The sequence below is a fragment of the Wolffia australiana genome, chromosome 10, assembly GCF_029677425.1.
Source record: "Wolffia australiana isolate 7733 chromosome 10, ASM2967742v1".
In the NCBI taxonomy this organism is placed as follows: domain Eukaryota; kingdom Viridiplantae; phylum Streptophyta; class Magnoliopsida; order Alismatales; family Araceae; genus Wolffia; species Wolffia australiana.
The window spans coordinates 8,340,035-8,412,123 of NC_135844.1; the positions used below are offsets into that span (position 1 = coordinate 8,340,035).

General features: G+C 47.2%; 1 non-coding gene and 1 pseudogene across 1 annotated transcript; one reads left to right on the plus strand and one right to left on the minus strand.

Moving 5' to 3' along the window:
- Positions 1-23,108: 23,108 nt before the first annotated feature.
- On the plus strand, positions 23,109-23,533 carry LOC144708261 (putative mitochondrial protein AtMg00860 pseudogene; annotated as a pseudogene).
- Positions 23,534-42,973: 19,440 nt separating this feature from the next.
- On the minus strand, positions 42,974-43,079 carry LOC144709016 (small nucleolar RNA R71). The gene has a single exon (XR_013582952.1). It is a non-coding gene; the product is annotated as a small nucleolar RNA R71 (small nucleolar RNA).
- Between the last annotated feature and the right edge of the window lie 29,010 nt (positions 43,080-72,089).

A 72,089-nucleotide genomic window follows, 5' to 3' on the forward strand; every position in this document is an offset into this window, starting at 1 on the left:
ACCACTAGACGACCTCCCCAATTTGACATTGAACCCACATTGCTCAAAATCACTTGTGTTGCACCTCAACATGTTCCTGATCCGCTCTAGGAGCTTAACTTCTACACATGTTTCCAAACTACTGGATGAAAGAAAATTAATTCATGTATGTGCATGTTAAAGATCGTTAAAAGCAGGTTCAATTCATGTAGTATTCTTTAAAATTAATCACATGAGTCAACGTTTTCCATATAAAATGAACTAGCTCCCCCCCACTAAAACGCATGGTCCTCAATGCATAACGATTAAAATAACGAAAAGGAAAATTGAGGGAGAGAATTGCAAACAGTGGGGATGGACTTGAGGCTTGTTGTTTAGATGATAGATGTAAAATCTTGAATACGTCATGCTGCATTTGACAATCTTCCCGTGAGAGCTGTGGATACGAGGCCCCATTCCTGAAACAAAACAAAAAACAAAGCGAGCAAAATGGACAAGAAAATAAAACTAACAAGAAAATAAAGTAAGGATAAAGATAAAACTCCAAGAGATTCAAACAAATGGTACTAGTATGGATTTAGGGATCCATAACGCCTTACGTGATAATTTCTTAAAGGGTTCTAAGATGGATTTAGGAATCCATACTTGGTTTCGTAGATTTGGGATCGGAATGACCGTCGACCTTGTAACGGTTGATTGCCTAGGAGTCCATTTCATTTTCTCATGTATTTTATTGCCCCCTTGATGATTCCTCTTGTCTACAAACATCCTCTTCATGCCAGCATTTGTCCTTATTCTATTATTTGTTGTTCTTTTGTTCTTCCTATTTGGCATGGAGGTTGAGGGAATATCAGCAATATCTTTATGCAAAGTTTTTTTATTATCCAAACTACATTCGTCTGTGCTCCTTCTCATTTTGCACTTTTCCTCTTGTAATACCTTGATACTGTTCTGTAAGTAGTGATTAATTATTGTCAAGGCCACGAGTCGTATTTGGGAATGCAAACATGAGGGTTTACAATGAGTTTGGATAACTGAAGTAGTAAATGGTGACGTGGAACCTTTATTTTCAAGGATAGAAGTAGTTGTTGAGGCATGATTGTCCTCGTCAATATTTTCCTTAGAGATTTCCTTATCCTCTGCCCTAAAGTGTCCACTTCTACTGCTTGAAGGGTCAGCTAGCTTAAGGGTAATTCTCTTATCATTTTCTCTAAGGATAACTTCCTTAAACTCTACGTCTATCACCGCTCTTGCTAATCTTAAGAAAAATCTCCCTAAAACAATAGGTGCTTTCTTTGTCGTTCCCTCTAAGATGAAAAAATCAGATTTAAATCGACATCCATTAATATCAACACATGCATTGGTGATTTGGCCACTAGGAGTGATATGAATACCATCATCAAAGCATATGAGTTGGGAAGATGGCGTCACCTTACCTATAGGGTGTCTCTCTAGGACAGTTGAAGGGATGATACTATGGTTTGAGCCCAGATCTATAAGCACATTGTGGAATCTACTTCCTCCAATATCACACACTATTCTAGAGTCCTTTGGCTCTGTAATCCTCCTCGACTCTCGACTAACTTTAGGTACCTCCCCGTCTAAAATTTCAGATTGAGTTGGGGGAAGTTGGAATAAAGGCTCCTCCTCCCTACACACTTCCCTACTAGGCTCTAATATTCTAGAGTTCTCCATCTTCTCTAATCTTTCATGTAAGTTCACCATTTGATCCTTCATTAGTGATAGCACTGATATGATCGTGGGATCTATAGGAGCTTGTGTATGAAGCTTAGGCACACTAGAACTCCTAGGAGAGCTATCACCCTTAGAATCTATTGGTTGTGAGGGAACTTTACTTCCAATTTCCATAGATAAATCTATTGTAGCATCATCAGTTGTTCTTCTAATAAATTCATGATCATAAGATGCTCCCTCTAAAGATATAGGAGTACTACAGTCGTGGAAAGATCGAACATTCTCATCTACTATTTTGTTCTTTTCCTCTTCCGTCCTCTTTAATTCTCTGTTTGAAACATCTAACCTCAACTCATCTCCATGAAGGCTTTTGTATGATCTTTCTCTGAGTGTTAAATATTCCTCAAATGAAGGTGCCTTGTAATGGTCCCCTATTGTTCGCCGTGTTTGATTACTAGAAAGTCCAAATACGCTCGTAGGGGGTGAAGATGTCTGGGTACTATCTGTCTCTATTTTGCCCTCCCTTGCAGCTTGCATCGCAAGCTCTTTCACTGTCATTCTAACCTTTGGCTGCATATTTTTCATTTACGTAAATCTAGATTCACTAATCAAGGATTAGATAAATAGGATGACAAAAAGGTACTAAAAGGATAATTATTCCCAAAATCAAACGCTCATTGCATATAGATGTTCAAGAAAATTAAAATATGATATTCTCTATTGAAGTTAAAAAATTATCAGAAATTTAGAGTTATTAAAAATCAAAGAGAGAAATCACTAAACCAAATAGCTCATTTAAGATTTCAAAATACTTCATAGGCACTCAATTGATAAGAATCAAAACCAATTAAATTCCTTAACGTTGCTTCCCCGGCAACGGCGCCAATTGATAAGCCGAAAATAGGGGTGAAAATTGCGCAAATTTTTAGCCCTTGTCGTTGTGAATTTTTGGCTTATGCAATAAAATTTATAAAACTCTACTTAATATGTATAGTGATAAGTATGAGTGTCGTCCAAGGGAGGCAAGTAGGAATTTCAATTTGATTTAATTTTTGGTGTTTTAGATCCTAATTAGAGTGAATTTGATCTTCAATGAGGATCAAGTCACCCTAATTAGGTGAGAATTTAGAGAGGGGGGTAGGAGAGATGGGAAGATTAGAAGAATTAAGAGCTCTAAATTTCCTTATTTGATCCTAATTAAAGGATCCAAGAAATCATTTAGAGAGGTTGAAAGAGGGTTCTTAAAATGAGTTGGGTTGATTTTTCAGATTGATAATTCAGAACAAAATGGGGTAAATTGAGACTTCTAAAAATTAAAACTAAATTTTTTATAATTTTCTTTTGTAATGCAATTGAATGCCCAGGTAAAATTCCTCAATTTCTCCTCTCAATCCTAATCAGGGCTTGTACATGCCGCTCAAGCCAAGCGATTTAGAAGTTCAGACTAGAATGGAGATGAAGAAACAAACAACTTAACCTATTTCATTCAAAATGCACAAAAGTTTGAATAAAATGAAAGAAAAAAATACCAAAACTGTTGATCCAGGCTGGGACTCCTCTCTGTCTTGCAGCTGTGATGAAGCACCCTCCAGAATGAGCTCCCCCTCTCGAAATTTAGCTTTTATACTTAGGTTATAGGGTAAAAATCACCATTTTACCCCCGTTTAGTAATTAATGTTTATCTATCAATGTAGGCTAGATCTGAATGATCTAACCGTAAAAGATAGAAAGAGGGGATCAAGACGAACAAATCCATAAAAAAATCATCTCAATCGGACTTCAGGATCAAAAGTTCTTAATAAATCAATTTTAAACCAATTTAATCCATTGGATTTAAAATTGATTTATTTATTAGTTTCGTTTTTAAACACGCAATGACGTGTCGCTCTCTCATTGGCTGGCGCATTTTGAATCCTCCTTTTTGCAGAAAAGTCCTTAAAAAGCCTGGAATTGCTTTTGGACGCCGCCCAAAAGTAATTGCGTATATGCCCCTGGCGCACTCTCTCTCCTCCGATTTCTCCTAAAACATTAAAAATATATAAAACAAATTGCAATAAAACCCTGAATGATTTTAAATAGGATCTTTACGCCTGCCGTGGCGACCGAGAGCTGTTTTTAGGATATTTTTGCAACGAAACGTTGCAAAAAGGCCCCAAAAAGTCTAGAAATTGCATAAATACATTTTTTTCTCTTATAAATATGCCCTTTTTTCATAGAATAAATGCATTTCTTCTTGAAATAAATCCCAGAAAATTCCTTAAAATTCGTAAAAAATTCTAGAAAATTCTAGAAAATTCCCTGATTAATTCCCATGTTGATAAATGTCGAAATAAACTTTTGAATGTCCCATTTTCATCCAAAACTAATTATTTCGAGCTTCAATAAATCCTTAAAAATTCATATAATTAACAGAAAATTAGGGAAAAATCAGAAATTACTTGGAAGCATTATTTTTGTGTAAATATATGATAACAAACCAAATTTAAGCCTTTTAAATGCATAAATCATGCTAATAACATGAAATAAAGACCAAAATTAGGGTGTTATTATATACCCCCCTACTGAGACATTGCTAGTCCCTTAGCAACATCTAAGTACTTTGCTGAATTATCATCTCTTTCATCCTGTAAGTCAGACAACAAGTGTGCGAAGTGTTAAGTGTATCGATCACAAGCCGAACTAAAACACTAAATGACATTTTGAGCTCCGACCTTTTCAGGAATGTGGGGTTTCTTTCTCCTTGGCTTGGATGCCTAAGTGGATGAGAAGGAGTGTACTTGTTTCTAGGTATAACGCTATACTCCTCAGGTAAACTCTCTCCACTCATGTGCAGCTGCCCTCACATCTCTAGCGAGCAAGATCACTCTCTCCCGGGGTGACGGCCACCTAGTACTTGCCTCTCCATTAGCCTTTTCTCTTTCCTAAGAATAGAAGAAGCCATTTCCTCCTCCTTTTGAGCACAGAATATTGAACACAACGAGAAGAATATATGATAGAGTTGTGATGGGGGAGAATGAGACTTTGTGAAAGAATTAGGGTCAGCATGAACAATGAGAGATTTATGGTCCAACGGGTGCTGTGCTACCTTGGATAACCTACTCCCAAGATTTTTAGAGGAAGTGAGGGAGATAGAAGAGATGAGACCAATGTGATGATATAGAGAATAAAGACCATCTTGCCCTGAATTGAAAGTCAAAACCAGAAATGGCAAGTCAAACCCCTCCTTTCTCTTTGTCTTCTTCTCATTCCTCTTGTCTTTTTTTTTCTTTTCTTTTTTTTCAAACTCCTTTTTTTTTTTCGCTTCTTTTTTTTTGTATATCAAACAAAGAGGATAACAACAAATGAAACACTTTCCATGACTTGAATGGTTTTTTAAATATTTTATCACAACTAGCATGAGTGTCATAACAATCACATTGGTCTATGGAGAAGAGATAGAAGAATGAGATTTAGATGATGCAGAGCGAATTATTGACAGAAAAGATACAAAGAGGCAGTATCGTAGTGATACCGTGGAAAGGGAGATAGACGTACTTGGGAGATAAGCATATCCTCGGTAGCGGAAGCAAGGTGGTGGAGTCAAGTTGTGATGGATATGGCGTGAAGCGTGTGGAACAATAAGGTGAATGAAGTGGCGGATTCCGTGCATAGGACTCGGAGAATGACTGCCCACTATTTTGGAATGAAAGTAGGCTAATGGTGGGACGAAATACATAAGTGGGATCGGCTATTTTGAGCTGATTGGAATGGGGAATCTCAATTCGCTCATCACTCTCCTTTGAAGTATAGAGCTTCTACCCTTAGACTTTCCATCATCTAATCAACCACTAGACGACCTCCCCAATTTGACATTGAACCCACATTGCTCAAAATCACTTGTGTTGCACCTCAACATGTTCCTGATCCGCTCTAGGAGCTTAACTTCTACACATGTTTCCAAACTACTGGATGAAAGAAAATTAATTCATGTATGTGCATGTTAAAGATCGTTAAAAGCAGGTTCAATTCATGTAGTATTCTTTAAAATTAATCACATGAGTCAACGTTTTCCATATAAAATGAACTAGCTCCCCCCCACTAAAACACGCATGGTCCTCAATGCATAACGATTAAAATAACGAAAAGGAAAATTGAGGAGAGAATTGCAAACAGTGGGGATGGACTTGAGGCTTGTTGTTTAGATGATAGATGTAAAATCTTGAATACGTCATGCTGCATTTGACAATCTTCCCGTGAGAGCTGTGGATACGAGGCCCCATTCCTGAAACAAAACAAAAACAAAGCGAGCAAAATGGACAAGAAAATAAAACTAACAAGAAAATAAAGTAAGGATAAAGATAAAACTCCAAGAGATTCAAACAAATGGTACTAGTATGGATTTAGGGATCCATAACGCCTTACGTGATAATTTCTTAAAGGGTTCTAAGATGGATTTAGGAATCCATACTTGGTTTAAAGATTTGGGATCGGAATGACCGTCGACCTTGTAACGGTTGATTGCCTAGGAGTCCATTTCATTTTCTCATGTATTTTATTGCCCCCTTGATGATTCCTCTTGTCTACAAACATCCTCTTCATGCCAGCATTTGTCCTTATTCTATTATTTGTTGTTCTTTTGTTCTTCCTATTTGGCATGGAGGTTGAGGGAATATCAGCAATATCTTTATGCAAAGTTTTTTTATTATCCAAACTACATTCCTCTGTGCTCCTTCTCATTTTGCACTTTTCCTCTTGTAATACCTTGATACTGTTCTGTAAGTAGTGATTAATTATTGTCAAGGCCACGAGTCGTATTTGGGAATGCAAACATGAGGGTTTACAATGAGTTTGGATAACTGAAGTAGTAGATGGTGACGTGGAACCTTTATTTTCAAGGATAGAAGTAGTTGTTGAGGCATGATTGTCCTCGTCAATATTTTCCTTAGAGATTTCCTTATCCTCTGCCCTAAAGTGTCCACTTCTACTCGCCGAAGGGTCAGCTAGCTTAAGGGTAATTCTCTTATCATTTTCTCTAAGGATAACTTCCTTAAACTCTACGTCTATCACCGCTCTTGCTAATCTTAAGAAAAATCTCCCTAAAACAATAGGTGCTTTCTTTGTCGTTCCCTCTAAGATGAAAAAATCAGATTTAAATCGACATCCATTAATATCAACACATGCATTGGTGATTTGGCCACTAGGAGTGATATGAATACCATCATCAAAGCATATGAGTTGGGAAGATGGCGTCACCTTACCTATAGGGTGTCTCTCTAGGACAGTTGAAGGGATGATACTATGGTTTGAGCCTAGATCTATAAGCACATTGTGGAATCTACTTCCTCCAATATCACACACTATTCTAGAGTCCTTTGGCTCTGTAATCCTCCTCGACTCTCGACTAACTTTAGGTACCTCCCCGTCTAAAATTTCAGATTGAGTTGGGGGAAGTTGGAATAAAGGCTCCTCCTCCCTACACACTTCCCTACTAGGCTCTAATATTCTAGAGTTCTCCATCTTCTCTAATCTTTCATGTAAGTTCACCATTTGATCCTTCATTAGTGATAGCACTGATATGATCGTGGGATCTATAGGAGCTTGTGTATGAAGCTTAGGCACACTAGAACTCCTAGGAGAGCTATCACCCTTAGAATCTATTGGTTGTGAGGGAACTTTACTTCCAATTTCCATAGATAAATCTATTGTAGCATCATCAGTTGTTCTTCTAATAAATTCATGATCATAAGATGCTCCCTCTAAAGATATAGGAGTACTACAGTCGTGGAAAGATCGAACATTCTCATCTACTATTTTGTTCTTTTCCTCTTCCGTCCTCTTTAATTCTCTGTTTGAAACATCTAACCTCAACTCATCTCCATGAAGGCTTTTGTATGATCTTTCTCTGAGTGTTAAATATTCCTCAAATGAAGGTGCCTTGTAATGGTCCCCTATTGTTCGCCGTGTTTGATTACTAGAGTGTCCAAATACGCTCGTAGGGGGTGAAGATGTCTGGGTACTATCTGTCTCTATTTTGCCCTCCCTTGCAGCTTGCATCGCAAGCTCTTTCACTGTCATTCTAACCTTTGGCTGCATATTTTTCATTTACGTAAATCTAGATTCACTAATCAAGGATTAGATAAATAGGATGACAAAAAGGTACTAAAAGGATAATTATTCCCAAAATCAAACGCTCATTGCATATAGATGTTCAAGAAAATTAAAATATGATATTCTCTATTGAAGTTAAAAAATTATCAGAAATTTAGAGTTATTAAAAATCAAAGAGAGAAATCACTAAACCAAATAGCTCATTTAAGATTTCAAAATACTTCATAGGCACTCAATTGATAAGAATCAAAACCAATTAAATTCCTTAGCGTTGCTTCCCCAACGCGCCAATTGATAAGCCGAAAATAGGGGTGAAAATTGCGCAAATTTTTAGCCCTTGTCGTTAATAATTTTGGCTTATGCAATAAAATTTATAAAACTCTACTTAATATGTATAGTGATAAGTATGAGTGTCGTCCAAGGGAGGCAAGTAGGAATTTCAATTTGATTTAATTTTTGGTGTTTTAGATCCTAATTAGAGTGAATTTGATCTTCAATGAGGATCAAGTCACCCTAATTAGGTGAGAATTTAGAGAGGGGGGTAGGAGAGATGGGAAGATTAGAAGAATTAAGAGCTCTAAATTTCCTTATTTGATCCTAATTAAAGGATCCAAGAAATCATTTAGAGAGGTTGAAAGAGGGTTCTTAAAATGAGTTGGGTTGATTTTTCAGATTGATAATTCAGAACAAAATGGGGTAAATTGAGACTTCTAAAAATTAAAACTAAATTTTTTATAATTTTCTTTGTAATGCAATTGAATGCCCAGGTAAAATTCCTCAATTTCTCCTCTCAATCCTAATCAGGGCTTGTACATGCCGCTCAAGCCAAGCGATTTAGAAGTTCAGACTAGAATGGAGATGAAGAAACAAACAACTTAACCTATTTCATTCAAAATGCACAAAAGTTTGAATAAAATGAAAGAAAAAAATACCAAAACTGTTGATCCAGGCTGGGACTCCTCTCTGTCTTGCAGCTGTGATGAAGCACCCTCCAGAATGAGCTCCCCTCTCGAAATTTAGCTTTTATACTTAGGTTATAGGGTAAAAATCACCATTTTACCCCCGTTTAGTAATTAATGTTTATCTATCAATGTAGGCTAGATCTGAATGATCTAACCGTAAAAGATAGAAAGAGGGGATCAAGACGAACAAATCCATAAAAAAATCATCTCAATCGGACTTCAGGATCAAAAGTTCTTAATAAATCAATTTTAAACCAATTTAATCCATTGGATTTAAAATTGATTTATTTATTAGTTTCGTTTTTAAACACGCAATGACGTGTCGCTCTCTCATTGGCTGGCGCATTTTGAATCCTCCTTTTTGCAGAAAAGTCCTTAAAAAGCCTGGAATTGCTTTTGGACGCCGCCCAAAAGTAATTGCGTATATGCCCCTGGCGCACTCTCTCTCCTCCGATTTCTCCTAAAACATTAAAAATATATAAAACAAATTGCAATAAAACTCTGACTGATTTTAAATAGGATCTTTACGCCTGCCGTGGCGACCGAGAGCTGTTTTTAGGATATTTTTGCAACAAAACGTTGCAAAAAGGCCCCAAAAAGTCTAGAAATTGCATAAATACATTTTTTTCTCTTATAAATATGCCCTTTTTTCATAGAATAAATGCATTTCTTCTTGAAATAAATCCCAGAAAATTCCTTAAAATTCGTAAAAAATTCTAGAAAATTCTAGAAAATTCCCTGATTAATTCCCATGTTGATAAATGTCGAAATAAACTTTTGAATGTCCCATTTTCATCCAAAACTAATTATTTCGAGCTTCAATAAATCCTTAAAAATTCATATAATTAACAGAAAATTAGGGAAAAATCGGAAATTACTTGGAAGCATTATTTTTGTGTAAATATATGATAACAACCCAAATTTAAGCCTTTTAAATGCATAAATCATGCTAATAACATGAAATAAAGACCGAAATTAGGGTGTTATCAGTCGTCCATCTCATACCACTGGAAATAGCTTTCCAGATCTGATTCCCAATCCGAGTAGTCTTTGGGATTTCGTGATCCCTCAAAGATTGGTATTTCTATGAGTACACTTTTCTGAATCATGGCGCGATGCGCTTCTCGTCGTCTCTCTCGTTCGTCATCCTGGTGACGAGCGGGGGGTGGTCGTTGACCTACGTGACCTAAATGATTCCGGATAGGAGCAATGGGGGGGGCCAGTTAGGGATAATGTGCTCCATCCTCGGCGTACTCGTGAGGTGGGTATGGAGCTATCGATGCTTGGGGTATAGTTTGGGTGGCTTGTCCCTGGTAAGGAGGTGGTGCATAAACGGGGGCTAAGGTTGGATGATTAGGTACACCTAATGGAAACACGGGTTGTGGTGCTGGCGGATATCCCGTAGGATATTGCTGCGGTGCTATAGGTGACGCTGGTTTAGTACCCTGTGGTTGGGGTACGGGCACGTGCACCGTGCTGTAATACGACTTTGGACCAAGGTTGGGTCCATAAGGAACCGGTGAGGGTTGAGGAACGGTAGTGTATGCTACACCGTTCAGTGCAGTCGGATACGTTGGCGCATATGGCGAGGGAAGATGGGTTGGTAAAGGAGCTACTCCTTGATGTTGGCTGTGTGGCTCGTATTGAGGAGGAGCTCTCGCCTCTATGGGGTAATAGTTCCTATCGTGTGGATAGGACCGGTCTTCATGGTATCGCTGGTTGCGATACCCCTCAGGTGGTGGCGATCTCCTTCGATGACTTTCCCAGCTCCATTGCTTGTAATGTCACGGTTGGTAGGTGTGTTGGCCATAGGGGTGAGATGCCGCAGGTCTTGGGGCAATGTATGTTGCGGCTGGAGCAGGACTGCTCAACATAGGAGCCTTGCCCGGGCGTTGAGGGACACCACTCGACGAGCTGGTAGTCAAGTGACCATTGGGTAGAGCTCTAGGACTGGGCACCGCGGTGGTGGAAATCCGATCTTCACACATAGCATGCTTAGCGGGAATCACTATCCCACCATTTGGAGTAGGGACCCGAGTAACGGGTTCTCTAACCGGGGGAGGAGGAGGTAAAGGTATCTCCTCGTTCTCTAATAGTTCCTCATGAAAGGTGACATCTAACGGATCTTTGGGAGGAAGATCCTCTAGGTTGGGATCAAGTTCATGATCCACACCATGTTCTTCCACCTCGGCGTTCTGCATTTGGGCTCACGTACGAACCATCTTATGGTTAACTTCTAGAATCACTACAAGAAATTATCTATATTATGGTATGAAATGTAATGAAATGACGTGTTATAATGCAGATGAATTTCAAAATATGACGGAGTAACAGAAATGAAAATCAAATGATATACTACCGACCGTGTTAAGCGAGTGCTCACACAACCTGGCTCTGGTACCAATATGATGTAATACGATATCTGCCGAGATCGGCGATGCGTATTACGTCACAATGAGCCAAGATGATGGTATTAATGAAGATGATTTATGCAATGTTAAGAAACTCTAACGAGCGAAAGGATGGACCGATTAAGGTGAACGATACAGCAATCCTTGAAGAGAGGAATAGGTTTGGTAGACTCCAGACAATCCTCAAGATCCACGAGCAAAACTACGACGGAGGGGCGTTTTACGTCCCGTCGGAGTTGAACCTCCAATATCAATAACCTATTCCTCAATCACAAGAAATCCCTACTCTCAAAAATAGTGGCTATCCTATCCAATCGTAACAATAAGTCGGCAGTGGAAAAAATAGTGGACGACGGCACTGAAAAAAGTAATGATACTGCAAAGTGGTGGGGAAACGAGAAGTAGAACCTGGAGTTCACGATAGGTTGTTATTCCTTGCGGGCGTCACGTCTGATGAGGACTAGAGAAGGTGAGATAGCGATCGGACAGGAGCTTGGTAGCCCTGAAGGGATGTAGGCAGAACCAGGGCGTGGCTGGGAAGCGATGTGAATGTTGCAGGCGCGGGCAGGGCTGATGCCGAGAACAGCGTGAACAAGGCATAAGTGGAGCTACAGCAATGCACGACCAAGAGGAGCCGATTGCGCGATCATGTGGCAGAGCGGCCTGCGGCAGAGGGGGGGGTGTGTTTCAGCGGGGGGTTGCAGAACCTGCGAGTGGCCAGAACAAGGCGGTCGAGCGGTCACGGAGAGGCATGGCCGTGGAGCACCAGCAGCACGATCACACAACATAGCGGCGTGCAGTTGAGGAAAGATGCGTTCAACGTAGGGACACGGACGGGTCTGGCGCGACTAGTGGACAACCCAGGTGGTGGTGGTGCACAAGACCTGGGCGGGTGTGGCTGACACCGTAAGGTGACCGATGACGGGGTCGACGGTCGACGGTAAAGAGTAGGCGACGTGGGGCATGATCAGAGGATGGTGTGGCGTCAATCAAGCTCCTCTAAGATGATTCTTGCAGTTCTTGATGAATAACCACCAAGAAGTGCCGATTTTGAATGTGATCTTCCAAGAACCAAGAAAATAATGAACTGGTCGTCTATGGTGCAGGACGCGGAGTGATCTCGACGCGTTGATGGCTCGACGATGCTGGGCACAATTGCCACGATCTTACACTATGAAAACTAGCTACTTTACTCAAAGAAAGGAAAGGCAAATGAACAAGAACAATCTGATTTCAATTCTCAAGTCTGTCTCTCCCTTGGGCATACCATCCCCTTATATAGGGTTGATGGGTGCCAAGTGATGGTTCTTAGAGGAGGAAACCATCCCGAGACGACATCCTCCTCTTACAAGCATTTCAAAAGTAAAACGAAAACATGGACGAGGCCCAAAACAATGGCCCAATCCAATTGTTTCGAAACTTACAACTAAATCAAATAATGAAGAAAACTTACGAATCATTATGCCGAATACTTGAATCCGGGCTCGCGGACATCGACACAAGAGGCTCGGTGTGGTTGGCTCACCTTGTGTTGGTGGCGGTGCGATGGTCCCCCATCATCCCCCAGAAGGCCTCCCGCACTAGTTGTCTATGTGAGGCATAGACTATAGTAAGCCTATAGGGCTTTGGGAGGTTGGTACATCAAAAGTGGCATTCTGGGTCCCTTCAGCTAGTAGTTCCATCGAATAGTCCTGCTTCTAAAGAAGCCAGAGCTTATTTGAGGGATGACAATAAACATGATCTATTTTCTAAGTTTCCCTGCAATGGAATGGGAGCAATCCGATGTAATCATCGGTTCAATAAGTCCAACTATTCCTAAGTTGTATTTATTGACTAGGTAGAGGAGATGTGACTAGGTTAGAGGGTTGCCGATCCCTCTACAATTCCAAACAAGACTTGGAATCATAAAACTATCAACTCGTGTGACGCACCCTCTATCGGGTGTTATTGATGCGACGTAGATCCAGGGTATCCGAGTGATGACCTGGTAGAGGAGGAGTGTCCACGTCTGACTCCTCAGAGAGGGAGGCGGCATCGTCCTCCTCTAATGTGGAGGCGTGGCCGCTAGTATCTCCACAGGTATCCTTAGAACTAGGGAGTGGGGCTCGACGGTTAGTCAACCAATCCTCTTGCTCAAAAGGAATATGTGATGGGTGGAGGTCGGCCATGAGAGTGAGTATATCAGGGGGGGCATCATGGCCAGGGTGGGGCGGTAGGCTAGAAGTGGGGATGGGTGGCGGTAGGCTAGGGCGGGGGCTGGGTGGCGAATGAGGGATAGTGATGTGTGACGATGAAGGGAAAGGTGTAGGTGGAGGTGAGCTAGGTGGTGGAGATGCGTGAGGTGGTGGGGGTGAGCAGGGCGTAAGAGAGGGAAGTGGAGTGGATGAAGGGGGACACGATGAAGGGGAGGATGAGGATGTGGGCTGGTGAGCTGATGGACGGCGAGAGGTTGTGGAATGAGGGGACGATGAGGGACGGGTACGGGGGGATACGGTTCTGCTCCATATGATATTCCTCCTCGGGTCTCTCTGTGACGTCCAGAAGGGCAAAAGTATTCGAGGTCAGTGCAGATACACTAGCCTCTTTGTCTTTACTAGTAGAGGGGGCATCCTTAGCCCGTGGTGGTGTTTTGGGGTGCTTTGCAGAACCCTTCCTCACCCATTGTGAGGTTGGGAGGGAAGGCTTAGCCATTAGAGGCTTAGCTACAGCGGCACCTCGCAACGTAGAAGGGGGTACAGCATCTAGCGAGGCAGATGTGGGGCGTTTACCAAAAGGTGGTCTCTCGTTGGGGTGATGCCCTTGGAAGGAGGAGTTCGTCGTGACTATATAGTCGTTGTAAGCCAATGGGGGGAGAGATGCCTCTACGGGGGTCGAGGTAGTCTGCATCATGTTTTGACGACATGTATGGAGGGTATGGCCCAGTAGGCTACAATGTGTACAGAATCGTGGAAGGTTTTCATACACAACTGGCTGGTGGATCAGCTCATCGCCGTTGCGAATGAGTATCATGCGATGTAAGGGTTCAAGTAGATCAACCTCAACACATACCCTCGCATATCTAGGTCGACTAAATAGCTGGATATCTTTGTTAGTGCGTATAAAGGTTCCAACAACAGCGGCAAGAGAGTCTAAGGCTGTAGGGTTAAAGAGATGCGGTCTTAGACCAGGGAATCCTATCCATACCGGGACGGGGACCTTGCTTGCGTGAGCTCCCCGTGTGCTCAGCTGCCCATCGGTAGGTGTGCTTCGTGGAATCGTTGGTCGTCCATGTGGTGCGGCTCCAAGCCTTCTGGAAGAGCTTCAAGCTGAAAGCGAATGAAGACGCTCCTCTGATTCCTTGCTCCAATGGTCACCAGTCCAAGGAAATGCCCTAGTGCTAGATAGACTCTCATAATGTCATCAATGAGCGGTCGCTTCGTAGCGAACCGCCCTATCAGTGTATAAGCGAAAGGTGCTACCATTTGCAATACCTCTTCCTTCGAGAAGGTGACTAAGCGCACACCCTCTAAGTCAGTGTAACCCTGCGTCGGGATCGTATCATCATAGAGGGGGGGAGCGTAGGCTTGGGGAGGGTAGTAGTAGTGGGTGTACATGAAGTGCCCACCACTCTCGCTGCCCATGTCTTCTTCGAGAGTGATCCGATGACGGTTAAGGTTTTGGCATTTTGTGTGGGGCGGTCCCCTTTAGTTGGGACGGGGCGGTCACAAGCGTCAGAGTCAACTCGATGCGAGTTGATCAAATCAACATGTGTGTCGAGGTCAGAGGGGTTCGAGGCTACCAATTTGTCTCGGAGCGGGATGCTCGAGTCTATTAGGTTGACTTGGTCATTTTGTACCAAGTCAACCTGTAAGGCCTAGTCAATATTGACCGACTGAACTCAAACTGGGTTGACTAGATCAACCATGTCATCTTGAGTAGTACGGGCCGAAATAATCATGTTTGTCGGTTCCGGACGGTCTAGATTTACCAAGTGATCTGGCTGCATAGGGTTGACCACATGGTCAATCTGCGCAGGGTTGACCAAGTGGGCAGTCTGGAAAGCATTGACCAAGTCAATGTGGCCAGTGGTAAACTCTGCTTTAGGGTTGATCAAGTGGTCAACTCGATCAGTATTGACCGTGGGGTCAATCTTGGTATGGTTGACCATGGGGTCAATCTTGGTATGGTTGACCATGGGGTCAACCAACTCATCTCAAACTGTGTTGCCCGAGTCAGCATGGGCAACTTTGTCATGGTTGACCGAGTCGGCTCGGTCAATATTGTTAGGGTTTGGGTTTAGCGTTAGGGTTTTAGGGTAAGGGTTTTAAGGTTAGGGTTTTAGTTTTAGGCTTTTAGGGTTAGGCTTAGGGTTAGGGTTAAGCTTACGGTTACGGTGTTAGGGTTAGGGTTTAAGGGCTTTTTTTGTTGGCAAAAAACACGGTGCTGGGTACAGGCAACCCTAGGGTTGTGCCTGTAGACCGATCGAGCCGTGCCCTGGACGCCACCTAGGGGGATTTTATTTATAAATCGAAGTGTTTCTCAATGTTTATAGTGGTGGAGCAAGTATAAATATCCCAATTACACTCGGATCCCACTCATCCACGCCCATGTTTAGAAAAAGAAAAGATATATAAATGATAGCTTGCAGGCGCTAGGGGAAGTGTTCATGTCGTTGTTCCACCAGAGCCGCCCCGCGATGATGATGATGATGGAGTGTCCTCGCCTCTGTCAAGTGGTATCGATGAAGTGCGTGGTGGGAGCTTTAGTCAAGGTGGGCACTGTCCACCCCTCTAGCTCCAGTGTTCCACGCAATCTGCCATTCCCGTGTGCTTGTCATCGCGAGGATGCACCATGTTCGGAGGGTCGGCATGCCGAGATGATTGACACGATAACAGCCCCTAACTGTCGAAGGGAGCGCCTGCCATGAAAGAAAGATGGAGGAAGGGGTTCATGCATGTACCACGTGGTTGGCAAGGGCATCTAATGTGTGGTTACCCTCTCACATTTGATGACAAAAGCTGGTTGTGCCAGGACGGTACCGCATGATGTCTTGCCAAACGCGGTGGAGCCGCCATTGGGAGCATGTACATACGCAAAGCATATCGACTTACACCTATGAGTCTGATTCTACGACAATGTTGTGAAGGTTCCGTTCCTCACAAAGGAGAAGACCATCACGTATCGCCATAGCTTCAACGACTATATTGTCTGCATACCGTAGAAAGAAAAGAAAGCAAAGAGAATCCTCCCTCTACGGTCCTAGAGGATATCCCCCCCATCTGGCCCAGAGTTCCCTTTGGATGCGCCATCCACATTCAATTTAAGGATGCCGATTGGTGGTGGCAGCCAATAAACAACACGGAACTGAATGTGGGTAGGGGCAGGGGTCATCGGAATGCCCAAGGAACGAAGGAGGTCGCAGGCGAGTGCTGATCTGCCGGCTTGAGGAATGATCAGATGGTGGATGCGTCGTATCCACAGCTTGACTCGATGCATGATATCCATGGCACGCATGGGCGTACCTACAAAACTAGAAAAGTTTCACCCTTTCCATATCTCCCATAGTAGATAAGCTATGCTGATGTGTAGGATGGGGCTCCTTTTAGAGTATGTTGGCAAGAGAAACACCTTACCAAAATACTCAAACGGGGTCAGTGGACGCCAATGTTTGGTGATTGGGTGCCAGCATGCAAGTGCTGTCTTACTATGGAAGAAAAGGTGATCTATGGTCTCTGTATGTGGGAATGTGGGACAACAATGGCAGCGGGAACTGATAGAGTGACCGATACCGATCACTCGGTCATTAGTCACAAGGCCTCAGTGTAAGAATCTCCAGAGGAAAAAGGAGACGTGCGTAAGGATCGCCAGATGCCAACTACGGCGACCCTAGTGCTGTATGGGTGATTTCACTCGGAAGTGCTCCCAATAGGAGCGGCCCGTATAGGCTCCATCGGATGTGAGCGTCCATATAGCACAGTCGGTTCTAGACTCGATTGGCGTATTCTAGACCTCGAGTAAAGTGCCTAAGGGGAGGCCATGTTGCTCCCATTGGTGTTGCGTGTTGCCCCTAAGCAATTGAGTCACTGTGAGTCGCACTCGATGTGGTACGAACTGAAGGTGGCGAGTGAATGGCTCATCAACATGCCATGTATTGTACCACGCGCTAATTTCTCCTCGGCCTATATGCCAATGTGTGACCCAAGCAATCTAAAGCCAGTGGCGTTGCCACGTCTGCCATCTCTGAGGGCCATGGATATCTATCTCTCGACGGGCCCACTCACCATATTTGGCGAAAATGAGACTTCCCAATGGGGAGAGTGTGGTACGCATACACCATACGAGCTTCTTTTGAAGCATGTACTGGATGTTCGGGAGGCGTCTGATCCCTAGACCCCCTCATCTATCGGCCGACATGCTTTCTCCCAAGAAACCCAATGATGACTACTCTCTCCCTTGAGGTGTCCAGACCATAAGAAACGTGTGCATAGTCGTTCCACTGAGCGGAGAACTATAAGAGATAGTGAGTGGACTACGAGGATGTGGAGTGGGATACTCATGAGGACATGCCAAATAAGTGGGATACATCCTCGAGAGGATACGAAATAAAGCTCTATCTAAGTTTTCCTAATAAGGCATCAAAGTAATGATCGTGATAGGGGCCTAGAATGATAGGGCATCCAAGATAATAGAACGGGAGGCGTCCTCGTGAGTATCATGTATAATGCTGGAGTATCTCAGAGCGCTTTATAGTGGTGGAAGGGCCAACTATGAAGCTACTCTTTGAGGCATTGACGAGCTGGCCCGAAGCTTGCTCATATGCTCCAAGGACACTCATAAATTCCTTAGTGGATTTTTTAGATCCACTGAGGAAGAGTATGGCATCATCAGCGAATAGTGAGTGGGAGAGAATCAGGCAACCCCTCTTTGTAAAGTATGGTTGGATGAGGCCTTGGTCGATCGTACGTGTGAGTGATCAACTGAAGACCTCCTCCATCAATATAAAGATGTGAGTGACAGGGCAAGCTCATGAAGCAGCGTGATATTGTCATGGATCTGTCAAACTTAACAAAGCCACACTGTTCTGGCGAGATAGGTCTATCAAGGAAGTGCCCAAGTCGGTTTGTAGGATCTTGGATGCAACTTTGTAGCATACATTACAAAGACTAATGGGGCGAAAATCTCGGAAGGAATTTGGAGTGTCCACTTTTGGAATGAGTGCTAGAAAAGTGGATTTCCAACTTTGTGCGAAGACTTTGCGCATGAACACCTCCTTGATAGCTAGCACGAAGTCAGTGCATACGATATCCCAGCACGCAGTATAAAATTCTGCGGTGAATCCATCCGGTCATGATGCTTTGTTTCAACCCAAGGAAAAAACTACCTCCTTGATCTCCGTTCGAGTGTGAAATGGCCGTGAGGAGGGCGCTTTCATGGTCAGTCACCAATGAGGGATAGAGGCGAGAAGGTCCTCACACACAATAGTTGGTTGTGAGGAGAGGAGCGAATGATATATCGCCACTCCTTTGTCTGCTAGCTGGGCGGGGTCCTGATGATACGTCTCTAGTAGGGTCGTATAGTTAGGGCGGGCTCTATGACGGATCGAGGCATGAAAGAGACGTGTATTTCTATAACCTTCTCGTAACCATTGGACACATGACTTCTGGAGATAGAAAATCTCCTAATGTCGCATAGCGTCCTCAAGCTGCTCTTTAAGCATAAGCTGACGCTCTCCCATGTCATCGATCCAACCCTCTTGTAGTTGGTGGTCGACAACAACTAGTTCCTTCTTAAGTTCTTGGACCGGTGTGTGGACGACTCCAAAAACAAGTCGATTCCACCATTTTAAGTGGAGCTTGAGATTCTTCAGTTTATAACTCAAGTTCTCCATAGGGGATGTGGAAATCGATCCATGCCAATGGCTTCGTATATAGCTATAGAAGTCACTATGCTCTAACCACATGGTTTGGAATCAAAATGGGGGACGACGGACCCGATGACTCGAGTCTGGGAGAAGGAGGATTGGCGTATGATCCGACTAATATCTCGGGAGGATCTCTATCACGATGGTGCAATACATCAATGCGGTACTATTGGTAAAACAGTGATCAAGCCGTTCATACATACGCACATCCGCTTGACGTTCATTAGACCAGGTCCACTTCTCCCCTATGGTAGGTGGCTCCACTAGTGAACCCTCATGGATAAAGTAGTTAAATGTTTGCATATAGCCTGTCCTAGGTGGGCGGCCCCCCTGGCGCTTGGGAGGGAACCTCCTAATTTTAATCAGAACAAAGAAAGCTTGCTTGAAACTATGTTAGGTGGGGGGGAGAGGAAAGCCTGACGTCACGTATGCTGTTGAAATCTCCAGCTATAAACCAAGGGAGATCAACTAGGTGTGAGCGAGAATGGATATGTTGGGCGAGTTCCTCCTAGAGAGCCTCCCGCTCTAGGTGTCTATGCGAGGCGTAAACGATAGTAAGTGAGTAGGCCTGTGGGGGTATAGTACATCAAAGGTAACATACTGTGTCCCTATCGCCAAGAGTACGACCAAATAATCTCACTTCCAAAAAAGCTAGAGCTTATTCAACGAATGACAATAAACATGATCCATTCCAAGTTTCCTCGCAATGGAGTAGGAATGATCCAACGTAGTCATCGGTTCGTTGAGCCCAACTATCCCTAGGTTATGCTTATTGAAGAGGGAAAGGAGATGTGTCTGAGTTAGAGTGTTGCGGATCCCTCTACAATTCCAAATAAGACTTGAAATTATAAATCTATCGGCTCGCATGATGCACCCGAGATCGGGTGTTGTAGATACGACATGTATGCAAAGTATCCGAATGATGACCTAGAGAGGGGGGGTGTCCAAGTCCGACTCCTTAGGAGATGGAGGCATTATCATCCTCCTCATTTGTGGAAACGTGACCTCTAGTATCTCCACAGGTATCCTCTGAACTGGGTAGCGAGGCTTGATGGTTAGTCAAGTAGTCCTCCCACTCGAAAGGTATATCTGATGGATGGAGGTCGGGTGATGGGGGACCATCGCGTCGACGCCGACACCGCCACTGGATGCGTTCAACTTCTTCGAGCTGCTCGTGCCGACGTACGCTGTTTGATCATGACGTCCTCGGGCGACCATGGCTGTTTGATCACGACATCCAGCTATCGGGGCGAGCGAACACCTGTTCATTCATGTATGGGGGTCGGGGCCTCATTTCGTACCCCTCGACCCGCACCCACATCCCACCTTCAACACCCACATCTGGACAGGACCACTCACAGCCCACACCTATCATCACCAATGGGTATATCTTTAGGCGAGACTTAGAGCCTGTAGAAGATACCCTACCCATTTGTTTTGCGCTCGCCATTTCACTATCCACGGCATCGGAAGAGAAGGAGCCGAAGGACCCAGAGGTATCTCAGCTAGTAGAAGAATTTGCAGACATTTTTCCCGCTGAGCTCCCTTGTGAGCTTCCTCCACTGAGGAATATCCAGCATGCCATAGACTTAGTTCCGGGAGCATCTCTCCCGAACCTACCTCACTAGCGGATGGACCTGGTCAAGTATGAGGAGCTGCACGGACAAGTGAAAGACCTACTCTCCAAGGGATTGATCAGGGAGAGCCTTAGTCCGTGCGCCGTACCAGCCTTACTCGTGCCCAAGAAAGACGGGACTTGGCGCATGTGCTGTGATTCTAGAGCCATTAACAAAATCACAGTGAAGTATCATTTTCGGATCCCTAGAGTGCAGGATCTGTTCGACGAGATGGTCGGAGCCACTATCTTTTCAAAGATAGATTTACGGAGTTGCTATCATCAGGTTAGGATCCGACCAGGAGATGAATGGAAGACTGCATTCAAGATCAAGGATGGACTGCGTTCGGGCTTTCGAATGCCCCGAGTACTTTTCAGTGACTAATGAATGAAGTACTCTGCCCGTTTATAGGGAAGTTCGTTGTAGTGTATTTTGATGACATCTTGGTTTATATCGCCACGAGGGACGAGCACCTCCAGCATCTGCGACAAGTATGCACTACCCTACGTCATGAGAAGTTGTACGCTCACCCGAAGAAATGCAGTGATGCAAGACCACGTCCGAGACGAAGTCTTGCATCACCGAGGGTTCATACTCGGTGTCGAAGATACGTCGGTGCATGATGAACGCTCGGGATTCGTGGGGTCCTGTAGAGGTGAGCTACGATGAAATGTTCCGGGAAGGGGTGTAGTACGTGGAGCTGCTGACGAACAAGAGAGGCCGTTGACCGGGCCGATGGGGTCGCCCGGAGATGGGTAGGGGACCTTCCAACCCTCGTCTAGACAGACGAGGTTGCTACGGCGCCGAACGGGAGTCTCCCGCCGGAGGTTGCCCGCACGCGACGGGCGAACTGACTCGTACAAGAACCGGGTGAGACACTCAATAAGACGTGCATTTTCACTCGCCTGTCTCACTCACCTATGTCTAACCCGAGCGTGGAGGAGGCAAACGAAGCGTACTGAAGCAAATAAGAGACGAGATCGGGGCAGCGTACCTTATCGTCGACACGGTCCTCATCTAGGCGACTCACAAAGAGTTCAGAGGACACCGCTGGCTGATGGGGTGACCAGGAGGTTGGGCGGGTATGATGGCGAGGGCTGCGCGAGCTAGCGCAACGGTTGGAACGACGGCGGTAGGCGCGGCGCACTAAGGGCCAAGGCACGACGCGTGGAGGCGCGTTAGTGCGCGGCCAGTGCAGGCGGCCAGGGGCCGGGGTGCTGGTGTTGGCTTGCCAGTCTGACGACAGCCGCGCGGCGTCAGGCGGCTAAAAGCAGCTCCACAAGGTCTGGACACACCGTGGTCATCGTACAGATCCGTGTGGAGCTGCCTGGCCCAGCGAGACGTGGGGCGAGGGTGGTGCAATGCAGGGCAACTGACGTCGGCCCGGGGAAGACGAGACATTCAGCTCCCACGTAGATGGCCAAGCGGCTAGGGACGGTGAAGGGGGGGACTGAGCGGACTCGCTAGAGGGAGGTCGGCACGGTTGGCGGGGCGTGGTGCTAAGCACCTCTGCTCGACCAGATGGTGACGGGAGAAGGTCTGTTCCCAGCAGTGCAGTCATGCTCGGGAGCACGGATCGGACGGCTAGGTGATTGGCAACGAATTACACCGTCCGAGATCGTGTCGGGCGATTCCCTGGGTCTCGGTGGGAGACAAGGAAGGTTCCAGGCGAAAGGGAAGGAGACGCTGGAGTTTAGTACGTCTTGGGCACAGCTCCTTCGTCGGGTAACGCTGGCAGAGGTTGCTGGCGGCTCCGTCAACACGGGCGCACGCTAGCGGCTAGGCAACACGCCGTGACGTGGAAGCAGGTGTGGCCGCGCAAGTGCGCGAGCGGCAGGCGCGCCCGGCAGGGTGCGCGAGGGGCAACCGTGGGAAGGACGCTGAGGTTCCGGGCCGGTGAACTTCCTCTTCTTCTTCACCCGGTTGCCCTCCGATGCTCCTTCCAGTCCTTCTGGCACCTCTTCTTCAAGCTTCTTCTTTCCTGGTCGTAACCCTAACTTTTCATGAGCGAGCATTCATCTCTTTCAGAACCCAACGAGGGGGAAAAATTCTTTCATAAAAAAAACAACATCTAAAACTTTAGGGCAACCCTACATCCCTTCTATAGGTGGGGGAAGGTGGGTTGGCCCATTAAGCTCAAAACACAGGATAAATAAGAGATTTTAAAGCAAATAAACCTAGGACTTCTAGGAGATGAAAATGACTAGGTGAAAACCAAGGAGCGATAGCAGGGGGAGGGAAGATACTTATAAAATGAACCTCCCTCCTTACACGCGACCTTACGGTTAAACAAAACGATGAACGACGATGACTCAAAGCAAAACGGCGAATAAAGCAAAGACGTAAAGATAATGATACGATGTCCCTTACCCGGAATACTTGAATCCGGGTGTGCGTACCGACGCCTTGGCTTGCCGGGCGAGCTGAACGCGGACGACCGGCGCTCTCGAGGGCCGCGATGACGTCTCTGAAGACGTATCCGGTGCTGGAGCAAGTGCTATCGGGGACGACGGTGATGACTCCGACGACATGTCCGGGGCTGCGCCATCATGCAGTTTCTTCGTATCTGAGGTCTCCTTTTTGGGGTTCATACTATCATCTAGAGGAGTCGCTGCTGACCCCGCCAAAGTGGAGGCGATCACCACTTTCCCGAAATTGAAGAACGTGCACGACGTTCGCAGCTTTATTGGACTCGCTACCTTTTATAGGAGGTTTGTACCAGGCTTTAGTGGTGTGACTGCAACCCTCACGGACCTCCTCGAGAAGGAGCAATTCGAATGGACGCCTTCAGCGGATCACGCGTTCGAGCTAGTGAAGAAGCTCATGACGGAGGCGCCGGTGCTAAAACTACCCAACTTCTCCAAGGTCTTCGAGGTGTCATGAGACGCCTCTGGTGTCGGGATAGGGGGAGTCCTTAGTCAAGAAGGACACCCCATCGAGTACTTTAGTGAGAAGCTCAACGATACGCGTATGAGGTACGACAACTATGATAGGGAATTCTACGCCCTAGTGCAGTCTTTACACCATTGGCGTCACTACCTCCTCTCGAAGGAGTTCGTCCTCTTGTCTGACCACAGCACATTACGTCACCTACACGATCAGCGCAAGGTCAGTGATCGGCATGCGTATTGGATAGCATATCTACAGGACTTAACATTTGTCGTTCGACACAAGAAGGGCAAGGATAATGTAGTAGCCGATGCCCTAAGTAGACGACCTTTGATCTTGAACGTGATGAAGTCTCAAGTCCTCGGATTTGAGCAGCTACGCGACGACTACGTTGACTGTCCCGACTTTGGGAAAATCTTCGCGCAGGTCCGCGACGCCATAATCCCGAAATCACGGGATTACTACATCGACGATGGGTACCTATTCCACGGCAAGCGGCTTTGTATACCCCTGTCATCCGTACGCGATTTCTTAATATGGGAGATGCACGCCGACGGGTTGAGTGGACACTTCAGAGTCAACAAGACGATTCACGAAGTGGAGCATCAGTTCTTCTGGCCGTCCCTGAAGCGAGATGGGGGAAAGATCATTTCCCAATGTTCGACATGCACGAGGGCCAAGCTGACCAAGCAGAACATGGGACTCTACACACCATTACCCATTCCCGACAAGCCATGGGAGGACATTAGTATTGACTTTGTCTTAGGATTACCTAAGACCCTTAGGAACCATGATTCCGTCATGGTTGTAGTTGACCGTTTCTCGAAGATGGCACATTTTTTGCCATGCTCAAAAACATCCAACGCCTCTCGAGTCGGCCCACTCTTCTTTGATAACATAGTTAGGTTACACGGCTTACCCAAGACCATCGTCTCCGACCGAGACGTTAAGTTTACTAGCTACTTTTGGAAGACACTTTGGGTTCTCATGGGAACCCAACTGAAATTTTCCACTGTGTACCATCCTCAGACGGATGGTCAAACAGAGGTTACCAACCGTAGTCTGGGTAACCAACTTAGATTGCTAGTGGGTGAGAACCACAAGACGTGGGATCAAGTCTTACCCTGCGCCGAATTTGCTTTCAATCACTCGACGAACCGCACGACTAGAAAGGCTCCATTTGAAATAGTTTACGGTCAACTTCCGAGAAAACCCATCCACCTCATTCCCCTAGACGCACGTAGTAAAATTTCTAATGAAGCATATGACTTTGCAAATGAACTTAGGAACATGCATGAGCATATCCATTCACGCATAGCATCTCTCAATGAGCAATATAAGGCTGTCGCCGACAAGGGACGACGGTCCAGTATTTTTTCAGAGGGTGAGTTAGTGATGGTTAGATTGAGGCCTGAGAGACACTCTCCAGGGGTCGCTACGAAGCTGCATGCTCGTAGTGCCGGGCCTTTCCGAGTAGCCCAACGAATCAACGACAATGCATATGTCGTGAGTATTCCTCCTAGTTGGGGAATTAGTTCAACCTTCAACGTCAGTGATTTGATCCGATATCATCCCTTGCCACCCACCGAAGAGCCTCACAGCCACTCAAAAATTAATAGTAAAGAGAGTGAGAGTACACACATTCCCTTTCCACTACCTACCCTTATGCGGCAAGAAAAGATAGAAACGGTACTGCAGGAAGTAATTAACGCTGTAGGGGATCGAGTGGAACGCACATTCCTGGTACATTGGCAGGGGTGACCGTCATCGAACGATACATGGATTACCGAAGAACACCTCCGACGACAACGACCAGATTTGATCCAGCCCATCGACGACATCGTGGATTTTTGCTCGTCGGAGCCGAGCTCTTCCCACCCCGGGAGGATGATGGGGGACCATCGCGTCGACGCCGACACCGCCACTGGACGAGTTCGACCTCTTCGAGCTGCTCGTGTCGACGTACGCGACCCGGGGTTCAAGTATTCGACGTGATATCCCGTAAGTTTCTTTATCATTTGCTTAATTGTAATAAACAATCGGATCGGGCCGTTGTGTTGGGCCTCGTCCGTTCTTTACATCTTGTTTTGTTCTGAATTATGTGTAGAGAGGAGGACCACGTCATGCGACGGATCCCTCCTCTAGGTCAGGCCTATTGGCACCCTTCCTCCCTATATAAGGGGAAGGCATGCCCAAGGGCAAGATAGAGCCTTTTGAGAAAAGAACATCTTGCTTGTTTCTTTTTTATTTTATTTTGAAAATTAGAAAGTTTCTCTTCCATTGTTCCCGCACCCGGAGGCCGTTCACCTTCCCACCCCTAGCAGAATCCAGATCTGAGCTTGTAGCACCGCCATAAGCGACCGCCGCCGCTGAAGATTGAGTGCCGGTCCGAACGAGCTCCCGTGGGGAAACAACAGGCCGCCATCACCAAGTCGAGCCCCGCCCCATCGACCACAACTCGACGCTCCTCACGGCCGGATCTGGCCGGGTAACGTCGCCGCCCTCCTGCCAGTACACCCGCGTGGGTACGTCCGCTCCCGTAACCCGCGACGTCGAACCTTCCCACCACCATTAGGCAGGCCTTGTAGATCAAGTTTCTCCACCGTCGGGCGGAGTATTTGCGTGAGACTCCTCAAACGGCAATCTGCCTTGTGCTCTCCGCACCCCGCTTGGTCGGGCGTCGTCGTCAACCTCTGACCGCACGCTCCATCGCACGGGAATCCGCCGCTCCCAGTTCCCACGACGTCGGTCTTCTAGTCAGTCCCGGGGAGGTGGTATTCATCGACCGTCCACCTTCGGAAGGTCCACTCACGCGGTCAATCACCCACTGCGCAGTCAGCGCGGTACGCCCGGGGACCTCATCGCCGTGTGCCTCGACCCGGATTCAGCCGATTCTGGCCTCTCTAGTGGGCGAGTTCCAACTACCCGCCACCGGACAGACCAGCATCAGCACCTACGCCCCTTAGACATATTAATCGGACATTCTGGAGCATTGGTCGAACTGAACAAAGGACGCGTCTTAACCAGGTTCTTTCTTGATTCCCTTCTTTACCAGTATTATTACTTTCTTCAGTACCGTCGTCCCCTATCGTATTCCTCTGCCGTTTGTTATCGTTAAGCTCGGATAGGATAGCCACTTCTGTTGAGAGATAGGATTTCTTTGCGATTGACGAACCGTTCACTACCTTGTGGGAAGAACTCCGCCGGTCCGTAGAACGCCCCACTCGTCGTGCTCGCTCGTGTAGGTTCGCGGGTCACTTGGAGTCGACCCAGACCTGTTCCTCCTCTCTAAGATTTACTGTACCCCTCGCCCCACCGTCGGACCGTCCTTTGCTCTTGAGAATTTTAAACGCGCATTCATTGTCGCAATTGAACACGCATCGTGCATAGTTGTGACGTAATACAAGCCATCGATCCCGGGCATTGTCGTATTACATCATCGGGTAAGACGGTAAGTATATCAGGTGGGGGGGGGGGGGAGTGTGGCTAGGATGGGGCGGTAGGCTAGGGATGGGGATGGGTGGCCGGCAAGGTGGAGAGGGTGAGCGAGGATGAGGGGTGGGTGGAATCAGGGGAGATGAGCGGGGTGGGGGGAGCGAGGTGGAGGGGATTGAGGGGGAGGTGAGCGAGACGAAGATGGAGGGGGAGGTGAGCGGGGATGATGGGAAAGGTGCTAGGGTGGGAATGGGTGTGAGGGGACGATGATGGGACGGCGAGGAAGGTTGAGGAGCGTGGATCAAGGATGAAGGACGAGGGGATGGTATAATGAAGCAGATATGTGCAACCTCTGTGCAATGTCCATCGTGTCTCCCTAGCACGTCTAATAAGCCAAAGGTATTTGAAGTAAGGGGGGCCCTTATCACCTTATCTTTGCCTAATCGAGTTCTAGTGGTAGAGGCCTCTAGGGTTAGGGTTGGAGGTCGCTTATTAGCAACTTTCTTCACCAACTATGATGTAGGCGGGCCAGGCTTGACTGGGACCGACTTAGCTAATAGGGGGACCTGTGAGGGCGGAACACTAGGCTCTCCCTGTGATACAAGGGTATGACGGGCGGTCTGGGGTGGCCTCTGGATAGTGGGCCTTGCCACTAGTATATAATCATTATATGGCAAAGGGGGAAGGTACTCCTCCATGGGAGTTGCGGTGGTCTGTGACGCCTTTTGGTGGCACGTATGAAGGGTATGGCGACGGAGGGTACAGTGTGTACAGAACTGTGGGAGGTTCTCATAAACGATCGGCTGACGGATCAACTCGTCTCCATTTTGAATGAGTATCATGCGGTGAATGGACTCAAGGAGATCTATCTCGACACATACCCGTGCATATCCTGGGCGATTAAACAAATGTACGTCTTTATCAAGACGTATAAATGTTCCAACTAAACCAGCTAGAGATTCAAGAGCAGCGAGTGTGACGAGATGTGGCTGTAGCCCTGGGAAGCCTATCCATACCGGCACGGAGTGAGGCCAGTGCTCTCGGGTGGTACTCGTCTGTTCAGCTATCCAGCGATATGTGTGCATGGTGGAGGCATTGATCGTCCATGTAGTTTGACTCCAGGCCTTCCTAAAGTCGGCTTCCAATTGGAAGCGAATGAAGATACTTCGATGGTTGCGTAAAAATAACCACCGAGCCGAGCAAATTCCCCGACGCTAAGTATGCCCTCGTAATATCATCAACGAGTGGGCATTTCATAGGGAATCTCCCCATCAATTTGTATGCGAATGGTGCTGCCATCCTCGAGACATCCTCTTTGGAGAAGGTTACTACACGCATTCCTTCTGAATCAGTGTACCCTGTTTGGGGGTCAAGTCATCATAATGAGGGGGAAGTGCGAGCTTGGGGAGCGGAGGTGTAGTAGTCGTGTGTGTAGCGCCCATGTGCGTAGTTCCCGCCACTCTCGCCACCCATGTTGTCTGTGGTACTCGTTGAGCTAGTTGTTCCTCAGGCGCCAATCCTTTCATATGTGATGCATTGTGATCCTCTACACTATGTGCCGAGTCACTGATGGAGTTGGTAGAGTGAGGTTCCCTTGGATTGTTACGTTTGCCTCTCTCTACGTTTAGCGTGTCAACCTGTATGGCCTGGTCAAGGTTGACCAAGTCAACTAGTTCAATTTGAGCAAGGTTGGCCGACTCGACTCGAACTGGGTTCACTGAGTCAACCAAGTCAACGTGTGTAGTGTGAGCCAGAGTGACCATCCGAATCAGTTCTAAATTGTCTTGAATGACCGAGTGGTCAATCTGCAAAGTGTTGACCGAGCTGTCAACTTGAGCAGGGTTGACCAAGTCAATTCGGTCAACCCTATCAGTGTTGACCATGCGGTCAATGTGGGCATGGTTGACTTAGTCAACCTAATCAACTCGATCTATATTGCCCGAGGCAACCTGGTTGACTTGTACAAGATTGACCGATTTGACTCGGTCTGTGTTGACCGATTGGTCAATCTGCAATGGGTTGACCAAGTCAATTCGGTCAACTCTGTCAATATTGACTATTTGGTGAATCTGGGCAGGGTTGACCCACTCAGCGGAGACAGCCAGGTCGAGTGGGTCAAGATTGACTGCGTCAACCGGGTCGGTTCGGTCAAGGGGGACCAAGTCGACTCGGTGATTGTCAACCCGGTCGACTCTTTCTGTAACCACCGAGTCAAACTGTTCGACTCGGCAGTTTGTCACCCGATCGACTCGGTCGGAGAAGGCCGAGTCGATCAGATCGACTTGGCCAATAACATCCGGATCGGCGTGTGGTGAGTCATCCGAGTCGACGGAGTCAAATAATGCCACGTCAGCCACCGAGGCGGGCCGGTGTGGAGCTGGTGATGTGGGATGATATGGGTTGTCGATTGGATAATCAGATGGGGATCTAACGGCGGCGTTGTTGAAAGGTCAACAAAAGCGGGTGGTGAGGGCGTGGAATAGTCAATAAAAATGGGCACTAAGGGCGTGAAATGGTCAAACAAATCGGGCGACGGAGGTAAGCTCATCGGCAATGGCTCATTTTATTGAATTTTACCAGGGTCCACAAGAGGTCAATCATCTGGGCCGTCGACGGCACGACACGTGTTGTCACCGACGGTTCAAATAGACGGACAAACACCGCCCATAGTGATGATTGCATGCTGTGGCGCAATATCTAATTTTTTTTGGGTTGTTTTGAAATTTTGGTTATTTTTTTATTTAATTTTTTAATAGACGTTAGATCCATCCAGGCTGTCAGCTTCGACAGCCTGGATGGATCTCGTGTCCAGTGCACCCATATCTAACGTGGCGAGCACATCAGATGTAGGGTGTTGCTGTCATCGCCAACTTGCCTTGGTGGGCAGGCTGGTTGTTTGATGTGTTTGACACATCAAACGGCCTGCTAGCCTCCTCTAATGACTCAACGGCCCGCATGGGTTGCACGAATTGACTTTTTCCTTTTATTTTTTTGGCAAGGACGTCTAAAACAACAAAAATAAAGCACGTAAAAGATAAATAAATGAAAAATAGATTTAACCATGATGTTCTATTCCCCAAGATGACCAATCCAAGTCAACATTTGATGAGATTTGGATTTGTATAGCGCCCAAATTATGGAAAATAAATATTGATAATGAAAACTTATTTCTGATCTTCAAATGCTTATAAAAACAGCTATACCGATCCAATTTGAGCAAATTTTGAGTTGATCCCAGTAGATTTCAACCTTGCAAATGCAATGAGACAAATTTCAGATCATTTAGAGATCGGATGCACACGTTATGAGCTTATTGCCGATTTCAGAGGAGAGAGAAGCTCTCCATGGGGGGAGAGAAAAAATTGGAGCAAAAGGGGGTTTTGGGGTTTAAGGGTTAGAATTTTAGGGTTAGGGTTTTAGGGTTAGGGTTTTTGGGATAGAACTGGGGTTACGGTTAGGGTTAGGGTTTTTGGGTTAGGGTTTAGGGTGAGGATTTTAGCACTAGGGTAAGGGTTAGGGTGAGAGTTTTAGGGTTCTTTTTTTTTTTGAATTTTTTATTGGCAAAAAACACGGTGCCGGGTACGGCCAACCCTGGGGTTGTGCCCGTAGACCGATCCATCTGTGCCCTGGGCGCCACCTAGGGGGATTTTATTTAGAATGTGGAGTCTTTGTCAATGTTTATAGGCGTGGAGTGAGTATAAATATCCCAATTACACTCGGATCCCACTTGTCCACGCCCATGTTGAGAAAAAGAAAAGATACATAAATGATACCTTGCAGGCGCTCGAGGAAGTGTGCACGTCATCGTCCCACTAGAGCCGGTCTGCGATGACGATGTTGTTCGGGAGATGTCCTCGCCTCCATCAAGTGGGATCGATGAAGGGCGTGGTGAGGGCACTAGTCGGTGGGGAGCGCACTCCACCCCTCTTGCTCCAGCGTTCCACGCAATCCTCCAATCCCCCGGGCTTTGCAGAGGGTTGGCATGCCATGACGATCGACGCGATAACAATATCTAGTTGTCAGAGGGAGCGCCTACCAAGAAAGAAAGATGGAGGAGGGGGTTCGTGGATGTACCCCATGGTTGGCGAGTGTATCTGCTATCTGGTTGCCCTCCCATAGCTGATGGAGAAAGCATCTTGTACGAGGACGGCACCGCATGATGTCCTGCCATACTTGGTGTAGTCGCCATTGGGAGCATGTACCTAGACACATCATATCAACTAATATCTGTGAGTCCGATTCCACGACGATATTGTGAAGGTTCCGTTCCTCACAATGGAGTAGACCATCACGGATCGCCATAGTCTTGGCTACTATATTAGTCTGTATGTCGTAGAAATAAGAAAAAGCAAAGAGTATACTCCCCGTATGGTCCCAGAGGATACCTCCTCCCCTTGCTGGTTCCGGGTTCCCTTTGGCCGCACCATCCACATTCGATTTGAGGATGCCTATTGGCGGTGGGAGCCAATAAACCACTCGATACCGAATGCGGATGGGGGCGGGTGTCACCTGAATGCCCACGGAGCAGAGGAGGTCACAGGCGAGTGTGGATTTGCTGGCTATAGGGGGAATTAGATGGTGGATGCGCCTTAGCCACAGCTGAACTCGACGCATGATATCCACGACGCGCATGGGCGTACCTGCAAAACGAGAAGAATTTCGCCCTTTCCATATCTCCCATAGTAGATAAGCTATGGTGATGTGTAGGATGGGGCTCCGTGTAGAGCGTGTTGGCGAGATAAGAAACTTGCCAAAACACTTAGACGGGGTCAGTGGACGACAACGGTCGGTGATGAGGCGCCAGCATGCAAGTGCTGTCTCACTCTAGAAGAAAAGGTGGTCCATGGTCTCATTGTGTGGAGCTGTGGGACAACAGTGACAGCGGGAACCAAGAGAGTAACCTCTACGAGTGACGCGATCATCAGTCGGTACACCGCGATGCAAGAGTGTCCAGAGGAAAAAGGATACTCGAGGAAGGATCGCCGGATGCCAGATGCGGCGACCCTAGTGCTGGATGGGGGATTTCTCCCGAAAATGCTCCCATGAGGATTTGCACGAGTATTTGCCTTTGGGTGTGAGCGTCCAAATGGCAAAGTCGGGAGTGGACCCGAGTGAGGTTCTCTAGACCTCACGTAACGTATCTGGAGGGAGGCCATGCTCTTGTAGTAGGTGTTGGGTGCTACCCCTAAGCAGTTGTGCCACTGTTAGGAGCACCTCATGTGGGACAAACTGTGGATGGCGCACGAGTGGTTCGTCAACATGCCAGGTATCAAACAAGGCGCTAATCTCACCTCGGCCAATGTGCCAGCGGGTGACTTGGGCCAGCTGAAGCCAGTGGTGCTGCCACTTCCACCATCGCCGAGGACACCGAATGTCAACCTCACGATGGGCCCACTCGCCATACTTGGCGTAAATGAAGCAACCCAATAATGAGTATGTGGTGCGCAATCGCCATACGAGCTTCTTTTGGAGCATGTCTTGGATGTCCGTGAGGCATCTGATCCCTAGACCCCCCTCGTCTGTCGGCCGACATGCTTTCTCCCAAGAAACCCAATGGTGATGGTACTCTCCCTCGAGGTGACATGAGCATAAAAAATGTGTGCATAGCCGTTCCACTCAGCAGATGACCGTAGAAGACAATGAATGAACCGCGAGGGTGTGCAATGGGATACTCATGAGGATGTGTCGAATAAGTTGGATACGCCCACCAGGTGAAAGGAAATGGAGTTTCCATCCCTCTAGTTTCTTTTGGAGTTTACCCAACAAGGTATCAAAGTAATGATGCCTCGCGGGTCCCAAAAACATAGGGCATCCAAGATATTCAAAAGGAAGACATCCTCGTGACTATCAAGCGTAGTGTTGAATCATCTGAGTGCGCATTATAGTAGTGGAGGGACCAACTATAAAGCTACTCTTCGAGGCGTTTACAAGCTGGCCCGAAGCTTGCTCGTATGCCGTGAGGACACTCATAAGTTCCTTAATGGTTTTTTTAGATCCATTGAGGAAGAGGATAGCATCGTCTGCAAATAAAGAATGTGAGAGGATCGGGCATCTCCTTTTCGTAAAGTACAGTTGGATGCGGCCGTGATCGATCGCACGGGTGAGCGATCGACTAAAGACCTTTCCATCAATACAAAAGGGTAGGCGAGATAGGATCGCCTTGCCGGAGACCTCTCGTGGCCGTGAAGAATCCAATGGAGTTTCCATCCATCAAAAGAGAGAAGTGATTCTCTCTTATGCAAGCATCGACAAGATCGATGAACTTAGTGTTGAAACCAAAGCGGCGCAACACAAGGGTGAGGAAATTCCACTCGACTCGATCAAAGGCCTTCTCCATATCCAGTTTGTAGATAACATTTGAGACCAGAATATGAGCGTCCATGGACTAGGCTAGCTCATGCACGATCATGATGTTGTCATGGATCTGTCGACCCTTGACAAAACCACATTGCTTAGGCGAGATGAGTCGCTCAAGGAGGTTCCCTAGTCTGCTAGTAATGATTTTGGATGCAACTTTGTAGCATACATTACAAAGACTAATGGGCGAAAGTCTCGGAAGGTAGTTGGAAGAGCCACTTTTGGTATGAGTGCCAAAAAAGTAGATTTCCAACTACGAGGGAAGACTTTATGCGTAAACACTTCCTTGATAGCGAGCACCAAATCGGTGCCTACGATGTCCCAACACGCCATATAGAATTCGGCTGAGAATCCATCCAGTTTGGGGGCTTTGTTCCTAGCCAAGGAAAAGTTGACCTCTTTGATCTCTGCTCGAGTGGGTAGGGCTGTGAGGAGGGCGCTGTCCTGATCGGTCACCAAGTGAGGGATAGAAGCGAGAAGGTCCTCACTCACCACAATTGGTTGTGAGGATAGGAGCGAGTGGTAAAACGCCACTCATGCGTCTGCCAGCTGGGCGGGTTCTAGATTATACGTCTCTAGTAGAGTCGTATAATTGGGCCTAGCTATGTGATGGATCGAGGCGTGGAAGAAACGTGTGTTTCTATCACCTTTGCGGAGCCATTGAATACACAATTTCTGGACGTAGAAAATCTCCTGGCGCCGCATAGCGGCCTCAAGCTGGTCCTTAAGTCGAGTGTGGCGCTCTCCCATGTCGCCCGTCATGACATCCTGCAATTGTCGGTTAACGATAGCTAGTCCCATCTTGAGTGCTTTGACTAGCGCTTGGACGTCTCCAAAGATATGTCGATTCCACCACTTCAGGTGGAGTTTGAGATTCCTCAGGCGATAGCTGAAGTTCTCCATAGGTGATGTCGAGATCGTTCCATGCCAATGGCTGTGTACAAAACGATGAAAGTCGTTATGCTCTAACCACATGGCTTGGAAGTGAAATGGTGTGCGGCGAACTCGATTACTCGAGTCCAGGAGAAGGAGGATCGGTGAGTGATCTGAATAATATCGCGAGAAGAGCTCAATCATGATGGTGCACTGCATCAGCGCCGCGCTATTGGTGAAACAACGATCGATCCGTTGGTACATACGCGCATCGGCTTGATGCTGATTACACACAAGTCCACTTCTCTCTGATAGTAGGAGGCTCCACAAGTTATGTCTGGTGGATAAAATCGTTGAACGCTTGCATAGAACTTGGCCGAGGTAGGCACCCTCCTTGGCGTTCGCTGACTGCCCGTATGCAGTTGAAATCCCCAGCTAGAAACCAAGGGAGGTCAACAAGCTGTGAGTAAGAGTGAATGTGTAAGGCGAGTTCCCCCCAGAAGGCCTCCCGCACTAAGTGTCTATGTGAGGCATAGACAATAGTAAGCCTATAGGGCTTTTGGGAGGACGGTACGTCGAAAGTGGCGTACTGGGTCCCCTCAGCTAGTAGTTCCAACGAATAGTCCCGCTTCCAAAAGAGCCAGAGCTTATTCGAGGGATGACAGTAAACCTGATCCATTCCGAGTTTCCCCGACTCAATCCGATGTACTCATGGAATGGGAGCAATCCAATGTACTCATTGGCTCAATAAGTCCAACTATTCCTAAGTTGTACTTATTGACTAGGGAGAGGAGATTTGATTGGGTTAGAGGGTTGCCAATCCCTCTACAATTCCAAACAAGGCTTGGAATCATAAAACTATTGTCTTGTGTGGCGCACCCTAGATCGGGTGTTATACATGGGATGTGTATGCGGTGTATCTGAGTGATGACCCGGAAGTGGGGAAATGTCCATGTCTGACTCCTCAAAGAGGGAGGCGGCATCATCCTCCTCACCTGGGGGGGCGTGGCCGCCAGTATCTCCATAGGTGTCCTTTGAACAAGGGAGTAGGGCTTTAGTGTTAGTCAAGCAATCCTCCCTCTCAAAAGGTATATATGATGGGTGGAGATCGGGCAAAGAGGTGAGTATATCCGGTGGAGGGGGGGTGCGGCTAGGGATGCTAGTGGCTGGTGAGCTGGGTGGAGGGAAGTGGGACGGAGGGGGGCTAGGGATGCTAGTGGCTGGTGAGCTGGGTGCAGGGAAGTGGGATGGAGGGGGAGGGGAGCAAGGGGAGGGAGGAGGTGGGATGGAGCTAGGGGGTAGGGATGATGGAGATGAAGGTCGGTGGGAGGGTGTAAAGTGGGTGGTGGAGGTAGGCAAGGATGGTGGGGTAGGGGCTAAAAGGGGGGTAGTAGTGAGAGGGTGGCGGGATGATAGACTATGAGAGGGCGATGTGGGTCCAGGTGCTAGGGAGGAACGCGAAGATGAAGGACGGAGGGATGGTATAGTGGAGTGGATATGCTCGACCTCTGTGCACTCTCCCTCTTGTCTCCCTAGTACATCTAGTACGACAAAGGTGTTTGAGGTAAGTGGGGCTCGTAACTCCTTACCTTTGCCTGATCGAGTACTAGTAGTAGATGCTTCTGGAGTGAGGGTTGGAGGGCGCTTATTAGCGCCCTTCTTCACCCAGTGCGAGGCTATCGGGCCAGGCTTAGCTGATACCAGCTTGGCCGACATGGAGTCCCGTGAAGAAAGACAGTAGGCACACCCTGCGATACATGGGTTGGACGGGTGCTCGGTGGTGGCCAACGGGTAGGGTGGCGGTCATGTGTAGTGTGGTTGACGGCTAGTATATAATCGTTGTACGACAGAGGATGGAGGTACTCCTCCACGGGAGTTGAGGTAGTCGGTGACGCCTTTTGGCGGTACGCATGGATAGTATGGCCAAGGAGGGTACAGTGTGTGCAGAACCATGGAAGGTTCTCGTACACAATGGGTTGACGAATCAACTCATCTCCATTTCAAATGAGTATCATGCAGTGAATGGCCTCAAGGAGATCTATCTCAACACATACCCACGCATATCCTAGGCGATTGCACAATTCTACGTCTTTATCAAGACGTATAAATGTTCCAACTACACCAGCTAAAGATTGAAGAGCAATGGGCGTGAGGGGATGTGGCCGTAGCCTTGGGAAACCTATCCATACCGGCATGGAATGAGGACTGTGCTCTCATGTGCTCGTCTGTTCAGCTGTCCAGCAACAGGTGTGCATGATGGAGCTATTGATCATCCACGTAGTTTGACTCCAAGCCCTCCTAAAGTCAGCTTCCAGTTGGAAGCGAATGAAGATACTCCGGTGGTTGCGTGCGCCAATGACCACTGGTGGGAGGAAATTCCCTGGCGCTAAGTATATTGATGTAGGACGACTAAGGAAAAAGGGCGATTGAGGAGATGGATGGATGATGACGGGTCAAGGGTAATAGACGGGTTTGTAGGGAGGGATAAAACAGCCACAAAAATACACGCGGTCGGATTCGGACTTTAAAACTGATGAAAAGCTGGTGGTGCAGCTCCAACCCTTGTTGAGGGCGGGAGTACTGTCTTCCCCCACCGCGATGATGCCTAAGCACCGAAATCAATATCCAAATTCATGTCGTGAAGAAACACTCGAGAAAGAGAGAGGAGGGGAAATCCAAACGAAATCTAAGTCTGACGGCGGTGGAAACTTCTCGAGAAAACACTGGATGGAGAACACTTTCCACACCAAAGAGTTCATGCGTACCACGGCACCGTTGTGTGTGAAGAGAATGCGGGAAATTCCAATCGTGACGAGGCTGGGCGAATCCATGCGTTGAGCAGCCTACTGGACGAGGAAGATTCTGGGCATTCCGGGCGTTGAACGGCCCTGGTAGAGAGTAGATGTCATTGTCGCAGAGTCAATCGTAGGCAAATACCCGCGTGCGCGAAGCGTGCGTAGGGTGTGCGGAGAGCACGGAGCGTGCGAAGCAGCACGCGTGGCGCTGAGCGCGCGGAGCGCCGGCGCGCACGGCTCAAAGCATTGGACGGCGTCGATGAATAACCGTTGGATGGCCTCGACAACGTTGGTGGCCGGCGTGCGGTGTGCGCGGGCGGCTACGTGCGTGGCGTGGGCAGGCGAACGGCGTGCGGTGTGCGCGGGCGGCTACGTGCATGGCGTGGGCAGGCGAACGGCGTGCGGCGTGTGCGGGCGGCCGCGTGCGCGGCGTGGGCGGGCGGTCGGCGCACGGCGTGTGCGGGTGGCCACATGCACAGCGCGGGCCAGTGCTCGGTGCGCCGCGTGTGTGGGCAGCTGCATGGCTAGGGGAAGAGAGAGAGAGAGTGGGAGGAGAAGAGGTGGAAGGCCGGGGACGCAAAGTGGAGGCGGCGGCGACGACGACGGTGGTGCTAGGGTTGATGGAGGATAGGGAGGCTGGGCAGTCCTCGAAGAAGAGTTAAACAAAAACTCAATTCTTGAATAATGACTACCTAATGTTTCTTGAAAACAATGGCCTATATATAGGCCTTGGAGGAAAGAGAAAATGACAAGAAATTAGAGACGAGAAAGTAAAGACGTGCGCCGTGTCACGCCAAAGGGCAGTTGTGGATCTGCCTCTAGCATCGTGTCATGACGCGCGCAGGGACGTGCGTGGGTGGAGACGTGCTTGTCGATTGCTGCGGCGTGTTCACTTTGGTGTTGACTTCAGTTGACCGTGGCGGGTTGACTTTGGTTGACTTTGCCGTTGGGTCCATAGCAGGCGTGTTGACTCCGGTTGACCGTGGCGACGTGTTCGACGGTGATATGTTGGCGTCCTCACCATCATATACCCTCATAATATCGTCAATAAGTAGGCATTTTGTAGTGAACTGCCCAATCAATGTGTAGGCGAACGGTGCTGCCATCCTCGAGTCCTCCTCTTTGGAGAAGGCTACCATGCGTATTCCCTCAGAATCAGTGAACCCCCGTTTGGGGGTCGAGTCATCATAAAGAGGGGGGAGTGCAGCCTTGGGGAACGGAGGTGTAGTAGACTCGTGTGTAGCGCCTATGTGGGTAGGTCCTACCACTCTCGCCGCCCATGTCTTCTGTGGTATTCGAGCAGCTGGTGGCCCCTCGAGCGCCTGTCCTTGCTTCTTCGATGCGTTCTGGTTCTCATTTTTCTGTGTCGAGCTTATGGGGTCAGCTAAGTGATATAGCATAGAGGGAGGCTCCTTAGGGTCGAGCATTTTGCCTCTCTCATCTTCAGTTGAGTCAACCTGTAAGATCCGGTCAAGATTGACCGAGTCAACTTGTTCATTTTGGTCTGAATTTACCGAGTGAACTCGAACAGGATTGAGTGGATCAACCACGTCATCCTGAGTAGTGTGGGCCGAAATAATCATGTTTGTCGGGTCCGGTCGGTCTAGATTTAATCATGACCAAGTGGTCGATTTGCGCAGGGTTGACCAAATGGTCAATCTGGGAAGGTTTGACCAAGTCAACATGGTAAATGGTCAACTCTGCACTGGGTTTAACCAAGTGGTCAACTCGGTCAGTGTTGACCCTAGGGCCAATCTAGCCATGGTTGACCATGGGGTCAACAAACTCATCTCTACTCGTGTTGCCCGAGTCAGCATGGTCAACTTGGTCATGATTGACTGAGTTGGCTCGGTCAATATTAACCAATTGGTCAATCTGCGCAAGGTTGATTGAGTCAACATGATCGATTCGGTCAGTATTGACCATTTGGTCATTCTGGGTCGAGTTTACCTAGTCAGCCAGGTCGACTTGGTCAGTATTGACCGAGTCAATCTGGTCGACTCAGTCAGGATTGACTGAGTCGACCTGGTGACTGTCAACCGGGTTGACTCCTTCTAGAGCGGCCGAGTCGACCAGGTCAACTTGACCGTTCAGAGCCCAGTTGACTCGGTCGGGAGAGGCCGAGTCGATCAGATCAACTCGGGCCATTCCCGCCGGGTCGCCGCACGCTCCGTCGACAGAGTAGACTCGAACTGACTCAGGCGCCGTGTCAGCCACTAAGAGAGAATAGGGTGTACCAAATGACGTGGAATCATCTGGATTGTTGATCGGGTGTTCCAGATGGAGATCCAATGGCAGTGGCGTAGTTGAACTGTCAAAAAAAGCGGGCGGGGAGGGCGTGGAATAATCAAAAAAAGTAGGCGCTGCAGACGTGGAATGGTCAAAGAAAGAGGGCGACGGCAGTAAGCTCACCTCCAATGGTCTTATTCTTTGAATTTTTTAGGGTCCACCCGTGGTCCATCATCAGGACCGTCATCGGAGTGACACGTGTCGTCACCGATGGTCCAAACAAACGGACAAACGATGCCCATAGTGATGACTGCGGGCAACGGCGCAAGAGGTAAACTTTTTTGGGTTTTTTTGGAATTTTTTGTTTTTTTTAATTTTGTTTCTTTGAGACGTTAGATCCATCCAGGCTGTCAGCTTCGACGGCCTAGATAAATCGCGTGGCCAGCATCCCCCGTCTGACGTGGCGAGCACGTCAGATGCGGGGTGTGCTGGCATCGCCCGCTTGCCTTGGTGGGCGGGCTGACCGTTTGACGTGTTTGACACATCAAACGGCCAGCTAGCCTCCTCTACTGACTCAACGGCCCGCATGGGATTGCGGGCCGCAAGTTTTTCCTTTTTGTTTTTTGGCAAACTCTTCTAAAACGTCAAGATTTTAACAATTAAATGATAAATAAGTGGAAAACAAATCAAACCTTGATGTTCTATTCCCCTAGACAAGTGATCTAAGTCCAAATTTGGCAAAATTGGGATTTGTATAGCGCTTAAATTATTGTGTATATGCCCCTCGTGCACTCTCTCTTCTCTGGTTTCTCCTAAAAACATTAAAAAGTATATTAAATAATTGCAATAGAACCCTATAACATTTTAAATCATATCTTTACGCCTGCAACCACGACCGAGAGCTGTTTCGAGGGTATCATTGCAACAGAACTTTACAAAAAGGCCCTTCCAAGTTTGAAAATGATGTTAATATTCGTTTTTTTCTAATAGATATATCTTTTTTCTTAAAAAAATGTTTTTCTTCTTCAGATAAATCTCTGAAAAATTGTAAAAAATCCTGAAAAGTCCTAGAAAATTCTTGCAAATTCAGTATTTCATCCCCATAATAATTAAGCTCAAAATTAAATTGTAAACCTGCCATTTTCATTTAAAAATAATTATTTCAAGCTCAAATAAATCTCAGAAATTCATTAAATTAACAGAATATTAGGGAAAAAACAGAAATCACTTGGAAACATTAAATTTATGTAAATATATGATAACAATCCCATTTTACGCTCTTTAAATACATAAAATTGTGCTAATAGCATGAAATAAAGACCAAATTCAGGGTGTTATCACCTCACCACGCCCTTCATCGACCCCACTTGACGGAGGCCAAGTGATAACACCCTAATTTCGGTCTTTATTTCATGTTATTAGCATGATTTATGCATTTAAAAGGCTTAAATTTGGGTTGTTATCATATATTTACACAAAAATAATGCTTCCAAGTAATTTCTGATTTTTCCCTAATTTTCTGTTAATTATATGAATTTTTAAGGATTTATTGAAGCTCGAAATAATTATTTTTGGATGAAAATGGCACATTAAAAAGTTTATTTCGACATTTATCAACATGGGAATTAATCAGGGAATTTTCTAGAATTTTCTAGAATTTTTTACAAATTTTTAGGAATTTTCTGGGATTTATTTCAAGAAGAAATGCATTTATTCTATGAAAAAGGGCAGATTTATAGGAGAAAAAATGTATTTATGCAATTTCTAGACTTTTCGGGGCCTTTTTGCAACGAAACGTTGCAAAAAGACCCTGAAAACACCTCTCGGTTGCCACGGCAGGCGTAAAGATCCTATTTAAAATCATTCAGGTTTTATTGCAATTTTTAATATATATTTTTAATGTTTTAGGAGAAATCGGAGAGAGAGAGTGCGCGCTAGGGCATATACGCAATTACTTTTGGGCGTCCAAAAGCAATTCCAGGCTTTTAAGGACTTTTCTGCAAAAGGAGGATTCAAAATGCGCCAGCCAATGAGAGAGCGACACGTCATTGCGTGTTTAAAAACGGAACTAATAAATAAATCAATTTTAAATCTAATGGATTAAATTGGTTTAAAATTGATTTATTAATAACTTTTGATCCTGAAGTCCGATTGAGATGATTTTTTTATGGATTTGTTCGTCTTGATCCCCTCTTTCTATCTGTACAGTTAGATCATTCAGATCTAGCCTACATTGATAGATAAATATTAAGTACTAAATGGGGGTAAAATGGTGATTTTTACCCTATAACCTAAGTATAAAAGCTGAATTTCGAGAGGGGGAGCTCATTCTAGATGGTGCTCTATCACAGCTGCAAGACAGGGAGGAGCTCTAGCTTGGATCAAGTTATCTGGTACTTTCTTTCCTTTATTGTATTTGAACTTTTATGCATTTTGAATGAATTAGGTTAAGTTGTTTGTTTCTTCATCTCTATTCTGATCTGAACTTCTAAATCGCTTGGCTTGAGCGGCATGTACAAGCCCTAATTAGGATTGAGAGGAGAAATTGAGGGATTTACCTTGGCATTCAATTGCATTCCAAAAGAAAACTCTAAAAAATTTAGTTTTAATTCTTAGGAGATTAAGATTTCCCTTTTTATTTCTGATTTAGCAAATTCTCAAAACCAACCAAAACTTAAATCAAAAATTTCTTCCAACCTCTCTAATTGAATTCTTTGATCCATCCAATTGGATCAATTAATTCAATCTAGAGCCCACATTTCTTCTTTTCATCTCATCTCTTCTACCCCCCTCTCTAAATTCTCACCTAATTAGGGTGACTTGATCCTCATTGAAGATCAAATTCACTCTAATTAGGATCTAAAACACCAAAAATAAAATCAAATTGAAATTCCTACTTGCCTCCCTTGGACGACACTCATACTTATCACTATACATATTAAGTAGAGTTTTATAAATTTTATTGCATAAGCCAAAAATTCACAACGACAAGGGCTAAAAATTTGCGTAATTTTCACCCCTATTTTCGGCTTATCAATTGGCGCCGCTGCCGGGGAGGCAACACTTAAGAATTCAACATATTTTTATTTGTAAACACAGTGGTTAATTGTTGCTCACGAGTTTGTTAAGTCTCCTTATTATTGATTTTGATTTAAGACGGTATTTGGTTTTTAACGACTAACGAGTGTTGTGTTTGAATTAGTGGTTTTGTATGAAGCTTAGGTCTGGATTTGAATCAGGGAGCAGTGACAGAAATCCCCCTGTAGTAGATTCCACCACACCCGAGTCGTCTTTCACCGAACCCACATTTGTAGAGGAGATATTGATTAGACCCGTACCAATGGACCCAATAGGTAATGGAACAGGAAACCCTGAGGTAGTTAACGATGGACGGAGGAGGATTAGAGAGTATTCCACACCAGCAGAAACCCCCATCTTAACCAGGATATCTGCCCCGATTGGAGAAGATGTGATGTTTAGAATCGATCCACACCAATTTCAGCTATTACCGTCCTTTTGGGGAAGGCAAACGAAGAGCCCTATGACTTCTTAGAAAAATTTTATGAAGCATGTGATAGTTGCACTTACCCCAGAATTTCAAAGGAAGTTGTGAGAATGAAACTATTCCCTCATGCCCTTAAGGATAGAGCCAAGGATTGGTTTAGAACATTGGGAACAAATTTTGAATCATGGAATGATATGGAGAAGAGCTTCTTAAAAAGATATTATACAGTGGCTAGGACAAATTCTTTCAGAAGAGAAATTAGAAATTTTCAGCAGGGAAATGATACATTTAGCGAAGCATGGGAGAGATTGATGGGGCTCATTAGGAAGTGCCCCCACAATGGCATTCAAAAATGGGAGTTAGTGCAAATTTTCTATGAAGGCTTAAATGATGTGGAGAGGCAGAGTTGATATCTCGAGTGGAGGAGCAATAGCTGACATGTATGAAGATGAAGCTATGGCACTACTACAAAAAATGTCCGATAATTTAGCCTATCACCAAGATGCCTCCGATCATGTTAGGGTTACCCCTCGGAAAGGTGGACTGTTGGATGTTAGAGGGGTTGAACCCCAGATTACTATGGATAGAATTGAAAAACAGATAGGTGTAATGATGGGAAAAGCCATGGAAAAGATGAATGAAAAAATAATCTCACTATGGCAAGGTCAGAATAGCGGAAGAGCACCCAACCAAATAAATCGATGTGAAATGTGCTCAAGTGATAGCCACACCGGAGAAGAATGCCCTATGATATCAGAAGTGAATGCTATAGGCAGGCAAGAAGGGAGCAATGTCCAATGGGAACTAGAGGAAACTTAGGAGGACAGGGATGGAACAACAACAACCGACCACCCCAACAACAGTTCCAATCCAAGGCGAACAATCCCCAACACCAACAACATTATCAACCTTACCGAAATTTTTCAGATCCCACTAATGCGACTCTCACCAAGGTCATCGAGGAGCTGCAAGAAGACAAGAAGAGGATGCTCAAGCTTTTTGAAGAAATGGAGGAGAGGCATCGGAGGGAGATGGAGAAGCTCAAGGCGGAGATCTGCCTTCACAGCGGTCAACAATTTGCGCGCGGGGAGCACGCAATGCGTGTGAAGACCCTATGAAGATGGGCGCCAAATCAGGTAAACTCCCTACTCAGGCCTGTATTAATCCTAGCAATTTACTTTATGTTGATGACATGTGTAGTGTAGTTAATGAGCATATTCATGACATGCATGCATTGACTGAACAACAAGAAATAGGAGAGCTGAGTGCTATATCAAAACTTAGGAGTGGGAAAGAGTTGGCTAATCCATTTGCAGCTATAGAGAAACGAAATGAAGTGGAGGATAAGTTAGAGGAAGTAGAAAAGGATGAGGATGAAGGGTAGAGGAAAATCTGGAAAAGGAACCCAACCCCAAAACATATTGCCCACCTATCCCTTTCCCTAGTGCCTTACAAGCGAAGAAAGAAAAATCGAAAGACAGCCCACTTCTTGAGTATTTGAAAGAGGCTACGGTCGAAATTCCTGTTTTAGATGCGATCCAGTACATCCCTGATTATTCCAAATTTGTGAAAAACCTGTGTACACCTCCTAGGAAGCAAAAGAGGATTCAACTTTCTGAGAATATTAGTTCAATTTTTCTACATGAATTACCTCAAAAGCGCAAGGATCCGGGAGCACCAGTGATCAAATGCGAAATTAGGGGGGAAGTATTCACCAAAGCTTTACTTGATTCAGGAGCAAGTGTGAATATCATGCCTAAGGCCCTACTTGAGACTTTTAAATTTGGTGAATTACAACCTGTAAATTTAGAATTGTAGTTAGCGGACGGATCAATTAGAAGACCGTGTGGACAGTTGGTGGATGTGGTGATGAAAGTAGAAAAGTGTTCATTTCCTGTCGATTTTATAGTAGTGGATGTAAAAATTTCAGGAAAAATTAGTCATGCACCGATTATTTTAGGACGGCCATTCCTAGCTACCGCAAGAGTGAACACAGATTGGAATGCAGGAAAAATCAAATTGCGCATGGGAAAAGAAGAGGTTGAGTTACCAATCTCTCAATTGATGAAGTATCCCAATAGTAGCCAGGAAGACATTTATACATGTTCCCTAGATGATGAAAATGATGAATGCCATGTTAAGGAAAGTAATCTATGAGGTGATGGCGGTGAATGAGAGTGCCTATGAGGGGGAGAAGGACGACCATGGTGAAATGAAGGGTGAAAACATGAATAACTACAGATCTACGCCCACTGAAGAATTAGAATTGAAACCTCTTCCTTCTCACCTTAAATATGTTTTTTTAGGTCCAAGAAAGACATATCCAGTAATTATCTCTTCAACCCTCACTTTAGAGCAGGAAGTTAACCTATTAGATGTCTTACGACAGCATAAGAGCGCTATTGGATGGACCATAGACGACATCAAGGGAATTAGTCCTGATATCTGTCAGCATAGAATTTTTATCGAGGAAGGATCCAAACCATCAGTTCAGCATCAACGTAGATTAAATCCTTATCTTTACGATGTGGTGTCGAAGGAGATTACCAAATGGCTGAAAGCAGGATTCATTTACCCAATTTCAGATAGTAAGTGGGTGAGTCCAATTCATGTGGTACCTAAAAAAACAGGGATTACTGTCCAAAAGAATCAGGATGGAGAAGAGATCCAGACGGGTAGCATCGAGTTGGCGGTATGCATAGATTACCGAAAGTTAAATCTAGCAACAAAAAAAGACCATTATCCTCTACCTTTCATTGATCAAATACTTGAAAAATTAGCTGGACAGAGTTTTTATTGTTTCTTGGATGGGTACTCAGGATATAATCAAATTAGCATTCATGAAAGTGACCAAGATAAAACTACGTTCACATGTCCTTTAGGAACATTTGCTTTTAGAAAAATGCCATTTGGACTTTGTAATGCACCAGCAACCTTTCAAAGGTGTATGAGTGCAATGTTTTTTGATTTAATTGGTACATGTCTTGAAGTTTTCATGGATGACTTTTCCGTGTTTGGTGAATCTTTTGGGTCTTGTTTGTCTAACTTGGATAAAGTGTTACAGATTTGCGAAGAAAACAAGTTAGTGCTCAGTTGGGAGAAATCCCATTTTATGGTGGACAGGGGGATCGTCTTAGGTCATCATATCAGCAAGGAGGGCTGGCTGTGGACAAGGCAAAGATCGAGATCATCAAGGAGCTTCCACTTCCATCGACCCTAAAGCAACTTAGGGGTTTTTTGGGCCATGCCGGCTTTTATCGTCGTTTTATTAAAGATTTTGCCAAAGTGGCTAAACCTCTCACTTTGCTTCTATCTAAAGACAAAGAACTTATTTTGAATGATGAATGCAATTTGGCTTTTAATTTGATTAAAGAAGCATTAGTTACGGCTCCCATCTTACAAGCTCCAAATTGGAGTGAACCCTTTGAGATTTTTTGTGATGCTTCAGATTATGCAGTGGGAGCTGTGTTGGGACAACGCAAAGACAAGAAACCGACAGCTATTTATTATGCAAGTAAGACTCTCGACGCTCAGGTAAATTACTCTACCACAGAGAAGGAATTACTTGCAATCGTCTTTGCTTTGGATAAATTTCGATCTTACCTAATAGGGAGTAAGATTATAATCTTTTCAGATCATGCTGCACTTAGACATTTGTTAAGTAAGAAAGAGACAAAACCTAGATTAATGAGATGGATCCTACTTATGCAAGAATTCGATATTGAAATTAAAGACAGGCGGGGAGTGGATAATGGTGCGGCTGATCACCTCTCCCGCCTATCATTGCCAGCCCTAACTCCCATCACAGATTCTTTTCCTGATGAGCATATTTTAGAAATTTCTACACGGAAATTGCCTTGGTATGCTCATATAGTAAACTACTTAGTAATCGGGCAATTGCATCAAGGTTGGGATTATGATGATAGAAAAAAGTTTTTAAGGATATCAAGTATTACTATTGGGATGAGCCTGAATTATTTAGATTAGGCGTCGATCAAATTTTTAGGAGATGTATACCCGAGGATGAACAATGGAGAGTCTTGGAATCATGTCACTCATCCTTATGCGGAGGACACTACGCCTCCAAGATAACGGCACATAAGGTCCTACAATGTGGATTTTATTGGCCTCATCTTCATCGGGATGCATATGAATTCTGCAAGAGATGCATTCGATGTCAAGCGGTGGTCAATGTAAGTCGCAATGCCGCTATGCCTTTAAACCCTATCCTTGAAGTTGAGTTGTTTGATCTTTGGGGCATTGATTTCATGGGACCCTTTCCTCCTTCTTTGGGCTATGAATATATTTTGGTAGGTGTAGATTATGTCTCTAAGTGGGTAGAAGCCATACCAACACGAAAAATGATCATAAAGAAGTTGTTAAATTTGTCAAGGATAATATTTTCTCTCGGTTTGGATGCCCACGAGCCATTATTAGCGATGGTGGAACTCATTTCAATAACAAAGTCTTTAAAGAGTTGTTAAAAGCGATATGGAGTTCATCATCGACTTACCACTCCATATCATCCTCAAGCCAATGGCCAAGTGGAAGTCTCCAATAGAGAAATAAAAAATTCTTGAAGAAAACTATTAACCCTAAAGGAGAGGATTGGTCGAGCAAATTGACGGATGCGCTATGGGCATATCGGACGGCATATAAAACCCCGATAGGAATGTCGCCATACAGGTTGGTGTTTGGAAAAGCTTGTCATCTCCCTTTAGAAATCGAACATCGTGCTTTATGGGCTATCAAGAAACTTAACGTATCGTTAGATGATGCAGGTGACCATCGCTTATTGCAGCTGCATGAGTTGGAGGAGTTGCGTAACGAAGCATCTGAAAATTCACGCATCTACAAAGCCAAGATGAAAGCATTCCATGATCAACACATACACAGGAAGGTTTTTGCCCATGGCCAAAAAGTATGGTTATATAATTCTCGACTTAAACTATTTCCAGGAAAGCTTAAATCAAGATGGGATGGACCTTATGTAGTATGTCAACATTTCGACAATGGGTCTGTTCTCGTTCGAGATCCAACACATGGAGCTGAATTCAAGGTCAATGGGCAGCGTTTGAAACCCTTCCTTGAACACGAGCACCCCCCTAATGAAGACATTTCTTTAGAAGCGGCGACATCACCCTCTACTTAAGAGCATCAATAAGATTTATTTTCTTTTCATTACGTTTTAGGATTCATTTTTTCTTTGCATTATTTTCTTTTACTATTATAGCTCCTCACTTTTGTTGCATCTCTTGTGGTAACTTTGACCAGGTTGCGGGAGTATGTAATTCAGCAAATCCGAGTTATCGCCAGGATCTCTTGTTCACAATGCTAAAGGGCCCCATATCCTCCATATCACTGTTTGCCCCTCTAACCTCAATTTTATTCTTCATGATTTTAGTAGCTTTGCATTGAGGACAATGCAGGTTTTAATGGGGGGGAGATAGTTCATTTTTAGGTGACAAACTATGGTTCATGCATTTAATTTTACAGAATTCTACATGAATTGAACCTGTTTTTTTTTTTTTAACAATCTTTAGCATGCACAGTCATGAATTAATTTTCTTTCATCCAATGGTTTGGGAACAAGTGTGGAGAAGTTAGGCTCCTAGAGCGGATCAAGAACATGTTGAGGTGCAACACAAGTGATTTTGGGCGATGTGGATTCAATTTCAAATTGGGGAGGGTGTCTAGTAGGTGATTAGATGATGGAAAGTCAAGGGTAGAAGCTCTATGCTTCAAAGGGGAGTGACGAGTGAACTGAGAGCCCCCATTCCATCAACTCTAATAGCCGATCCCACTTATGCATTTCGTCTCCCCATTAGCCTACTTTCATTCCAAAATAGTGAGCAGCCATTCTCCGAGTCCTATGCACGGAATCCACCACTTCATTCACCTTATTGTTCCACACGCTTCACGCCATATCCATCACAACTTGACTCCACCACCTTGCTTCCGCTATGAGGATATGCTTATCTCCCAAATCGTCTATCTCACTTTCCACGGTATCACTACGATACTGCCTCTTTGTACCTTTTCTGTCAATAATTCGCTCTGCATCATCTAAATCTCGTTCTTCTATCTCTTCTCCATAGACCAATGTGATTGTTATGACACTCATGCTGGTTGTGATAAAATATTTAAAAAACCATTCAAGTCATGGAAAGTGTTTCATTTGTTGTTATCCTCTTTGTTTGATATACAAAAAAAAAAAGAAAAAAAGAAAAAAAGAAAAAAAGAAAAAAAGAAAAAAAGAAAAAAAGAAAAAAAGAAAAAAAGAAAAAAAGAAAAAAAGAAAAAAAGAAAAAAAGAAAAAAGAAAAAAAAGACAAGAGGAATGAGAAGAAGACAAAGAGAAAGGAGGGGTTTGACTTACACCATTTCTGGTTTTGACTTTCAATTCAGGGCAAGATGGTCTTTATTCTCTATATCATCACATTGGTCTCATCTCTTCTATCTCCCTCACTTCCTCTAAAAATCTTGGGAGTAGGTTATCCAAGGTAGCACAACACCCGTTGGACCATAAATCTCTCATTGTTCATGCTCACCCTAATTCTTTCACAAAGTCTCATTCTCCCCCATCACAACTCTATCATGTACTCTTCTCGTTGTGTTCAATATTCTGTGCTCAACAGGAGGAGGAAATGGCTTCTTCTATTCTTAGGAAAGAGAAAAGGCTAATGGAGAGGCAAGTACTAGGTGGCCGTCACCCCGGGAGAGAGTAATCTTGCTCGCTAGAGATGTGAGACCAGCTGCACATGAGTGGAGAGAGTTTACCTGAGGAGTATAGCGTTATACCTAGAAACAAGTACACTCCCTTCTCATCCACTTAGGCATCCAAGCCAAGGAGAAAGAAACCCCACATTCCTGAAAAGGTCGGAGCTCAAAATGTCATTTAGTGTTTTAGTTCGGCTTGTGATTGATACACTTAACACTTCCCACACATGTTGTCTGACTTACAGGATGAAAGATATGATAATTCAGCAAAGTACTTAGATGTTGCTAAGGGACTAGCAATGTCTAAGTAGGGGGGTATATGATAACACCCTAATTTCGGTCTTTATTTCATGTTATTAGCATGATTTATGCATTTAAAAGGCTTAAATTTGGGTTGTTATCATATATTTACACAAAAATAATGCTTCCAAGTAATTTCTGATTTTTCCCTAATTTTCTGTTAATTATATGAATTTTTAAGGATTTATTGAAGCTCGAAATAATTATTTTTGGATGAAAATGGCACATTAAAAAGTTTATTTCGACATTTATCAACATGGGAATTAATCAGGGAATTTTCTAGAATTTTCTAGAATTTTTTACAAATTTTTAGGAATTTTCTGGGATTTATTTCAAGAAGAAATGCATTTATTCTATGAAAAAGGGCAGATTTATAGGAGAAAAAATGTATTTATGCAATTTCTAGACTTTTCGGGGCCTTTTTGCAACGAAACGTTGCAAAAAGACCCTGAAAACACCTCTCGGTTGCCACGGCAGGCGTAAAGATCCTATTTAAAATCATTCAGGGTTTTATTGCAATTTTTAATATATATTTTTAATGTTTTAGGAGAAATCGGAGGAGAGAGAGTGCGCCAGGGGCATATACGCAATTACTTTTGGGCGGCGTCCAAAAGCAATTCCAGGCTTTTTAAGGACTTTTCTGCAAAAAGGAGGATTCAAAATGCGCCAGCCAATGAGAGAGCGACACGTCATTGCGTGTTTAAAAACGGAACTAATAAATAAATCAATTTTAAATCTAATGGATTAAATTGGTTTAAAATTGATTTATTAATAACTTTTGATCCTGAAGTCCGATTGAGATGATTTTTTTATGGATTTGTTCGTCTTGATCCCCTCTTTCTATCTGTACAGTTAGATCATTCAGATCTAGCCTACATTGATAGATAAATATTAAGTACTAAATGGGGGTAAAATGGTGATTTTTACCCTATAACCTAAGTATAAAAGCTGAATTTCGAGAGGGGGAGCTCATTCTAGATGGTGCTCTATCACAGCTGCAAGACAGGGAGGAGCTCTAGCTTGGATCAAGTTATCTGGTACTTTCTTTCCTTTATTGTATTTGAACTTTTATGCATTTTGAATGAATTAGGTTAAGTTGTTTGTTTCTTCATCTCTATTCTGATCTGAACTTCTAAATCGCTTGAGCGGCATGTACAAGCCCTAATTAGGATTGAGAGGAGAAATTGAGGGATTTACCTTGGCATTCAATTGCATTCCAAAAGAAAACTCTAAAAAATTTAGTTTTAATTCTTAGGAGATTAAGATTTCCCTTTTTATTTCTGATTTAGCAAATTCTCAAAACCAACCAAAACTTAAATCAAAAATTTCTTCCAACCTCTCTAATTGAATTCTTTGATCCATCCAATTGGATCAATTAATTCAATCTAGAGCCCACATTTCTTCTTTTCATCTCATCTCTTCTACCCCCCTCTCTAAATTCTCACCTAATTAGGGTGACTTGATCCTCATTGAAGATCAAATTCACTCTAATTAGGATCTAAAACACCAAAAATAAAATCAAATTGAAATTCCTACTTGCCTCCCTTGGACGACACTCATACTTATCACTATACATATTAAGTAGAGTTTTATAAATTTTATTGCATAAGCCAAAAATTCACAACGACAAGGGCTAAAAATTTGCGTAATTTTCACCCCTATTTTCGGCTTATCACCAAGACATCTCCCGAACTACATCGTCATCACGGAGCGACTGTAGTGGGACGACGACGTGCACACTTCCCTAAGCACCTGCAAGGTATCATTTAGGTATCTTTTCTTTTTCTCAACATGGGCATGGACAAGTGGGACCCGAGTGCAATTGGAATATTTATACTCGCTCCACACCCATAAACATTGACAAATACATCACTTTATAAATAAAATCCCCCTGGGTGGCGTCCAGGGCACGGATGGATCGGTCTACGGGCACAACCCCATGGTTGGCTGTACCTGGCACCGTGTTTTTTGCCAATTAAAAAAAGAAAAAAAAACCCCTACCTTAACCCTAAAACCCGAAATCCCTAAAACCCTAACCCTAACCCTAAAACCCTAAAACACGAAAACCCTAACCCTAACCCTAGCCGTAACCCTCACCCTAATGCTAACCCTAACCATAACCCTAACCCTTATTGTAACCCTCACCTGAACACTAGCCCTAACCCTAACACCCAAACCCTAACCCTAAAATCCCAACCTTAACCCTAACCCTAACCCTACCCCTAACCCTAACCCAAGCCCAAACCCTTACCCTCACACTAAAACCATAACCCTAACCCTAAGCCTAACCATAACCCTAACCCTAACCCTAATCCCATTCATTCCAATTTTTTCTCTCTCCTCGGGCAGAGCTTCTCTCTCCTCTGTAATCGGTGATTTACCCATAACTTTTTTTTTCGACCTTCGATCGAGTTGAAACTTGTTCCACTGGAATCAGAAGGTCAAAATCTACTGGAATCGACTCATAGAATGCCAAAAACGGATCAGTATAGCGAGTCTTAGAGCCATTTGAAGTTCAATGGTAAGTTTTCATTTTCGAATTTTAATTTGCAAAATTCTGGCGCTATTCAAATCCAAATTTCCTCAAATCTGGACTTGAACTGTTTGTCTGGCCGAGTAGACCATCAAGGGATAATTTATTTTTGATTTACCATCCTCATTTTAGCAAAATTCTGGATGTTTTAATCGCTTCGCCGAAAAACCAAAAAGAAAAAAGGCTCGTGGCCCGCAATCCCATGTGGACCGCTGAGCTTGCAGACACACCTAGCTGGCTGTCTGACGTGTCAAACACGTCAAACGGCCAGCACTTGGCCCAAGGCATCCGCATTACCAACTCTCTCCCCGTCTGACGTGCCCGCCACGTCAGCTCGGGGGGAGCTGGAGGCATCAGCCTCTAGATTCATCTAGACCGTCAAATCGGACAGCCTGGATGGATCTAGCCTCTAGATTAAACTGCATTCAGGCAGTCAGCGAACACCAGGGAAGGCGCCTACCTCGGGCAAGTTCTATGCAAGCGTTCAACGATTTTATCCACCAGACATCACTTGTGGAGCCTCCTACTATTGGAGAGAAGTGGACTTGGTGTAATTAGCGTCAAGCCGATGCGCGTATGTACCAACGGATCGACTGTTGTCTCACCAATAGCACGGCGCTAATGTAGTGCATCATCGTGATTGAGATCCTTCCGCGACATTATTCGGATCACTCACCGATCCTCCTTCTCCCAGACTCGAGTAATTGAGTTCCCTGCCCCCATTCCGCTTCCAACCATGTGGTTATAGCATAACGACTTCCGTCATTTTGTACACAGCCATTGGCATGGAACGATCTTGACATCACCTATGGAGAACTTCAGCTATCGCCTGAAGAATCTCAAACTCCACCTGAAGTGGTGGAATCGACATGTCTTTGGAGACGTCCACGCACCAGTCGAAGCACTCAAGATGGAACTAGCTGCCGTCAAGCGACAATTACAGAATGTTTGGGCGGACTACATGGGAGAGCGCCACACTCGACTTAAGGTGCAGCTTGAGGCCGCTATGCGGCGCCAGGAGATTTTCTACCTCCAGAAATCGTGTATCCAATGACTGCGCGACGGTGATAGAAACAGACGTTTCTTTCATGCCTCCATCTGTCACAGAGCCACGCCCAATTATACGACTCTACTAGAGACGTATAATCAGGACCCCGCCGAGCTGGCAGATATGGGAGTGGCATTTTACCGCTCGCTCCTATTCTCATAACCAACTATGGTGAATGAGGACCTTCTCACCTCTATCCCTCACTTGGTGACCAACCAGGATAGCGCCCTCCTCACAGCACAACCCACTCGCGCAGAGATCAAGGAGGTCGTCTTTACCTTGGCTAGGAACAAAGCCCCTAGACCGGATGGATTCTCAGCGGAACTCTATACGGCTTGTTGGGACATCGTAGGCACCAATTTGGTGCTCACTATCAAGGAAGTGTTTACGCGTAAAGTCTTCTCTCGTAGTTGGAAATCTACTTCTTTGGCACTCATACCAAAAGTGGCTCTTCCAACAACCTTCCGAGACTTGTACCCCATTAGTCTTTGTAATGTATGCTACAAAGTTGCATCCAAAATCATTACTAACAGACTAGGGAACCTCTTTGAGCGACTAATCTTGCGTGAGTAGTGTAGTTTTGTTAAGGGTCGACAGATCCATGATAACATCATGCTCATGCATGAGCTAGCCCAGTCCTTCGACGCTGATATTCCGAGCTCAAATGTCATCATCAATTTGGATATGGAGAAGGCCTTTGATCGAGTTGAGTGGAATTTCCTCACCCTCGTGTTGCGCCACTTTGTTTTCAACACTGAGTTCATCGATCTTGTCGATGCTTGCATAAGAGAGAACCACTTCTCTCTTTTGATGGATGGAAACTCCACTAGATTCTTCACAACCACGAGAGGTCTCCGGGAAGGCGATCCTATCTCGCCTACCCTTTTCATATTGATGGAAGAGGACTTCAATCGATCGCTCACCCGTGCAATCGATCACGGCCTCATCCAACCGTACTTTACGAAAAGGGGATGCCCGATCCTCTCACATTCTCTATTTGCAGACGATGCTATCCTCTTCCTCAATGGATCAAAAAAATCCATTAAGGAACTTATGAGTGTCATTACGGCATACGAGCAAACTTTGGGCCAGCTCGTAAACGCCTCGAAGAGTACCTTTATAGTTGGTCATTCCACTACTATTATGCACACTCAGATCATCCACCACTATACTCGATACTAACGAGGATGTCTTCCTTTTGAATATCTTGGATGCCCTATCTTTTTGGGACCCGCGAGGCATAACTACTTTGATACCTTGTGGGGTAAACTCCTAAAGAAACTAGAGGGATGTAAACCCCATTTCCTATAACCTGGTGGGCGTATCCAACTTATTCAACACGTCCTCATGAGTATCCGATTGCACACCCTCGTGGTTCATTCACTGTCTTCTACGGTCCTTTGCTCCGTGGAACGACTATGCGCACGTTTCTTATGGTCAGGTCACCTCGAGGGAGAGTACCGCCACCGTTGGGTTTCTTGGGAGAAAGCGTGTTGGCCGACGGATGAGGGGGGTCTAGGGATCAGAAGCCTCACGGATGTCCAGGACATGCTCCAAGAGTAGCTCATATGGCGATTGCGCACCACATACTCATTATTGGGCTGCCTCATTTACGCCAAGTATGGCGAGTGGGCCCATCGAGAGGTTGACATTCAGGGTCCTTGGCGATGGCGGACGTGGCAGCGCCATTGGCTGCAGCTTTCCCAAGTCACCTATTGGCACATTATACGAGGTGAGATTAGCACCAGGTTTGATACCTGGCATGCTAATAAACCACTCGCGCACCATCCACAGTTTGCCCCACATGAAGTGCGCCTAACAATAGCTCAACTGCTTATGGGAAACACCCAACACCTACTGCAGCAGCATGGCCTCTCTACTATACGTGATCTGAGGTCCAGAGCACCTCAATGGAGTCTACTCCCGACTTTGCCATTAGGATGCTCACACCGAAAGGAACATACTCGTGCAAATCCTCATGGGAGCATTTCCGTGAGAAATCACCCGTCCAGCACTGAGGTCGCCGCATCTGGCATCCGGTGATCCTTTTTCGAGTGTCTTTATTTCTTTGGAGACTCTTACATCGCGGCCTATCATCCAATGCTCGAGTGACCCGTAGAGGTTACTCTCTCGGTTCCCGTTGTCACTGCTGTTCCACAGTTCCACATACTGAGACCATGGACCATTTTTCTTCTAGAGTGAGACAGCACTTGCATGTTGGCGCCTCATCACCGACCGTTATCGTCCACTGACCCCGTCTAAGTGTTTTGGCAAGTTTCTTATCTCGCCAACACGCTCTACACGGAGCCCCATCCTACACATCACCATAGCTTATCTACTATGGGAGATATGGAAAGGGCGAAATTCTTCTCGTTTTGCAGGTACGCCCATGCGCGTCGTGGATATCATGCGTCGAGTTCAGCTGTGGCTAAGGCGCATCCACCATCTAATTCCCCTCAAGCCAGCAAATCCACACTCGCCTGCGACCTCCTCCGCTTTGTGGGCATTCAAGTGACACCTGCCCCCATCTGCATACAGTATCGAGTTGTTTATTGGCAACCACCGCCAATAGGCATCCTTAAATTGAATGTGGATGGTGCGGCCAAAGGGAACTCGGGGCCAGCGGGGGGAGGAGGTATCCTCTAGGACCATGCGGGGAGTATACTCTTTGCTTTTTCTTCTTACTACGGCATACAAACTAATACAGTAGCTGAGGCTATGGCGATCTATGATCGTCTACTCCTCTGTGAGGAATGAAACCTTCACAATATCGTAATGGAATCGGACTCACAAATATTAGTTGATATGCTTTGTCTAGGTACATGCTCCTAGTGGCGACTACACAGAGTATGGCAAGACATCATGCGGTACCGACCTCGCACAAGATGCTTTCGTCATAAGCTGCGAGAGGGCAACCAGACAGCAGATGCACCCACCAACCATGCGGTACATGCACGAACCCCCTCCTCCATCTTTCTTTCTTGACAGGCGCTCCCTCCGACAAATAGAGGTTGTTATCGCGTCGACCGTCTCGCCATGCTGACCCTCTGCACACGGCGCATCCTTGTAAACCCGCGGGATTAGAGGATTGTGTGGAACGTTGGAGCAAGAGGGGTGCACTACGCCCGCCCGAATAGAGCCCTCACCACGTCCTTCATTGACCCCACTTGATGGAGGCGAGGATGTCTCCCAAACTACATTGTCATCACTGGGCGGCTTGCGGGGGACGACGACGCGGACACTTCCCCGAGCGCATGCAAGGTATCATTTATGTATCTTTTCTTTTTCTCAACATGGGCGTGGACGAGTGGGATCCGAGTGTAATTGGGATATTTATACTTGTTCCACGTCTATAAACATTGACAAACACTTCACTTTATAAATAAAATCCCCCTAGGTGGCGTCCAGGGCACGGATGGATCGATCTACGGGCACAACCCCCGGGTTGGCCAAACCTGGCACCGTGTTTTTTGCGAAAGAAAAAAAAAATCCTACCCCTTACCCTAACTCTAACCCTAACCCTAACCCAAACCCTAACCCTAACACTAACCCTAACCCTAACCCTAACCCTAACCCTAAAATCCTAAAACCCTAACCTTGAAACCCTAAAATGCCAACCCTTACCCAACCCCAAAAAAATCTCAAATTTTTTCTCTCCTCGGGCAGAGCTTCTCTCTCTTCCGTCGGAGGCGATATGCTCATAACTTTTACGTTCAACCTCAGAAGGTCGTTAGAGTCGGAAGGTCAAAATCTATTGAAATCGACTCATAGATCGCCAAAAATGGATCAGTATAGCTCATTTTGAAGGAAATTGAAGATCCGAGGTAAGTGTTTGATGTAATACGACGACGTCCGAGATCGATCGGCTCGTATTACGTCACAGGTAAAAAAGACGATGAGTGGTTTCGTAGTTAAATGAATGAATGTCGAGTTGAGAGAGTTCCCGTTAAATGAGCAATATTCGGACAACATGGACAGGGGATGGAAGTCGATGCCAATCACTAAATGAGATATTGATCCGGATTAAACTCCCAATGGCCCGTTGGACCAACTAAGACGTCTAAGGAGTGAGGGGCGTTTGACGGCCTGAAGATGTTCGACGCCTAAGGATCAACGATTAATCTTCAACCACAATAAAGAAACATTTCTCTCGACGATGGTGGCTATCCTATAATGATTATCAGAATAAAGCATGGCAGAGGAAGAGATAGCGGAAGACGGTAGTGGAGACTGGTAATAATACTGGAAGTAATGGAGGGGAGACGGAGAGGTACCTGATTTGACAATAGTCCACAGCGTGGGAAGCAGCGTAGTTGACCGGTGGACGAAGGTGAGTCGATAGTAGGATCCTAGTGGGCGACGGCGGCGGCGGTAAATGGTGCGAGACCTCCGAATGAAAGGTTTCTTCAAAATACCCACCCAAGAAGGCTGTGATAGAGGGATGTTTCTTGATCTTCTTGGCGGGCTCTTGGAGAGTGTTGGAAGAATCTTGGTGGAGGGCGATCGCGGCGGTGGTTGACGGCGGCGGCGGGGATGATAGCCTCCAAGAAGAGGTTTCTTGAAAATAACCACCCAAGAAGACTGTGATTGAGTGGCATTTCTTAATCTTCTTGGAGGGATCTTGGAGAGTTCTGGGCGAATCTTGGCTGGTTCTTGGTGGAGGGCGATGGCGGCGGCAGACGACGGTGGCGGTGGGGATGATAGCCTCCAAGAAGGGGTTTCTTGGACGTTTCTTGGGGCCTAACAACCTAAGATTCCCAAGGAGAGGGCGGTCTTGGTCTATAGAGGGGTGGTTCTTGGAGGCGGTTGGTGGAATCTTGGGGAGGAACGACGGTGACGCGTACCCGGAGTGATCTCTATGGTGACGGTTGACGAAGCTTCTCCCTTGATGACGCTTTCTTGAATCCTTGAGACCCTTCGGAGTGATCTCGACGGACGGCCTCCTGGCTTCAAGAAAAGAACGACTTCTTGAATCTTTAAGCAACCCGGAGTGATCTTGACGGGTCGTTGAAACACGATGCCACGGAGTGATCTCAACGTGACAATGCGGGCTCTAACCATAGAGTAGTCTCGACGTGGGCGAGGCTAGCCAACCCTCTCTACACGCTAACTACGATATGGTGGAGACAAGAGTTGGAAACTTTCTTCAACAAATGACTCAAACCTTCGCATGGGCATGCTATCCCTTTATATAATGAGGATAGGTGCCAAGTGAGAACGTGGGGGAGGACGAACCGTCGTGAGACGTGGTTGGGCCTCTCCTTACAATTGAAAATAAAATGAAAATATAGAAACAGGACAAGGACAAGGCCCAACACCGGAGTAGTTCATGAAATCCAAGAACGAAAAAGACAAAGCAAACAAATAAAAGGGAAGATAAGATGCTTTACATGGAGTACTTAAACTCCGGGTCGCGAGCATCGGTGCGAGCAGCTCGTCGTGGTTGGAGATTACGGGCCTGGTGTCCGCTGGATGGTCCTCCATCAGTTTTATTTCGGAGTTTGGTTCATGAAATTTAGATGCTATCCAAATCCAAATTGTGCCAAATTTGGACTTGGATTATTCGTACTAAGGAGTAAAACATAGAGGTATAATTTGTTTTCTCTTAACCTCTCTCTTTTTTATGTAATTTTGATGTTTTAATCGCCCTCGCCGTAAAAAGAAAAGGAACAAAAGCTCGCAGCCTACAATCCCATGGGGGCCGTTGAGTTAGCAGACACATCTAGCTGGCTGTCTGACAGGTCAAACATGTCAAATGCCCAGCATATGGCTCAAGGCGGGTGGATGCCGCCAGCACACTCCTTGTCTAACGTGCTTGCCACATCAGATCTAGGAAAGTGGGAAGCGTCAGCCAAGAGATCCATCAAGACCGTCGAATCTGACAGTCTGGATGGATCTAACGACCACAAAAAATCAAAAAACAAAACAAAAACCGTATTTAAAAAAAACCCAAAAACACGAAGATTTAACATCGCCGCCCTCCATCATTGCGGCGGATGTTATCTGTCCATCTATCTGGACCATCGGTGATGACACGTGTCGCGCTGACAACGGTCCAAATGATGGGCCTTCTGTGGTCCGCCGGACGGTAAAAAAAAGAGCCATTGGCTTTAAAAGCCGACGACTCTTTAAAAAAATCTTTTCACCTTGAAGCTCTCCCTTCAGCCACGACAGATCCGACAGCTCCCATTAAATCTCTCAACTTGATAGATCAATGTGAGGCCGTTGGATCTAATGACTACGCTGACGTGGGCGGAGCACCGGACGCAACTAATAGTGCATTCACTGCGTTGCCGGTAAGTTCACCACATTCAACACCCGCCATTGTTGACTGTTCCACGCTCTCGGCGTCTGCCATTGTTGACCATTCCATGCCGCTCCTGCCGTCAGATTGCCAAGTGGTACACCACTTGGAGGGCTGCGATCATGCCACGTCGACTCCAGCCCCGTTTTTAAACATCTACACTAGCATGGCTCCCCCAAGTTGCGCCCTAAACAATCCACCTGGCAAAAATGAGATGGTCCTATTGGACCAACTGGATTATTCTGCCCTGTCATCGCTAACAGGGCAGATTGATGATGCCACGTCCGATCGAGTCGACTCGGTAGACAATGGCTGAGTCGACCAGGTCGGCTCAAGCACCTAAGCCAGAGTCAATCTGGTCAACTCAGCCGACCCGGGCCGAGTCAACCTAGTCAACCTAGGCTGAGTCAGTCCCGTCTACCCAGCTGACCCAAGCCGAGTCGACCCAGTCGGCTTGGCCATCTCAGGCTACGTCGACCCGGTCGACCCAGCCACCCTTGGGCGATTTGACCAAGTCAACCAGGTCAAACTAGTGCTTCCTGGCTGAGTTGATTCGGCCAACCCGGTCATCCGTGATCGAGTCAACTCAGTTGACTCAGCCACTCATGATCAAGACGAACTAGTAGAATCGGTCAAAGAGGACCGAGTCAACCCGATTGACTCGGTCAAATAGGACCGATTTGAACTAGAGGTCCCGGTCCACCATGACTGAGTCGAACCGGTCGGTTTGATCATTATTGATCAAGCCGAGCCGATCACCTCGATCAACCATGGCTGAGTCAACTCGGTTGTCTCGGTCAGTTGCAATCGAGCGAAACCTGTTGACTCGATCAACCACGACCAAGCTGAACTGGTAGGCTCGATCGTCAAGGAACGAGTCAACCCAGTCGCCTCAGTTGACTTAGTCAATGCCGACTCGACCCATAGAGTGGAGGGCCACCATACATCGCAGACGATAGGACAGGCGCCTGAGGAACAACTAGCTGAACAAGTACACACATGGGCAGCGAGAGTGGCGGGAACTACACACATGGGTGCTACACACACGACCCTTGCACTTCCTCTCCCCAAGCTCGCACTACCCCCTCATTATTATGATTCAACCCCCAAATGGGGTACACTGATTTGGAGGGTATGCACGTAGTAACCTTCTCCAAGAAGAGGTCTCGAGGATGGCAGCACCATTTGCATAAACATTGATTAGACGATTCACTACGAAACGCTCACTCATTGACGATATTGCGTGGGTATACTTACCGCCGGGGCACTTCCAGGGCCAGGTGGTTATTGGCGCACGCAACCATCAGAGTGTCTTTATTTGCTTCCAATTGGAAGATGACTTTAGGAAGGCCTAGAGTCAAACCACATGGACGATCAATGGCTCCACTATGCACACATATTGCTGGATGGCTGAACAGATGAGTACCACTCGGGAGCACTGTCCCCACTCCGTGCCGGTATGGATAGGGTTCCCAGGGTTACGACCCCATCTCTTCACGCCGGCTGCTCTTAAATCTCTAGCTGGTGCAGTTTGAACATTTATACGTCTTGATAGGGACATACATTTGTTTAACCGCCCAGGACATGCACTCGTATGTGTCGAGATAGATCACCTTGAGCCCATTCACCGCATGGTACTCATTCTGAATGGAGACGAGTTGATCCGTCAGCAGATCGTGTATGAGAACCTCCCGCAGTTCTGTACACACTGTACCCTCCTTGGCCACACTATCCATACATGTCGCCAAAAGGCATCACAGACCACACCAACTCTTATAGAGGAGTACCTTCCCCCTTTGCCGTATAACGATTATATACTAGCGGCAAGGCCCACTACCCACGACCGTCGCCCTACCCAGAGGACACCCCAGACTGGCCGCCATACCCTTCTAGTGCAGGGAGTGCCTAGTGTTCTGCCCTCACCTTACCTCAAACACCTTTGCCTTATTAGATGTGCAAGGGAGACACGAAGGAGATTGCACGGAGGTCACGCATACCCACTGCACTATTCCACCCCCTCGTCCTTTATCCTCGAGTTCCTTCCTCGCACCTCAACCTTCCCCGCCCTCACATCATCGCCCCCTCCCACCCACTCCCACCCTAGTACCTTCTCCATCATCCCCGCCTACCCTTTCTTCTCCATCACCAGATCACCATCTATCTTCACCTCGCTCCCCTTCCCCTCGATCCCCTCCACCTCACTCTCCCCCACCCCGCGCATCTCCCCCGACACTACCCACCCCTTCTCCTCGCTCATCACCCACCTCTCCTCCCTGCCCGCCACCCACCCCCATCCCTTACATACCACCCCACCCTAGCCACATTCCCCCCCCACCGGATATACTTATCGTCTTACCCGACCTCTACCCATCACATATACCTTTCAAGCCGGAGGGATGCTTGACTAACACTCAAGCACCACTCCCTAGTTCCGAGGACACCTGTGGATATACTAGCGGCCACGCCTCCACAGGAGAGAGGAGGACGATGTCGCCTCTCGCTCTGAGGAGTCAGACGTGGACACTCCCCCTCCACCAGGTCATCACTCGGATACCCTGGATCCACATTGCATCTATAACACCCGATCGAAGGTGCATCACGCAAGTCGATAGTTTTATGATTCCAAGTCTTATTTGGAATTGTAGAGGGATCGGCAACCCTCTAACCTAGTCACATCTCCTCTCCCTATTCAATAAGTACAACTTAGGATTAGTTGGACTTATTGAACCGATGACTACATCGGATTGCTCCAATTCCATTGCGGAGAAACTCGGAATGGATCATGTTTATGGTCATCCCTTGAATATGCCCTGGCTTCTATGGTGATGGAGGACCATCCAGAAGACACCAAGCCCAGACGACTCCAGCCACGCCGAGCTGCTCGCGCCGATGCTTGCGACCCAGAGTTCAAGTACTCCGTGTAAGCATCTTATCTTCCCTTTTATTTGTTTTATCTTTTCGTTATTTTCGTTCTTGGATTTTACAGACTGGGCCAGTGTTGGGCCTTGTCCTTGTCATGTTTTTCTTTTCAATTGTAACCATTTAAGAGAGGTCGAACCACGTTTAGCGATGGTTCATCCTTCCCACAATCTCACTTGGCACATATCCTCATTATATAAGGGGATAGCATGCCCAAGTGAAAGGTTGAGTCATTTGTTGAAGGAAATTTCCAACTTGTGTCTCCACCTTATCGTAGCTAGAGTGTAGAGAGGATTGGCTATCCTCGCCCACGTCGAGATCACTCCGTGGTTAGAGCCCATGTTGTCACGTCAAGATCACTCCGTGGCGACGTGTTCAATGTCCCGTCGAGATTACTCTGGAACGCCTAAAGAATCAAGACATCGTCCCATCTTGAAGCTGAGGAATCCTCCGTCGAGATCACTCCGAGGGGTTCTGGTGGGGGACCATCCTGGAGACGTTTTGACTGGACGACATCAGCCACGCCGAGCAGCTTGCGCCGATGCTCGCCACCCGGGGTTCAAGTACCCCGCATAAGCATCTCTATCTCACTTGCGTTTGTTTATGTTTTGTTTGTATTTCTGGATTTCATGGACTGGGCTGGTGTTGGGCCTCGTCCTCATCTTTTCCTTTTATTTTTCAGTTGTATTTTCAAATTTTAAGGAGAGGCGGAACCACGTCTCATGACGGTTAATCCTCGCCCCCCACGTTCACTAGGCACCTATCCTCACTATATAAGGGGATAGCATGCCCAAGGAACATTTGAGTCCTTTGTTGAAAAAGAAATCCAACTTGTGTCTCCACTATCGTAGAGAGTACAGAGTAGAGAGGTCTGGCTAGCCTCGCCCACGTCGAGATTATTCCGTGGTTAGAGCCCTCGTCGTCACGTCGAGATCACTCCGTGACGACGTGTCCAAGCGTTCCATTGAGATTACTCCGAGACGAATAAAGAATCCAAGAAGTCGTCGCCGTCTAGAGCTGAAGAAACCTTCGTCAAGATCACTCTGAGGGAGTCCAAGGCTGTAGGTTTGACGTCGACGATCGCCTTCCACAGGGTTACTCAAGATCCCACCAAGGTTCCCAAGAAAACCCCAAGAAAGCATCTTCTTGAAAGTTTCTTGGGTGGTTTCAGCTCTAGAAATACCCCTCCTTGGGATCAAGATCCGCTTTGCTGCCACCGCCTCCGCCCCCGTCGCCGTCCACCGCCGCCGACCTCGGCTCCTGCCAGCGCCCGCTCTTGCACGCCGCCCACGTCCGCATGCCGCCCGCGTCCGCACGCCGCCCGTGCCCACGCTCTGCCGCACCGGCGCGCGCCGCCAGCGCCTGTGCGCTGCCTGCTTCGCCGTCGCCGCCGCACCTTGCGCCACCTGTGCCGCACTAGCCCGCGCCGCTCTAGCCTGCGCCCGGGCGCCATCCGCGCCGGTGCCATCGCGTCCACGCGCCCCGCGCCGCGCACCTCCTTGCCCGCTGCGTGCGCCTTTGCTCGCGCGCGCCGAGCCAGCGCGCTGCCACGCTAGCGCGCTCCTGCGCCCGCGCGACCCCGTGCCCACGCGGTCCTCACACCTGCGCGCCTCCGCGCCCACGCGCACCCACACCCCATTCGTCGTCGGTTCTGCCATCTGGCTCTGACCGTCCACCGATCACGTCCATCATCCAGCACCTCTCCAATCTTTGCTGTTCCTTACCATCGACACCGACTCGAACACGACGATGCTGTGGACTAACGACGAATCAGGTACTTACTCGTCTCCCCTCCATCTTACCAATATCATTACTTTCTACAGTCTCGTCATCCCCTATCTCGTCCGCTGCCCCATTACTACATTCGTCGATAGGATAGCCACTTTTGTCGAGAAGTAGGATCTTCTTTGTGGTACGGGGTAATTACCGACTTAGACGAAGAACTCCACCCGGCCGTCAAACGCTCCTCTCTTCTTAGTCATCTAGTTGGTCAACAGGGTCATTGGGAGTTTGATCTCGGATCAATATCTTCCCTTTGATCGACGAGGGTCATCGTCCCCATCCGTGAACGACCGATTCATTGCTCATTCGACATTTCAACATCATCATACTTTCATATCTTTCACGAACTTACTCATCGATTCTTGTGGCGTAATACGAGCCAACCGATCCCGACAGGTCGTATTACATCAGGTTCTCAAGGTTTTCAAGAAAGCTCCTACAACGGAGAAGCGTCGCCAGCCATGCTCGTTGAGATCACTCCGGGTACGCGCCGTCTATATTCCTCCCCAAGAACTCACCAACGGCCCGCAAGAATCTCCTTTAGATCAAGAAAACGCCCATTTCTTGAAGATATTGGGTGGTTAACTTTCAAGAAAGTCCCTTTCTTGGACGCACCGTACTGCCGCCGCCGTCCCTTACTGCCAACGCCGTCGCCGAACATTGCACGAGCACATCCCATCAACGCGCCGCCGCTCCGCCAAGCGTCCTGCAGCCGCGCCGTCGTTGACCCACGCCGTCGCCAAACCACTCCCACCCACGCCACTATTGCAGGGTCTCCACGCCGTTCCTTCGTTCAGCGCCCGTGGGGTTCCCCTACGCGTGCTCTACTATCAGGTGCCGCACGTTCCCCCTCTTTCCTGCATGCGGCCGCGTGCACCCCTGCACGCGTTCCCGCGCGTGGCCCTACGCGTGCCCCCACGCGCGCCCCTACGTGCGTCACACCCATGGTCGTCTCCCAGTGCCGACACATGCGTCAGCCCACACGCGCCCGTGCATGCCCCGGCGCGCACCCCCCGTGCGCACCCTGCGCGCGCCTATGCCCGTGGCTACCTTCCGCCGTCTGCACGCGCCCCAGCACCCACACGCGCCTAGAACTCGCCGTGGCTCCGCGCCGTACGCGCCGCCTGACGTCCGCGTGTGTCCACACCACATCCCGCTGCCGCCGCTCGCAGCCCCCTGCCAGCGAGTCTCTTCTTATTACCTGTCGGTCCATCACCATCTCCAAACTTCTACAATTCATACTGCACCCCGGACTATCGACACTTAGGTACCCATTCGTCTCCCCTCCATCATTCTAGCATTATTACGTCTTTCAGTGCCGTCTCCCGCTATCTCTTCCTCTGCCCTGGTTTACTCCAACAATCGTTATAGGTTAGCCACCTTGTCGAGTGATAGGTCTCTCTTGCACTGAAGGGTTAATTATTGATTCTAGACGGCGAACATCTTTGGGCCGATAAACGCCCGTCATTCCTTAGACGTCGTAGTTGGTCCCAAGGGTCATCGGGAGTTTAATCCGGTCAATATCTTCCTTAGTGGACGACGTTGATCCTCCTTCCTCTTCCGTGGCCGTCTTTTATTGCTCATTAAGGAGTAGTTTAAAGGTCATTCATTTCAAATCATTAAATACGAATCCATTCATCGTCATCCTGTGACGTATTACGAGCCGCCCAATCCTGGCACGCCATCGTATTACATCATATTGGTATCAGAGCCGGTCGTGTTAGTTTCACCTAACACGGTCGGTATAATATCATTTAAATCTTCATTGAAATATCATCCATCATATCTTGAAATTCATTCGCATCCATACGCGTCATTACATTGCATCCATCACTAGCATACCCGTAGCATTTTATTGGTGGATTGTTGACCCTAGAATGGTTCGCACACGAGCCTAGTGTCACGGTACTGACTTAGCTGAACGTGATGACGATTATGACCATGATCTCGTCATAGGGGATCTCCTACTTGAAGATCCATTAGGCAAACGACTTCATCTAGATCATGTGGAGAACGAGGAGGTAGCTTTACCTCCTCCCCGACCTAGGGAACCCACCCCTCTGGTTCCGATGCCTCTCGACGAAATGGCGCCACCAGCACATTGAGCTTTCGAAGACCTGCGATCCGTCAGCGCGGCAGCTACATGTAGGGCCTCGGTGAATGAGCCCTATGGTGACCCCTCGGCCAGCGAGGTTCCCCAACGCTCGAGCAAGGCCCCGATGCGGGATCTCCCTGCTCTAACGCACCGACCACAGGATCCCGAGGAGCCTCTACCTTACTACAGCCGATGAGAAGACTGGGACAATGGCTATGGAGATCAACGAAGAACTCCTCCGCCCCCGGAAGAGTATCATGCGCCGAGATACTACGACGATCATTCCTATCCACAGGATAGGAATTACTACCCACCCGAGAACAGGAGTTCTTGACATCTTGATCATCATGGGCGTCCCCATGAGATGGCCCATAACCCTAATCGGATACCGGTACCCAACGCTCCCCACTACTCATCTGTACCCGGTAGCCCTCGGCACCCACCCGCTACCCGTCGATCGGAGGTCACCACGTATGGTGGTAGCTCCGCCCATCCGCTCTATTACGGGTCGGCACCCGCACTAGCACCAACCCATTATGAGGAGCCCCCGACGCCACCCCGAGCAGCACCGAGATACCCCGCCGAGTATCCCTATGCACCTCATCAGGAGTACCCACCGGATGACATTACTCGACCTAGGAGGCCGAACACATACTCGCCAGGTCCGGAGTAGGCCTATCCCACACCTCCCCTAGCACCGCCGAGGCACTACCATCGCTATGAGTATACGGAGGACTGCCCACACTACCCCCAGGCACCTCGTCGAGTTGCATATCATCCGGAGCCACAGGATCATGCTTATCGACGAGATGCACCCCGTCGATCACCAGCTCGTCACCACGAGGACAAACCGGATCGACAGAGAGAGGCGCATCGCGCCATGATCCAAAAGAGTGTTCGAATAGCTAGGGGGGAGCCTTCTAGGGAGAACTCGCCTTACATCTTCACTCTCACTCACAGCCTGTTGACCCCCCTTGGTTTGTAGTTGGGGATTTCAACTGCATGCGGGCAGTGAGCAAATGCCAGTGAGGGCGCCTACCTCGGCCAAGTTCTATGCAAGCGTTCAATAATTTTATCCACCGGACATCACATGTGGAGCCTCCTACCATCGGAGAGAAGTAGACTTCGTATAATCCACGTCAAGCCAATCCTCCTTCTCTCGGACTCGAGTAATCGAGTTCGCCGCCCCCCATTCCGCTTCCAAGCCATGTGGTTACAGCATAACGACTTCCGTCATTTTGTACACAGCCATTGGCATGGAACGATCTCGACATCATCTATGGAGAACTTCAGCTATCGCTTGAGGAATCTCAAACTCCACCTGAAGTGGTGGAATCGACATATCTTTGAAGACGTCCACGTGCGAGTCGAAACACTCAAGATGGAACTAGCTATCATCAAGGGACAGTTGCAAGATGTCTGGATGGACGAGGTGGGAGAGCACCACATTCGACTTAAGGAGCAGCTTGAGGACGCTATGCGGCGCTAGGAGATTTTCTAACTCCTGAAATTGCGTATCCAATGGCTACGCGAAGGTGATAGAAACACACGTTTTTTTCACGCTTCGATCCATCACACAGCCAGGCCTAATTATACGACTCTACTAGAGATGTATAATCAGCACCCCGCCCAGCTGGCAGACGTAGGAGTGCCCTTTTACTGCTCGCTCTTATCCGCACAACCAACTATGGTGAGTGAGGACCTTCTCGCCTCTATCCCTCACTTGGTGACCAACCAGGAAAGCGCCCTCCTCACAGCCCTACCTACACGAGCAGAGATCAAGGAGGTCGTCTTTTCCTTGGCTAGGAACAAAGCCCTTGGACCAGATGGATTCTCAGCAGAACTCTATACAGCTTGTTGGGACATTGTAGGTACCAATTTGATGCTCGCTATCAAGCAAGTGTTTACGCGTAAAGTCTTCCCTCGTAGTTGGAAAACTACTTCTTTGGCACTCATACCAAAAGTGGCTCTTCCAACTACCTTCCGAGACTTTTGCCCCATTGGTCTTTGTATTGTATGCTACAAAGTTGCATACAAAATCATTACTAACAGACTAAGGAACCTCCTTGAGGGACTCATCTCGCCTGAGCAGTGTGGTTTTGTCAAGGGTCAACGGATCCATGACAAGATCATGCTCGTACATGAACTAGCCCAGACCTTGGATGCTCATATGCCGGGCTCAAATGTCATCATCAAACTGGATATGGAGAAGGCGCTCATGTTGCGCCACTTTGGTTTCAACACTGAGTTCATCGATCTTGTCTATGCTTGCAAAAGAGAGAATCACTTCTCTCTTTTGATGGATGGAAACTTCAGTGGATTCGTCACGGCCACGAGAGGTCTCCAGCAAGGCGATCCTATCTCGCCTACCCTTTTCATATTGTTGGAAGAGGTATTCAGTCGATCGCTCACCCGTGCGATCGATCACGACCTCATTCAACCGTACTTTACGAAAAGGGGATGCCCGATCCTCTCACATTCTCTATTTGCAGACGATGCTATCCTCTTCCTCAATGGATCAAAAAAATCCATTAAGGAACTTATGAGTGTCATTACGGCATACGAGCAAGCTTTGGGCCAGCTCGTAAACGCCTCGAAGAGTACCTTTATAGTTGGTCATTCCACTACTATTATGCACACTCAGATCATCCACCACTATACTCGATACTAACGAGGATGTCTTCCTTTTGAATATCTTGGATGCCCTATCTTTTTGGGACCCGCGAGGCATAACTACTTTGATACCTTGTGGGGTAAACTCCTAAAGAAACTAGAGGGATGTAAACCCCATTTCCTATAACCTGGTGGGCGTATCCAACTTATTCGACACGTCCTCATGAGTATCCGATTGCACACCCTCGTGGTTCATTCACTGTCTTCTACGGTCCTTTGCTCCGTGGAACGACTATGCGCACATTTCTTATGGTCAGGTCACCTCGAGGGAGAGTACCGCCACCGTTGGGTTTCTTGGGAGAAAGCGTGTTGGCCGACGGATGAGGGGGGTCTAGGGATCAGAAGCCTCACGGATGTCCAGGACATGCTCTTCACCGGTATCGATGAACCGTCTACCCACGACACGTCGTAAGGAGTCGGATGGGGAATCGGGGTTAGCCCGAGCCGGGTAACCATCATATCAGATATGGCATTGATGCAACTTCCACTATCGACGATCAATTTACACACTTTGTCATTTATCTTGACATTGGTGTAAAAGATCAAGGTGCGGAGCGACACGTCTACCATAGTGTCTGGTCGGGGCTCTATTGGAGCGGTCCAGACAGGTGGGGCAGCTCGAGGTGATAACTGTGCCCTACTAGTGTTGGGCTGGTCAACGGCTATGTTAGCCAGCTGGTGGACTAGGGCTCGTGGCACCGTGGGAGGAGTCACACGAGGTACCATAATCTGGATGTACTCGAGCTATCCGTCGGGTTCCTCGTACTCAATGGCAAACTCATCCTCCTTGTGGTAGTGATCATCTTGTGGGGCTTCCACTTCCTCCGTATAGCCGGGTTTGACGTCTCCAACGTCGATCAACAGTGCTGACAATGGGTATTGGTTTGTCGGGTGCCCTCTTCCTTGGCACTTGAAGCACGTTACGTGGGCTTGACTGACGGTGATGCTATGGGTCAGAGTGTCGTTCGTGACGACCCGAGCAGGTGGGGTAGAACCCACTGAAGTGGCATGGGCAGTTCCTTACCCCCTTGTGGTCTAAGTAGCCCATATGGTCGCAGGGGTAGTCTGAGCAGGAACGGGTCGAACCGGAGTAGTCCGGGGCATAGTGGTTGCATTGGGTAGTGTCGCCTCATCACTCGGAGGATCCATGTGCTCGACTAGGCGATACGCCTCATCCATCTCAGCCAGGTTGCTCTTGAGAACCTCGTTGCGCAAGGCCGGTCTGAGCTCGTGGGCGAGCTGTCCGATAATGACTCGCGGGTCCTCCACGAATTGGCAGCGCATCTGGCATTCCTCGAATGCCTCGATGTATTCCGTCACGGAGAGTCCACCTTGCCTAACGTTGACCCACGTGAGGAACAACGACATCTGATATTGTCGAGGAACGTAGTTGCTCTGAAGGTTCTGTGCCATGTTGACCCACGACATGATGGGTCGTCCTCGTCGCTTGGCGGCGACGCGCTCGTTCTCCCATAATATCTTGGCTTGTCCGCCATGTCTCAGCTACACATATTCGACGCATAGGTCATCATCCATGCTGTACCACCAAAAGTAGGAGTTCATGCTCGACTCCTAGTCAATGAACTCCTTGGATTTCTGTGAACCCTCAAAGACGGTGATGTCGGCACATACGCTACTCTGGATGAGGGCATGGTGCTCCTCTCATCATCGATCTTCATCGTCCGAATGCCGCTCTGGCACAGGGTAGTCCTCGTGACGTGGGTCAACACGTCATCGAGTTGGGGTCAGCTCGCGGCCGTGGTAGTCTCGATAGTGAGGACTACCGTCGCGAAGGGCGCGGCCATCAGGCGTCGCGCGTGGCGGGTATCGAAGGATGTCATCGTCCTCCTCGTACTGGCGGTGCAGGGGCCGGTAGCGGTCATCATGGCAGGCAGGCATGTCTACCACTAGCCGGTGATCGCGGGGCTAGACGGGGTCGTCTCGGCGGGCAGGGTAGTCGGCATCCAAGTCACGATCTTGTCGTCGGACGTCGTAGTCCGGTCGGGCCAGTCGGTCGGCCTCATATTCGCGGGCATAGCCATCCTACAGGTGTCGTTGTTCCCGAGCACGGGCGTTATGTGGGCCTCGCACCGGGTCACGGTCAAGACGTCTGGGATAGGGGACGTCATCATATCGGCGGTCGTAGTCATCATACACGTCTTCATCTTCGTCGTAGAGGCTCCTCTGTCTTGGTGGGTGTTGGGCGGCTCTAGGCGGGTTGTGTCGTGGTCCTCGAGCGGGGAACACTGGCCTAGTTCCCTGTACGGGGGATCGGGGCCGCGCGAGTATCCACTCCATGCACTCCATTTTGGCTACAATGGTGCAGAAATACGCTCCTTGGACTTCAGACGGGTCCTCCGAGAGTCGAAGCTGGCGATGTGTTCCTCCTCGTCTGCGTCCTGTGCCTTGGCCGCGAGTAGTGGCGCTCTAGGGTGTGACCTCGTCCACGGGATTCTTCCCGTGCGGTCGACGACCTACGGCCGTCCCTTCTTTGTAATCACTGGGAGGGGACTCGCTGCGGGAAGGCGGTGAGTCGGGGGGGGAAGTTCGTGGGTCACGAGACGTGCTAGTGGGGTCTCATGGTCCGAACGATTCAGGGGCACCCGTATCGGCTAGAGCAATCCGCGCGTGAGCTGTGAGCAACCACAGCCTGCTCTGATACCAAGGTATGGGACTCGGTGTCGAATGTCACGTGGTCCGATACTGATTCTGAAGAATTCATCTAGCTCGGGATTCCTATGGGGAGATCCTACGTTGAGATGCACAGGTGTTTGGTATGTCGTACGTGCAGCTGCCGACAAGCAAAGGATGCTGACCTCCCGGATATCAACAGAGTCGCCCAGACACAGGGGTAGACCTTTTGACCCTTGTCCGGTGGGACGAGGACGTTACAGCACCGAACAGGATAACTCCCGTCGGAAGATGCTCGCACGGGACAAGCGGACTCGACTCGCACAAAATGGGTAAGACGCTCAAGTTTGAT